The sequence below is a fragment of the Felis catus genome, chromosome B1 (assembly GCF_018350175.1).
Source record: "Felis catus isolate Fca126 chromosome B1, F.catus_Fca126_mat1.0, whole genome shotgun sequence".
Lineage (NCBI taxonomy): Eukaryota > Metazoa > Chordata > Mammalia > Carnivora > Felidae > Felis > Felis catus.
Window position 1 is genome coordinate 54,366,197 of NC_058371.1, and position 72,089 is coordinate 54,438,285.

Genomic DNA, 72,089 nt, shown 5'->3' on the forward strand with positions numbered 1-72,089 from the left:
AAACCATAAGATAAGCAAATCATATATTATGTTAAAGATAAAAAAATTCAATACAAAGAAAGAAAAACTATAGCAGGGGAAGGGGGATTAAGATGGTCATTCGGAAGTAAGGCAAGTTGCAGTTTTAATATATTTATCATGGTAGGCTTTGTTTCATTGAATAGGTGGGGTTTGAGAAATGACCTGGAAAAGTGAAAGTTAACCAATACAATATATAAGATAAGAGCTCTACAGGAAGAAGAGACAGCTAGAGTGGGAATGTTGAGATATGAGAATGCCTTCTGTGTTTTGGAAACAGTAAAGAGGCTAGTGTGATGGAGTACAGTGAAAATAGTAGACGATGTCAGATCGGCAAGGAAAGGACAATCAGGTGGGACCTTGCAAAGTATTGTAAGGTCTTTGATTATTGAAATGGAAAGTATGAGCTGAGAAGTGACATGCTCTAAGTATAAGAAAGATCATTATAGCTGCACTGTTAAGAACAGATTGGTGGGGGGAAGGAGTAGACTCAGCGACCTATTAGGTGATTTTTGTAATAATCCAGGTGAGATATAATAGTAATTCACATCAGAGTTGTAACAGTACAGATGGAAATACATAGTTGATTTCTGGGTAAGTCTTGAAGACAGAGCCAACATAATTTCTGAAAGATTGACTAGGAGTTCTGAGGGAAAAAAGAGGAATGAAAAATGATTTCAAAGGCTTGAAGTTGGCCAACTAAAAGGATGCCGTACATGAAGTGAGGGTTTGTTGGGATGTGGGGAGGAGTGTCAGGGGGAGCCCAAGGTTTGAGCTGTTAGATAGCTACATAGAGATGTCAAGTGGGGATTTGACTATATGCATCCGGGAGGGAATCTGGGAGAGAGGTCTGAGATGGAAACATCCAGTGAGACTTTTTGCTTCCAGCAAAAACAGACTATCTTCTTTCAGACCAAGGCACTTACCAAGAATAATTAGAAAATCTGGGCAAAATTTAAAAATAATTCTTTGTAGGTTATTGGTAAGCTAGTAAAGCAGCAAAGATCTGAGAGGGTATCTTCAGACAGAAGTGAAATGATACTGATGGAAGCATGGAGACACATTAAGGGAGCAAAACACGGTAAAAGGTGAGTATGTTAATATCTCTAAACGAAGATTGCATGACTTTTCCTTTGGATTTGAGGTATTCGTAACATTAAAATATATCTTAAGAATTACATAAGAAAGATGGGTAATTAGAGTTCTACTATTCTTGAGTCTTTGCAATTTCTGGAAGGAGGTGAAGTTACAAATTTATATCAGATTTTAATAAGTGAGAAAATCATGCTATAATCTCCAAACTAATCACTAAAAGGAGTAATCTATCATTGAGAGCAAACAAAATAAGATAAAATATTTGATTAATCGTATAGAAAGAAAGAGAAGAGGAAAATGGAATGTAAGACAGGTAAGGAGAGAAAAAAAAGCAAATGGTAAGATAGCTGATTTAAATCTCAAGATATCGGGTCTTATATTAAATATTACATAACAAAGACTCTCATTTAAAATATATCAAATTCCTTAAAAAAGCCAACTTTGTGCTACTGATAAGAGATATTCCTCAAATACAAAAACAACAAAGAATTGAATGCAAAAAGGATAAAGAATCATCCACAAAGCAAATTAACGAATACCAACCTTGATTTTAGATGTTGTGTAATGATAACAGTTCAATCCAGCAAGATGATTTAAGAATTTAAAATTTGCATGCACTTCACACACAGCTTGAAAAAACACACAGCAAAAGTTGACATAACTAAAAGGACAAACAGAATACCCACCGTCATTTGAGGACATTTTAACGTACATCTCTCAGCAACTGATAAGATAGGCAGAAAAAAAATCAGTAAGAATATAAATACAGTTCACTTATTGGATGGAATTAAATATGTAGAGCACTGCACACAAGTACTGCAGAATATATATTTTCAAATGTAGCTGTCACATTTATCAAAATTGGCCATAAAAATAAATAAATACAGATTAAGTGGGAAATTTCTAACGTAATCACCAATATAATTCTTAAAAGTACATGAGTTAAAAAAAAACTGATGGAAATTGGAAAATACTTTGAATAGTAATGAAGATATGATATACAGATACTTTATGGGGAAATTAGACAGAAATTTATAGCTCTTAATTTATATATTAGAGAAAAAGATGAATAATAAATTATTTCAAGTATCCATCTCAAGAAGTTGTGGAAAGAGTAACACATTAAACATAAAGAAAGTTGAAGATAGCAAATAAAAATAGCAGCAATCACTGAAATAATTTCTTTTTGAAAATAAAATAAAATTGATAAACATCTGGAAAGATTGGTAGAGGAAAAACAAAAGTTACTAACGTTGGCATGAAAGCAGAATGATCACCACATATTCTGTAAATGGCAAAAATTCTAAAATTTGGATGAAATGAGCTACTTCCTAGAAGAACGTAACCTATCAAAAACTAAAGCAACAAATTTAACAAATGTGAAGAGTCTTGGGGCGCCTGGGTGGCTCAGGCGGTTAAGCGGCGACTTCGGCTCAGGTCATGATCTCGCGGTCCGTGAGTTCGAGCCCCGCGTCGGGCTCTGGCTGTCAGCCCGGAGCCGGGGGCCTGCTTCAGATTCTGTGACTCCCTCTCTCCCTGCCCCTTCCACACTCCTGCTCACACTCCATCTCTCTTTCTCTCAAAAATAAATAAACGATAAAAAATTTCTTTTTTTTTTTTTAACGTTTATTTATTTTTGAGACAGAGAGAGACAGAGCATGAACGGGGGAGGGTCAGAGAGAGGGAGACACAGAATCGGAAGCAGGCTCCAGGCTCTGAGCCATCAGCCCAGAGCCCGACGCGGGGCTCGAACTCCCGGACCGCGAGATCGTGACCTGAGCCGAAGTCGGCCGCTTAACCGACTGAGCCACCCAGGCGCCCCCCAAAAATTTCTTTTTTAATGTGAAGAGTCTTATATCAGTTATGGTAATTGAATCCGTAATTAAAAGATTCTTTGCAATAAAGTTTCCAGGACTAGTTGTCTTTACTAAAGTGAGTTCTACCACACATTTAAGAAAGACATAACACCATTATTAACATATTCTTCTAAAAATAGAAAGAGAGGGAATATTTTCCAATTTGCTTCATAAAGCCAGCTTAATTCTGACACCAGAATTACAAGGCCTCACAAAAACTAGGAAATTTCAAGCCAATCTCTTATGAACATAGGTGCGACATTTTCTTAACAAAATATTAACACTTTATACCCAACAACATATAAAAGCGATAATATATCACAATGAAATTAGGTTTATTCTAGGAATGTGTGTCTTAACATTCTAAAAATAAACCAGTATTAATTAGCACATTGACAGAATAAAGAAAAAAAATGACATCCTTATAATGGCAGATGCAGAAAAGCATTTGACACAATTCAACGTCCGTTTATAAAAAAGAGATATTAGAAAATTAGAAATGAGATGGAAACTTCATTAATCGAATAAAGGACAGTTACAAAAGAATATACAGTAAGTATTATACTAAATGGTGAAACAGTGAATACTTTCTGAAATCAGAAACAAAAGGTTTGTGACATACAAATGGTATTCAAAGGCATGGTGCTTGATGATATCAGCCAGAGAATGTACATGGAGGAGAAGGGGACTAAGATATGAGTCCTAGAGAACTCCAACTTTAAAACATGGTAGAAAAGAGAAAAGTACCAAGGAGATTGAGAAGGAATTCTATATGAGGAAGAAAGAAAACCAGAGAACAAGTAAGGAAAAAACATTACAGAAGAGGGAGGCATGAATTGAGTCAAATACTACTGCCCAGTCTAGATAAGGACAGAGAAATGACAACTTGAGAGTGACCTGGAAATCAGAAGAATGGTTGACAGTAGTTGTTTTGGTAAAGTAGAAAAGTATTGGAAACAGTGAGTTTTGACATGTCTTCTGAAAATTGTTCAGCAAAGGGGAGAAAAGAAATGAAATGGTAGCTGGCAAGGTATGTGAGGTAAGAGAAGATTCTTTTAAAAGATGGATGAGGGGCGCCTGGGTGGCACAGTCGGTTAAGCATCGGACTTCAGCCAGGTCACGATCTGGCGGTCCGTGAGTTCGAGCCCCGCGTCAGGCTCTGGGCTGATGGCTCGGATCTCGCGGTCCGTGAGTTCGAGCCCCGCGTCAGGCTCTGGGCTGATGGCTCGGAGCCTGAAGCCTGTTTCCGATTCTGTGTCTCCCTCTCTCTCTGCCCCTCCCCCGTTCATGCTCTGTCTCTCTCCCAAAAATAAATAAACGTTGGAAAAAAAAAAAAAAAAAAAAAAAAGATGGATGAAATGCCATCATGTTTTTGTGCTGACACAAAATGGTCTAGGAGAAAGGAAAAGTATTAGTGATCTAGGAGAGATGGGGAGAATTATTGGAATGAAACCCTGCAGAAGGCAAGAGGAATGGGATCCAGTGCATATGAGGGGCAATTGGCAAGAACAAGAGATAGTGAGGAGGGGTCTGAGAGATGCCTACAGATTCCCTTCACACACCATTGACCAGAACTATAGTATGTGACCACACCTAGGTACCGTGAGGAAGATTGAGATTTAATCCTCATTCTCACTGGCTATATGCCCAATTTTCTATTATTATTATTTTTTAATTACTGAGGACGAAACAGATGGAAATTTAAGTGGGGAGCACTAGAATCATCCGATACACTAACATTTTCTCAGCTACTACAGTTTTAAGCATTGGAGGGACTATGGGCATTTTTTAGATTTCTGATATCAATCGATAATTCATTTACACTGAGATGGTTTTAACAGCTTAAGATAAAAGAGAGGTGAAGGGAATTAGCATTTATTGAGTGACTTTTAGATGTCAATCCTTTGATAAATTGTCTCATTAAACCTTTAATGATCCCATCAGGCAGGCATTATCATGCTTATTATTGATGGATAAACTGAAACTCAGATTGGTTAATAATTACCTGAAATTATGCAGCTAATAAAGTCAGACATACCCTTAGGCCTATCCAGGAATAAGACTAAACACATTATATCCACAGCCTTTAGATGTATTGGAAATATATATACTTTTAATTCTGAAATAAACCCTGTCCTCCACTAGTGTGAATTAACCTCCCTGTTTTGCTTTCCTGGCATTTCATAGATATCTATGCTATAACATTTATCTCATTAGTTTTTTAATGCATATTTATTTGTCTGTGCTAATTGTCTTTTCCACGCCTCTCACCCTTCCATAATTGTGTGATGAATTCTTTAGGAACTGAGATTTATCTTGTTCATTTTTGTATCCTATTTTTGATACAGAGGGGCACGGAAATAATGTTGTTGAATAAATGAGTGAATAAGTAGATATACTTTAAAACACATTAAAAGTTTTAATAGGACACAGAATGTGTCCCGTTTAGAAAAAGATTGACATATCATGGGGCACCTGGTGGCTTAGACGGTTAAGTGTCTGACTCTTGATTTCGACTTGGAACATGATCTTCTGTTTCAAGACATAAGCCTCATGTTGGGCTCTGTGCTGATGGCTTAGAGCCTGCTTGGGATTCTCTCTCTCTCCCTCTCTCTCTCTCTCTGACCCACCCCCACTCGTGCTCTCTCTCTCTCAAAATAAATACATAAAAATCGTTTAAGAAAAAAAGGGGAAAAAAAGAAAAAGATTAGCATGTCAGACTACATTAAAATTAGGGGATTTCATTCCTCTGAAGACACAAGAAAGTATTACAAAAATTCCCAGGTATTTTCCAAACATCCCTAAAATGTTTTAACTGTTTCACTGTCATAACAGAAATTCATGTTACTTTAAGAATATTTGTGCAGTAATTAAGCTTTAACCCAGACGAAATGTTAAATTAATTGCAAAATGATGGATTCCATTACAAGGATAGCATTTCTTTTGCTGTAAATTCTGCATGAAATTGTTTCCTCAGTCTAAAAAGAATTAATTTATTCCTACTGGGACATCATTACCATTTTAATTTAAGTTAATATGCCTTTAATTTTATTAATACTCCCATTTTCGCAATCTCTTCTTTCATTGTTTTTATTTCAGAGGAAGTTAATTCTTTGTGTAAGAAACATGTTTTAGTTATTTTCTTTGTGATTGAAATTTAAAGCATTTATTAAAATTATTAGCTATTATGTGACTGTTTAGTAATTTGTGACTATTCCCATTATAAAGTTTAAACTTTGTTGCCTTGAATTTGTGAGTGGAAGAGTCACTTCAGAAATGTAGGCATCTATTTTTTTTTTTTATTTCAACCCATGGATCTTTGACAAAACCAGTTAATTAACAATATTTTCAATTTTTTTTGACTTGGAAAAGTGGAACAAAAAGAAAGACTATTTTTTGAATCATGAGATATTTCCCATATGTTATTTTGTTAAGTCATCAGACCAGTTTGAATATAGGCACTATACAACTGGATTGCCAAGATTAAAATTTTGAGGCCCAGAATATTTAAGTTTTTTGCCCATAGTCATAAGCTATTAACTGGTGGAGCCTGATTTTAAATCCCTAGATGTATTACCTCAAAGCTCACGAATCTGCTTTTGTCAAGGTCATCATTAACCTCCATTTGCCATTGTCTTTCTTTACCAATCAGTAGTATTTGGCAAAATTGATCACCCCTTCCTTCTCTTTCTTCCCTGAAGTCAGTTCCCTCTATTGAATGTTGATTTTCACAGACCAGAAATACAAAATAAAAGTAGAAATAGGCCCCAGTTAGAAGCGACAGGCCCGACCTCACATGACGCCTGCTATAGCAACTTGACCTGAACAAGAAGCATATATCCTAAAGGTTGGAAATTAGGAGGATTTTGATCCTGCATTACCCTGCCTCTGACCCAAGCTCTCCCAAGTTATAGAGTCATCCCTGAGAAGTAGCAGATAAGACACCTCTCCTGCTTCCCCAAGGAAGGGTATATCATCAGGAGAACTTGTTTGGATGGCACATAACCTGAGGATGACATTTCACACAAGGAGAAACTGGTACTGAAACATGGATGGGGAGACTAAGGGGTGACAGGACAAGTACAAGGAAAGAACATTCCCTCCTCTCTGCTTATCAGATCCTGTCACGCAATCCTCTGAGCTGGGGAAGTACTGGCTAGTTCCTCTTCTTCAGAGTCCTTTCCTGCTTGTCTTCTTTTCTTTGCTTTGGTTCTTTCCTGAAAAGTTATCTTCACAGGACACAGACTATTTTCTTGAAGGCCTCACTTAGCTGCCTTGAGGATGACTTGGATAATGAGCTCCTAGAAGGCATTGATTTCTTTCCCACATTTAGTTTTCTTTTCTTTTTCTTTGACTTGTCTCTCTTAGAAGACTCACCATGGACCCCTTTATGTTCTCTCATGGCTTTGTCATATTCCCTCTGGTACCCTCAGCCTTGAAATCCCACTTGTCTTTCTTCTCTTTGGACATTCCCCTCCAGGTCTCGTTTGCCTTCTTGGAAAGTTTCATAATACTAATGTTAAGATGGTCTGACTTGATCTTTTCTCACTCAAGATCGAGCCACAGCATCTATGCATAAACATGCCTTTTGGGGGGCACTGAGGTCTTTTCTCTTCTCCAAAGGCTTCTTGCAACCTTTATGATTCTTGGTCTTTTTGAGGTGTTTCCTCTTCTCACTGCAGGCACTGTCGTCCTCATTATTGGAGGAACTGGCAGAGGGCTTGCTGTCAAATCTCTCTGCCATTTCTTCTTCCTCTCCTGAGCTGAATGACTTACTCGTTCCTGCTCTTGAGTCATCTCTACCGTTGATGGCATTCTCTAAGTAGGTATCCTTTTATCAAGTTCAAGTGTGCGTGGCTCTCCTCTTCATCACAGTTAGAGCCCTATTCACTGTAGTTTTGGTTTACCCTCTCTTCCAATATTTCATTTTTGATGTCGAACTTTTTGCGTTAACAAAATCAGGTTCCCATGCACCTGCCTCTCGATGCTTCTGAAGGTGCCCTGCTTGGTCTCAATATCAAAGTCAAAGGAGCAAGTGGGGGTGGAGCCACAGGCAAAGTTGACGAAGGAGATCTTGTCAAAGCAGATGTACACGGGTGGCTTATGAACGTAGATAAACCTTGCTCCGGCAGATGCGATAGTCTTGAGCCTGCCTTACAGGAGCAGATGATGCACATGCACTGAGCCCCCGAGCGCCCTTGGAAGTTGCCTGGAAACTTGTGGTTGACCAATGTTTTCATGACCCGATTAACATCTCTTGGAGGCATCTTGACATGTTCTTGGTGATCTGCCTGTCAAAGGGCTTTTCATCTCTTCCTTATTCATAATAGGAGTCAAGAAAATGTCCTTGTTCTTGGGGAAAAGAAGGGTCAGGAAGTGGCATTAGGTTTGATCCTGCCTGATGGGCAGATTCAGGCTAATCACAAAAAGTCTCTGGTGCTGGTCGTTGCAGAGTAGCGAAAAGAGATTAAGTATCATGATGTAGGGGATCTTATAGTCAAAGAACTTGCTGTGCAAGTGCAGAAGGTTGGGGTAGATCCAGATGTTCTCACGATCAAGAGAAGTCACACATTGCAGCTTCTGGAAGATGTATCTTCAATGCCTCCAGGATTATTTACATCTTAGCATGTATTGGGCAAAGGCCTCAAACAGGTCCACGTCATCCTCTAGGGTGGGAGACCCACAGAAGTGCACCTCCGTGAGAGAGATTTTGACATCAACGTTCTGGTGGAATTCTGGTGTCACCTCATTCTTGCCGGTGGTGCACTGAGACATGTTGCTGAGGAGTATTTCAAAAAGCAGACGGCCATCAATGTCAAAGGAAGGCAGCAGTCCACCAAAATTCACCGTCCCTCAGCTTCTGCCCTTCATAAATAGGACCTCCTCCATTAGTTCGAGGCAACAGTGAGTTTCGAAGAAATCAGAGTTCCCTAAATCCAGATTCTCATATGCCATCATACTTGTAGACTTGGCTGTTCTTTTTGAGTAATTTAAGTCCATGATCCAGAACTACATTGTACTAGATGAGCTTCCATTAACGCTCCAGCCTGGATGTTGTCCACTTTGTCTGTCTTGCTATCCTTAAATATCACACCCAGGAGCCTCAACTTTAGCCAATTACCATTCATAGAGCCTTTCACTTCTGATAGGTACCTTGAACTCTTGACTTTCTGCCACGAGAACAAAGATTTGTCTTACTTGTTCCCCACTGTTTTTTCAAAACAGTACAGAGCCTATTTTGCACTCAGTAAATATTTGTGGAGTAAATGAAAGAATTAAGGAATGTATGCCTTTCATAGAACAGCTTCATATGGATTGTGTATAGGTTTATGTCCCAGCTATGCCTATATATACGTCAACAATACCTCAGTAATAACAAATATTGTTTCTATAAATGACATCAATGTTTACCCTATCATTCACATAAAAAAAAAAATCTAAGGGCTTCCTGTTTCTGGTTCCACATGTAAAGAGCTTGGAAGTTGCCACTCTATCCTAATAACAAGTAAAATGCTGAACAGACAGAAAAATCAACAACTCTTCTAGGATCCAAAGGAGAAGTGAGAACACAGGGCCCTCAAGATAAGAGAGACAGACAGGCGAATATAGAAAGTCATAGCTCACAGGAACAGAGGCTCATGTGTGGAAATTGCCATGTGAGCCAGGTATTATTGGAACCTAACTGTCTTAGAGGGAGGGAAAAACCAAATTCCGGTCGCTCTAGCTTTCCATGTGGAAGAAGGGAATATCCAACTCCAACCCACTCTAGCCATCCTTTACCACTGAAGGATGGAGGAAAAAAACTAAGAAATATTTCTGAACTTCATAGTCCAGGGCTATAGGCTTATTAAAAGTCTGAGACCTAATCTCATGACTATAGAACACTTTCTCTTTCCCCACATCTCACCACCACATTACTAAAGACCTATTTACAGCAACTCCTTTTACCCAAGTACCTCACATGTGGCTCTTGAGAAAAAATTACACGGTATACCAAAAGGCCCCTCCACCCCCCCCCCCCACAATTTGAAAAGATAGAACAAGTGTCAGAACCAGACATGGCAGGACTGTTGAGTTTATCATACCAGGAATTTTAAAAACTATGATTCATATGCTAAGAGCTCTAATGGATAGAGTAGACAGCATACAAGAACAAATAGCGATTGTAAGCAGAGAGATGGAAATCCTAAAAAGAACCAAAGAAAAATGCTAGAGATAACAACAACAATGACAACAACAACCAAAAAACACACTATAACAGAAATGAAGAATGCCTTTAATGGGCTAATTAGTAGACTGGAAGGGACTGAAGAAAAAATCCCTGAGCTTGAGGATATGTCCATAGGAACCTCCCAAGCTGAAAAGCAAAGAGACTGAAGGAAAAGAACAGAATATCAAAGACAGAGGAACAACTACAAAAGGTGTGACATACGTGTAATGGGAATTCCACAAGGGGAAGAAAACGAGAAAGGAGCAAATAAATATTTGAATCAACAGGGGCGCCTGGGTGGCGCAGTCGGTTAAGCGTCCGACTTCAGCCAGGTCACGATCTCGCGGTCCGTGAGTTCGAGCCCCGCATCAGGCTCTGGGCTGATGGCTCAGAGCCTGGAGCCTGTTTCTGATTCTGTGTCTCCCTCTCTCTCTGCCCCTCCCCCGTTCATGCTCTGTCTCTCTCTGTCCCAAAAATAAATAAACGTTGAAAAAAAAATTTAAAAAAATATTTGAATCAACAATGATGGAGAATTTCCCTAAGTTAATGTGAGACACCAAGCCGTAGATCCAGAAAGTTCAGATAACACCAAACAGGATAAATAAAAAAAACAAAACAAAACAAAAAAAACACCTATACCAGGCAGATATTTTTAAACTACAGAAAATCAAAGCTAAAAATAAAATCCTGAAAGAAGGCAAAGGGAAGAAACACCCTGACTAAAGAGGAACAAAGATGTGAATTACATCCGACTGCTCAAAAACCATCCAAGTGAGAAGGGAGTGGAGTGAAATATTTAGTGTTGAGAGAAAACAAGACAAGACAAAACAAAACAAAAAAAAACACCAATTAGAATTCTGTACCCTGAAAAATTATTCTTCAAAAGGGAGGGCCAACTAAAGCCTTTCTCACATAAACAAAAATTAAGAGAATTTGTTGCCCGTAGCATTGCCTTGCAAAAAATGGTAAAAGGAGTGCTTTACAGAAGAGGGAAACAATATAGGTCAGAAACTCAGATCTACATAAAGAAGGGAAGAGCACTGAAGAAGAATTAATAAAGATAAAGTTAAAAACTTTATATTTTCTTTTTTTTTTAACATTTCTTCATTTTTGAGAGACAGAGAGAGACAAAGCATGAGCAGGGGAGGGGCAGAGAGAGAAGGAGACACAGAATCTGAAGCAGGCTCCAGGCTCTGAGCTGTCAGCACAGAGCCCGACACAGGGCTTGAGCCCACCAACCGTGAGATCATGACCTGCGCCGAAGTCAGACGCTTAACTGACTGAGCCACCCAGATGTCCCAGAACTTAAAATTTTCTTATCCTTAATTGATATCACAGATAACAGTTTGTTCAAAACAATACTAGTAACAATGCATTTAATTGAGAATTTGATAAACATCACCGTGTAAGTTTAAGGTGTGTAGCATGATGATTTGATTTACACATGCTGTGAAATGATTAACACAATAGGTTTTGTCAACATCCATCATTTCACATAGATACAATAAAAAGAAAATAAATCCTCCTTGTGATGAGGACCCTTAGGATCAACTGCATTAACAATTTTCCTAGATATCATACAGCAATATTAACTCTAGTCATCATGTTGTACATTACAACCCTAGAACTTATCTCTTATCACTGGAAGTTTGTATATTTTGACTACATTCCTCCACCTACCCCCTCCACCCTCTACCTCTGGTAACCACAAATATGATGTCTTTTTCTAGGAGTTTGGTGTCTTTTGCTTTGTTTTCTTTTATTTTGATTTGTGTTTAGATTCCACATATAAGTGAGATCATATAGTAGTTGTCTTTTCCTGACTTATTTTATAATGCCCTTCAGATCCATCCATGTTGTTGCAGATGGTTGGATTTTTCTCATTTTTTTTTTAATTTTTTTTCAACGTTTTTTATTTATTTTGGGACAGAGAGAGACAGATCATGAACGGGGGAGGGGCAGAGAGAGTAGAGGGAGACACAGAATCGGAAACAGGCTCCAGGTTCGGAGCCATCAGCCCAGAGCCCGACGCGGGGCTCGAACTCACGGACCGCGAGATCCTGACCTGGCTGAAGTCGGACGCTCAACCGACTGCGCCACCCAGGCGCCCCGGATTTTTCTCATTTTTTATGCCATTGTATATATATGCCACATTTATCCATTCACCTATTGATAGACACTTAGGTTATTACCATGTCTTGGCTATTGTCAATAATGCTGCTATGAACATTGTGGCGGGGGGGGGGGTGCAGGTATCTTTTGAAGTTAGTGTTTTAGTTTCCTTTAGATACATTCCCAGAAGTGGAGTTGCTGGATCATATGTTAGTTCTATTCTTAGTTTTTTGAGTATCCCCATACTGTTTTTCCATCATGGCCGTGACAATTTACAATCCCACCAACAATGCAAAGGAGTTTCTTCTTCTCCACAATTACACCAGCATTTGTTTTCTCTTGTCTTTTTTATGATGACCATTCTAAGGGGCAGGTGGTGATATCTCACTGTGGTTTTAATTTGCATTTTCTCAATGACAAGTGATTGTTGAACATCTTTTCACGTACCTGTTGGCCATTCATATATTTTCTTTGAAAAATATCTATTCAGGTCCTTTGCCCTTTTTGAATTGGATTATTATTATTGTTATTGTTATTATTTTTGCTACTGAGTTGTAGGAGTTCTTTGTATATTTTGGATATTAACCCCTTATCAGATACATGATTTGCAGATATATTTTTCTTATTCCAAGGGTTGTCTTCTTTTTTTTTTTTTTTTTAACATTTATTTATTTTTGAGACAGAGAGAGAGCATGAACAGGGGAGGGTCAGAGAAAGAGGGAGACACCGAATCTGAAACAGGCTCCAGGCTCTGAGCTGTCACCACAGAGCCGATGCGGGGCTTGAACCCACGGACCGAGAGATCATGATCTGAGCCGAAGTCAGACACTTAACCGACTGAGCCACCCAGGCACCCCCCAAGGGTTGTCTTCTTACTCTGTTGATGGTTTATTTTGCTGTGCAGAAGATTTTTAGTGTGGTATAACCCCACTTGTTTATTTTGATTTTGTTGCCTTTGCTTTATGTGTGATTTCCAAAAAAAATATTACCAAGACCCATGTCAAGGAGATTTTTTTCTTGTTTTTTTCTATGAGTTTAATGGTTTCAGGTATACATTTAAGCCTTTAATCATCAGTTTTGAGTTAATTTTTTACTTTCATTCTTCTACACGTGAATATACAATTCTCCCAACACCATTTATTAAAGACACTGTTTTTTTCTCCATTGAGTATTCTTGGCTCTTTTATTAAATATTGGTTAACTGTATGTGCTTGGATTTGTTTCTGGGATTTGGATTCTGTCCTATTGGTCTATTTGTCTGCTTTTGTGCCAGTAATGTACTGTTTTAATTACTATAGGTTTATAATATAGCTTGAAATCAGGAAGTGTGATGCCTCCTGCATTGTTCTTCCTCGGGACTTCTTTTGCTCTCCAGGGTCTTCTGTGGTTCCATATAAATTTTAGTAGTATTTTTTTTTAATTTCTGTAAGAAATGCCACTGGAATCTTGATAAGGATTGCATTAAACCTATAGATGGTATTTTAGCAACATTCAATATTATTTCTTCCAATGCATGAACATGGGATACCTTTCCATTTATTTGTGTCTCTTTCAATTTCTTTCATCAGTGGCTTGTAGTTTTCAGAGTAGAGATCTTTCGTCTTCTCAGTTAAATTTATTCCTAATTATTTTATTGTTTTTGATGTTATTCTGGATGGAATCAATTGTTTGTGTTTCTTTTTCAGAAAATTAGTTGTTGGCGTGTAGAAACACTACTAATTTTTGTGTGTTAATTTTGTATCTTGCAATTTCACTGAATTCATTGATTAGCTCCAACAGTTTTTTAGTTGAGTCTTTAGGATTTTTTATACATAAAATTATGTCATCTCCAAATAGAACAGCTTCATTTCTTCCTTTCTAATTCTGATGTCTATTATTATTATTAATTTATTATTATTATTATTTTGTCTGATTTTTCTAGCAAGGATCTCCAGCACTATGTTGAGTAGAAGTGGTGAGAGTGGGAATCCTTCTCTTGTTCCCTATCAGAGGAAAAGCTTTTAACCTTTTACCATTAAGTATGATGTTCACTATAGGCTTGTCATATATGGCCTTTATTATGTTGCAATGTTCCTTCCGTGTCTAACTTATTAAATGTTTTTATCATAAATGGATGTAGAATTTTGTTAATTACTTTTTTTGTGTCTATTGAGATGATCATGTGTTTCTTTTCTTTCAGAAACAACCTATTTGATTATGTGTGCTAATGTATGCATCTTACATATGTATATATATTTATACATATGCTTATGTATGCTATAATAAGTTAAATGAATGACAACAATGATTCAAGGCATGGGAGAGAGGAATTAAGATTATTTTATTATTATAAGCTACTCACACTACCATGAAGTGGTATAATGTTATTAGAAAGTGTTCTTAGATTTATAATAAATATGTAGTATAAATTCCAGAACAACCACTACAAAAAGTTTTAAAAAATAGTATAATTTGTGCATTAACAAAGGAGAGAAAATGGAGTTATATAAAATGTTCAATTCAAAGGCAGAAAAAGAGTAGAAGACAGAAAAGCAAAAAAGAACAGGGACAACAAATAGAAAATAGTAATAAATATGATAGATATTAATCCAACTATGTCAATAATCATCTCAAACGCCAATGGTTTAAATTTGACAATTAAAAGATGGAGATTGTTAGAGTAGATCAAAAAACAAGATTCAAATATGTGTTGTGTCTAAGAAGCCCACTGTATATATATAAAGACACATATAGACTAAAAATAAATGGATGAAGAAATATATACCATGATAACTCTAAAAAAAAAGCAGTAGCTATATTAATTACACACAGAGAAAATTTCAAAGCAGGGAAAATGATCAACAATAAAAAAGGACATTAAAGAATGATAAAGGGATCAATTCTCCAGGAAGATAATGATTTTTAACATGTAGGTGCCTAACGTTGGAGCAACAAACTACATGAGGCAGAAGTGCAAGGAGAAATAGATGAGACCACATCAGAGTTGGAGACTTCAGTATCCCTCTATCAGAAATGATCAGATAAAAGAGGCAGAAAATCTATAAGGATATAGTTGAACTCAGCAACACCATTGTTCAACTGGCTATGATGGACATCCACAGACTACTTCATCAAACACAATAGACATGCTTCTTAAGCTCACATGAAACATGCAACCAAGGCAAACCACATTCTGGGCCATAAACACACCATAGCAGATTTGAAAAAATAGAAATCATACAATGTCTGCTCTCAGATCACAATGGAATTAAACTAGCGGTCAATAACAGAAAGATGAGTAGGAAATCTCAAAATACATGAGTTTAAAGAGCACACTTCTAAATAAAGCATGGATCAAAGAAATCCCAAGAGAAATTTAAAAATATTTTCAACTAAATAAAAATGAAAACACAACCAAGTTTGTAGGATGTAGCAATAACAGTCCATAGAGAGAAATTTATAACATTAAATGAATATATTAGAAAAGAAGAAATATCTAAAATAGGTAAACTAAGTCTCTTCCTTAAAAACTTAAAAAAAATAAGAGCAAATTAAATTCAGAGTAAGCATAAGAAAAGAAACAATAAGCAGATATCAATGAAATTGGAAATAGGAAATCAATCAACAAAATCGTATACTTGTTCTTTGAAAGATACATAAAATCAATAGTCTTGTAGCCAGGCTAAGTAAGAAAAAAAAAGAGAGAGAGACAATATAAATTACTAATATGTGAAATAAAAGAAAGGATATCACTACAGATCCCTTGGACATTAAATGGCTAATCAAGATGTGCTATGAATTAACTCTATGCCCGTAAACTGATAATCTAGATGAAATTCCTTGAAAAACATAAAATGCCAAAAGTCACACAAGAAAGAATAGAAAAACTGAATAAGCCTATATTTATTAAATAATTTGAGTCAAAAATTAATAACCTCCTCAAATAGAAAGGTGGGGTCTAGACAGATTCACTTTCGAATTCCACTTCACATTTTAGGAAGAAAATGTATCAGTTATTGACAATGTCTTTCAGAGGACAGAAGCAGAAAGAATACTTTCTAACTCATTCTATGATGCTAGCATTACTCTAATACCAAAATCAGACAAAGGCATTAGGAGAAATAATTTCTCTTTGAGCATAGATGTAAAAAATTCTCAACGAAATAATACCAAGTAGAATTCAACAATGTATAAAAAGAATTATACACCATAACCAAATGACATTTATCCCAGGTATACAAACCTGACTCAACATTCAAAAATCAGTTTATGTAGGGGTGCCTGAGTGGCTCAGTCGGTTAAGCGTCCAACTTCAGCTGAGGTCATGATCTCATGGTCCATGAGTTCGAGCCCCGTGTCGGGCTCTGTGCTGACAGCTCAGAGCCTGGAGCCTGTTTCCGATTCTGTGTCTCCCTCTCTCTCTGACCCTCCCCCATTCATCCTCTGTCTCTCTCTGTCTCAAAAATAAACGTTAAAAAAATAAATAAATAAATCAGTTTATGTAATCCATTGCATCAACTTTCTATAAAAAAAACCCAAATGATCATATTAGTAGGTGCAGAAAAAGCATTTGACAAAATCCAACACCAATTCATGATAAATTATTTTAGTAAGCTAGGAATAGATGAGAATTTCCTCAACTTGATAAGAAATATCTATAAAAAAACAAACAACCCCCCCACCCCGCCCCAAACAAACAACAAAAAATCCCTACAGCTAACATAATGAGAAACTTGAAGCATATTCACTAGTTATCAAGAACAAGGCAAGGAGATCTCCTCTCATTACTTCTTTTTAACTATCCTATTGGAAGTTCTAGCTATTGCAATAAGACAAGAAAGGAAAATAAAAGGTATACAGATTGGGAAGTAAAAAATAAAACTACCTTTGCTTGCAGCTGACATAATCGTATACACTGAATATCTGGGTTTCCCAGATTCAAATCCAATCACGCTCATTGTTCATTTTATTTTTTCTTCTTTCTCTTTCTTTTTAACAATTGAAATATAACTAACATATAATGTTATCTTAGTTTCAGGTGTACAATATGATGATTCAACAATTCTATACATTACTCAGTGCTCATCAAAATAAGTGTACTCTATCTCCTTTATCTATTTCACCCATCCTCCCACCCATCTCCCCTTTGGCAACTGCCAGTTAGTTTTCTGTATTTAAGAGTATGTTTTGGGGGACACCTGGGTGGATCAGTTGATTGAGCAGCCAACTCTTGATGTTGGCTCAGGTCATGATCATGGTGTCTTGGAATCAAGCCTCGAGTTGGCATCCGTGCTGAGTGTGGAGTCTGCTTAGGATTCTCTCTCTCTCTCTCTCTCTGACCCTCTTCCCCCTCCCCTGCTTGCACTCTCTCTCTCAAATAAAATTCAAAAACAATTGTATTTTTTTGTGTGTCTCCCCTTCTCTTTATTCATTTGTTTTATATCTGAAATTCCACATGAGTGGAATGATATGGTATTTTTGTTTCTCTGGTGAGGATGTGGAGAAAAAGGAACACTTGAGTACTGTTAGTGGGAATGTAAATTGGTGCATCCACTGTGGAAAACAATATGGAGGCTCCTCAAAAACTTAAAAATAGAATTACTATATGACCCAGTAATTCCACTACTGGACATTTACCCAAAGAAATTAAAAACACTGATTTGAAAAGATACATGCGCCCCTATGTTTATTACAGAATTATTTACAATAGCCAAGATATGGAAGCAACCCAACTGTCCATTCATTGTTGCCTATTATCTTCAGATGAAGATACAACAGACTCTTTAAGATTTTGTCCCAGTTTTCTTTTCTAGTGGTAGGTCTCCCATTCTATATTCTAGCACCTCATACTTCACCTTTCCAAACTTCTTTCAGAATCCCAAACATGCAATGGTATATCTCACTTTAGAGCATGCTTATCTTATGCCTTGGAATACCCTTACTTTGGTATTTCATTTGGATACTACCTATTTATCCCTCAAAACTTAGCCTACAGGGCACCTGGGTGGCTCAGTCGGTTGAGCACCTGACTCTTGATTTGGGCTCTGGTCATGATCTCACGGTTCATGAGATGGAGCCCCACCTATGGCTCCATACTTACAGTGGGGAACCTGCTTGGGATTTTCTTTCCTCTTTCTCCCTCACCTTCCCCCACCACTTGTGCTCACTTTCCGTGTCCCCAAATAAATAAGTAAATATTTTTAAAAAATTAAAAAGAACATTTTAAGAAAGGTTAATCACATGAACAAATAATTGAGTGAACAAATAAAAATCTTTTCAAATTTAAAAACATTTCTCGCATGTGTCTTCCCTCTCTTTTCCTACTGGCACTTTTCATTTCGGGTTTTATCCATTGTAAGTAGAACATTGTAATAATGCCTAAGTAACTTCTTTCAATATGAGGTCCCTTCTCTCCCTACTTTTCCTCTCTACACACACACAGTGTCACAGGGTCCTGGGACACACACACACACACACAGACACACACACACACACACACACACCCCTATTCTTCTATCCTGAGCACTATTACATTAGTCTTTCTTAAAGATTCTTGTCTCTATTCAATCCCTTAGCTAACATCTTTCTGCCAGTTTTTTTTCCAGTAAATCTCTTTCTCCCCACTTGCGTTAATGTGGATTATATTCATCTACCTCATCCATGAATATGCACTGACTGTTCTTGCTCTGAGACTTGAAATCCTTTCTTCAGATGACTTCCTTCAGCTTGTATGTGCACCTCGATTTTTATCATAAATGGATATATAACATGGATTATAACCCCAACTGAATTATTAACCTCTTGGGAGAAAAGCATGCATTTTAGATGTCTATAGCATTCTATAGAATAAAATTCTGAATTAAGAACACAGTGTGTAATCAGCAATGATTTAGTGATTGATTCCATGCTAATTTTGGAAATCTTTATTGACATTTTCACTTAACTATTCTTAGATACAAGTACAATTGGATACTCATGTGTGAAGGTAATCCATCTTATTTCAGTAGAACCTTGTGGATTTTTGCATTTTTGTTTAAAGTATACTACAGTGTTGATTTCCATGGATCTGTATGTATGTTTGATTACAGTATTAATATGTTAAGAGCTTAAGATGTAAGACTGTAGAACAAAAAGGTTAAGCACTTGGGTTATGAGCACAAATTTACTTGTATTAATTATAGGTTTGAAACGATCCCTGGGTCTCATTCCAGCTGAATAACCTCAGACAAGCCACTGAATTTCAAAGTCTCAGTTTCCTCATCTGTAAAGCGGAGATAATGAGTTCCTAGTTCCTAGTTCATAGACTACTGGGAGAATTAAAGGACATGGAATGTCTTTCAACTTGTAAGAAAAGAACAGTCAACAGTAAAATGTATATCCAGGAAAACTATCCTTTAGGAGTGAAGAGGAAATCCAGACATTCTCATATGAATGGACACTAAAAAAAAAATGGTCACAAGCAGACCTACCCTTCAAGAATGGCTAAAGGAAGTTCTTTAAATGAAAAGGAAACGACAAATAAGGAATCAGGGAGCATCAGGAAAGACAGAACAATGGAAAAGAGCAGGAAAAAAAAGGCAAGTATAATAGACAATTTTTCTCCTCATGTGTTTTGCAAGTACATAATGCCCCTCTTTTGTCCATTATAATGTTTTAGATTTTAATTTAATTGGAATTTGAAATGTTTCTAATTTAGTTGTATTAATAGCAAAAAAAAAAAAGACATAGGGCTTCTAAAATATTTAGTATAGTGCCTGACACAGAGCATAAATGCTTGATATACACTAATTTTTGTTATAAAGAAGATTTAAAGATCAAATCTAAACTTCTAATTTAATCTATGAGGAAAATGAGATCTAGAGAGGGCAAATGACTTGCTCAAGACCAATAGTTAATGAGAGAAATGGCCTGGATAAAAACCCAGGTCTCCTGATACTCAATGTAGTCTTGTAATGTCCATATTGCTTTGCAGGCTGTGGAGGACTCCCTGAAGGCCTTCTAAAGATGTTCCGCTTCCTCTTACTGTAGGTATATAGTGCTCTGAGAGCATTTGATATGTAAATTTTTGAAACTGAAAGAATAAAAACATATGGAATCGTTGAATCACCATACAGTACCCCTGAAACTACGATAGCACTCCATGTTAGCGAACTGAAATTAAAATAAAAAGTTTTTCAATTTTTTTTAAAAGAATAAAAGCAAAAGTATTTATCTCATCATATCCAGTTCCTTTGTTTTTCAAAAGGAAGGGCCTATAAAATCGTCCTTTGCCGGCTAGTGATAAAAATTTCATTTGAATTTATACTACGTTGGCTTATATTTTCAGGTTGTAAACATTCTTTTGAGTCAAGCATAGTGCTATTTCTATCTTACAGGAGTTGATTGTTCTATTTCAGAGGTTTCTTTTTAAAAATTCTTCTTGGAGGGGCGCCTGGGTGGCGCAGTCGGTTAAGCGTCCGACTTCAGCCAGGTCACGATCTCGCGGTCCGGGAGTTCGAGCCCCGCGTCGGGCTCTGGGCTGATGGCTCGGAGCCTGGAGCCTGTTTCCGATTCTGTGTCTCCCTCTCTCTCTGCCCCTCCCCCGTTCATGCTCTGTCTCTCTCTGTCCCAAAAATAAATACAAAAACGTTGAAAAAAAAATAAAAAAAAAAATTCTTCTTGGAGTTTAAACATGCTCATGGTTTTCCTCTTCGAAATAGATCCTACATGCAGTTTTAAAGAATGCTTTCTTAAACTATGAGAAGGATGACTAATTCCATTTTAAGTTTGTGGCCAAATGATGGAAAGCAAAGACATCCTCCAGAGAGTTTACCAGGGGGCTGGGGTCTGCAAAAACCTTGTAACAGAGATTTGAAAATGCAACTGTATTAATTATCAGGAAGGATGCTTTTCCCCTAAAAGAATATTCAGCCAAAACAATAATGATTTGTTTGCCTCATTTAGAAGCATAGATTTTTTTCGAAAGTAAGGAAAATTCTTTTACAAGGAGAGCTAAGCCAACTCTCGTGCATATGTAAGAAATAAATCCCAATTCTTTCTTGTTTCTGTTTCTTTTTTTCCCCCCAAAAAAATTGCATAAATGAGGAAGTAGTGCCAAGGACCTATTAGTAATAGTTATTTCCTAATTGCAGTGGGAAGCATCCTGCATGTTTAAATAAATATTGTTAACTCTGACCCCTCGCTTTGCCAGGACTGATAAGGCAATTGTTTGACCTATATGAAGCGCATACAGTATACACAGAGTGGAGTGCAGCAGGAAAACAGGAAACAATAAATCAGAAATTAGAGCACTGATTGTTGTAGCTAATTACATCAGGCTTCTGCTTAATTTCTCACTCTGTCATTCTAACCTGATTTTCTTGCCAACAGACTTTGCAAATTGCTGGTGTCACGTACATTCAGCAAATAATAATCCTTAGTTACTGTGACTGACAAATGAATGAGCAGGAGAAGATAGTTTATTATGCAAGGATGAACCGAGACATTCACCAGATACCTGCCTGGATGCTTTTTTAATTCACTTACCTACATGTGCTGCATGATGCATTTCTCCAGGAGCAGAGATTTTGGCCATCAAGACAGCTTAATTAGATTTGTGGTTTGGTTTGATAATATTGAGCAAGAAGAAAAGACGGTACTGTAAAGCGGAGGGAGGGAAGAGATTGGCTTGGACAAAGAGAGAGATAAAGTGGTAACTTAGCTATTTAAGTCAAATCCAAAAATAATATGTTTAGGGTGAGTGAGATTAGTCAGCATGTTATTGAAGGTTAACCTTGTCTAACATAGATTTGGGGAGCCAACTTGGTATTTTCAGCCTGTTATGGTTTGAGTATTGAAATTCTAAACCACATGTGTTAAAAAAAAAAAAGAATAATACAAATGAGATGCTCTTATTCCGAATTAATTGATTACTCCCAGGTGCTACTTCTGTACGGAGATAATGCATGTCAGTTCAGTTTTCCTTGAACCCAGTCCTGGTGTTATTTAAATAGTCTAAAATCAACTTTCCTTTCTTTTTTTTTTGATTTTATAAAAAAATCCTTAAAAAGTTCTGCTATAGACCCTGAAGATGGAATATGGAAGATCTAAGTGAAGAGAGTTTTCACTCTTGGTTATTTAATAAATTTTCATATTCTGGGTATACTCTCTAACCTTGTTATAGTATTTACTAATCAGATTATCCAACTGCTGAGCAAATCCCCCGCTAGATACAACTTCACCTAGGCTCACTGCTTCTTTGGTGCTTAATAAAAAATCATATTACTTTTTTTAACTGAAGGTTCCATGTATGCAAGTTATTGAAAATGAAAACTGCTTCTCAGTTTAAAATCAAATTTACTTCATTCTTCTTTTCCCCTGGACTCTGATTTTACGCCCGTCTTGCTTTAGCATCATTTTCAGGGGAAGAGAAAGAGAATTTAACACTGAGATGTGAGGGGATCACACAGTGACAAAGGATGTGGCAGAGATGGAGGGTCCCATGTTTGAAACCACTGTTCCACTTGGTAAAGCAAGAGGTCAGAGTTAACTATTTACTTAAACGTGTAGGTGATGTCTTACATTCCAGCGATGAACTTGGAATGCAGGCCAATTAAGCAGCCCGGGAACTGTGGTAGAAGGGCCAAAAAATGGAGTATAACGTGCCAGCATTGCTGCTGGTCCAAAGGTCAGAGGGTGCAGAATGCTTCATTCCTTGTGTCTTCAAATTAATTCTCGTGTATAAAATGTTTAAACCTCTCCAAATCCCAAGCTGACCTTCCAAGAGTCCTTCTTAATGTCATTTTTTTTCATGTTTTCAGACAAATTTTATAGATATATATTAAATAACCATCGTGTGTGCATTGTGCCATTGCATTCTTCCCACTGTAGGGGAAGATGTCTTCCCACTATAGGGAAGACCGCTTAAGATAGCATCCCAAAGTCATCGCCCTCAAGAGCAGTTGAAGGAAGCAAACTTGAACTTACAAAACAAGAATTAAACGACACAAACCGGAACATAATCTTCTAGATTCCTAAATGTGTAGTATTGACAAGGCTATGGAATTTAAAGAGACCAAATTTTTCAGAGAATGGAAATAATTTGACATGGACTTAGATGGATAAATAGCATTTGGATAGCTGGAGAAGAAGGAGAAGACATTTTAAGCAGAGAAAATTGGTTAGAAGAAGTGGGGGAAACACTGCAAAATTGGAAACAGGGAGAAGAGTGGTGAGAAGGGGGTAGGAGGTTGTTGGATGGAGAAGGTGGCACAGATCCTAAGTGTTACAGGAGGGGTTAGATTTATTATTACAGGTAAAGAGATTGCACCAACGGATCCAACAGTGAGGGCTTGGGGTGTGGAAAATAGGGAAGAGAAAAGGCTGGAACTAGCACATCAAATGAAGACATTATTAAAATAATCCAGGTTTGATGTGATCAGGGTCTGCTCTAGCTGGTGATAGTGAGAGAAAAGGAAAATATAAATTCAAAAGCTACTCAAAAGCAGAGATTGGCAGACATGATGACATTCCATGTAGATGAATAGAAGGGTTGTGTCAAAAAAGAGAGATGGGGCACCTGGAAGAATTATCTTTGCTTTGGCAAATATAGAAAATTTGGAAGAACAAGTGTTTCGATGGAGAGACGAAAGGGCATCAGTCTCCAGGGAGAGAAGGAGAAGGGACAAAGCTCTTTTCTGGTCTTAGCTGCAATAAATCTTCCAGATGCCTCATTCCTTATCAGTTACAGACGTTTGTATTAGCACAGCGTGGTTTGTGTGAAGTGCACAGACTTGTCCCAAGACAGTAAGTACGACATCTGTGTGAAATGTGTCAAAACTAGAAAGGTGTGTGCGGGGGAGATGACAACCTGATGAAATATTATCAAACGCTACCCCTCAAATACCAGAGGTAGCATGGTATTCGGGGGCAGGGAAGGGCACATACTTTTACAAGAAGCCCCCACAAAGAACTGTGCATCCCAAAAGGAGATGCGTTTCTCAGTTGCCTTTTGTCCTCGTCCGCTCTGGTCAGCTCTAATCTTAACTGTGCTCCAGGACCTTGGTTCTTGCACCTGCTCGGATTGGATCTGGTGTCAGATGCCAGTTGATTGGTATGTGACTGGCCTGTCTCCTGCTCAACTTTTGCTCTAAGTACTAGGCTTTGGGTGGGGACCAGTGTCTGACCTCATGCCACCCTCTAGTGATTGACTTCACAACTCCTGAGGCATCAGTCTCCACGGAAAGGGACTACACAGTCCAGAATGTATAAATATAATCTTCTATTCTCTCCCACTTCTTTCACACCCATGCGCTATAACATTAGCCATAAAAGGCTGATACTTTTGCTTATCACTCTGCTTTCACGGTCTTCATCCTCACTGCCTGACGGTTTGGGCTAAAACTCAAAGTGGAAGCACACTTCAACTTTTTGCACATGTTAGCATCTAGGACCATTTTCAACTGTTGTGCAACCGAAAAGGGTATGATTGTGAATGGCGTGCCTTCATTATCTCGTGTGAATACAATAAGGAGTTCAAGCATATGTCCTTATCCAAGATGGTTCTTATTAATCCAGACATTGTTTGTAGCTACAGGGAGACTTCTGAAGATTCATCACCACTTTTGATTGTGATAGGAGCGATCCCTCCAAGTGCATCCAAGATCACATTTGAAGTTGACTTTTGTAGACAAGCCAGTTAAAGTTTTAAGGAGTCCATGGCTTGGTTTACAATGTCCAGGGAAGCTAAGACTCGAGGTAAGTCATTAAGTTGTTTTCAGTTTTTACCTTGTGTAAAAGCCATTGTTAACAGAACTTATATAAAAATCAAGACATTGGGCCAAACTTTGCTTCTAGAAGGGAGGCTGGTCAAGGTTGGCCCAAACTGACATTACAGGAAAACCTGTTTTATTTCTCCCCTTTTCTTATAGACTTTAAAGCATTCTTTCTCCATGTAATTTTCACCGGTGAATGGTTTGCTGTAAATGGGGTGCACTGTAATAATTCAAAGTTTTGATTTCATTTATGATTCCCAGAATACCTGGCTTCAAAGAGCCTCAAAGCTTTCCTTCTTTTTTTGTTTTTTAACTTGAGTTTGTAATATTCCTGCTTTCTTGGACCCTGATGACACCACAAATGAGAATATAACTAAAAGTATACGCTGCTCATTAGTGGAGCTCTAGCACACCTGTGTTTTATATATATATATATATATATATATATATATATACACACACACACACACACACTGTCTATAAAAGGTTGGCCTAACATAACAGCCTCAGGAAGCACTGCCGAAAAGAGGTTGCTTCAGGCAAGCTCTCTCTCGGGAAGAATATTGTTTTCTCTCAAAGAATATTAGTTCTATTAGTTTCTTCCCGCGAGCACGTGTGAAGAGAAGGAAAGAAGCTAAAAGGAGAAAAGCACAGCTCTGCCCAAATCCACTTAACCCCCCTCATGAAAACTCATTATTAACAAGAGTGTTGATCTTTGTACTTTGCTAATTTACTCCACACGCAAAGAAAACTCGATTTCAAGCGTGTGTGCCCGGGGATGTTAAAAGCAAAATTATTAGAAGCCGTGGTTCGCCTGAAGACTCCAGGGGACTTCAGAATTTCCACACCTACCAGCTCCATCAACGACCTCCCTACTCCTGCAGCCACACCCCAAATATACATGTCATTTCAATAAGAGCAGAGCGGTTGCTATGCAGAGAGGCTTAAATAAAATTAAATCAGTTACTTTCCAATCAGATCGTCACCCCCAAATCTTCTCTCGTCAGGGAAGCCGGACTCAACATGGAGGTCCTCTTGGAATGCAGAAAACAGTGATCTCTGCCACGGTCCTGCTGGCTCCCACATGGATTCTGTTTATTGTCCTCATCTTCTTACCGACAGAACTCTGCTTTTGCTCAAGGGAGCGTGCCCAACTACAAGATCACCTTCCCAGGTCTCTCTTGCTGTTACAGACGCCATTTAACACAGTTCTAGCCAATGAGAACCAAATAGAAGCTTTGAGCAGAGCTTCTCGGAAAGTCATTTCAAAAGAGTCGACTGACTTTGTTCTTTTTCTTCTTCATTTATGGGCAGAAAATATAATGCTAGAGGTAGAGTACTCATCTTATGACTGGAAATGAAGGGGATGGGAGACAAAACCACATGCCACGGAGAGTCGGATAGAAAGAAGTGATGCAGGTTCCCGAAGGCACTGCAGAGTCAACATGCCATTCCACAAACACATAAAACTGTGCAGCCGTACCTATTCCCAAATGGTATCGTCTCAGAAGTGAACTTTTCAGTAATATTACCAGACATGATTAAAAAAAACACAATTATGCATGTATTTATCTTGAAGTAATAGATCTGTCCCTGGGTCGAGATAATTAACATATTTATTGTGCACTGATTAGATATTCGGCACCTGTTCTTATGCCAATTCATCCAACCTTCATAGCTACACCAGTAGGTGAATGTTACTATCCACCCTTTTTGCAAAAGAAGAATGCAATGTTCAGAGAGGTAAAAAGGGCATACAGCTCATGCATTGGATTTATTACATTCTCTTTCCACTGTACAATATTGCACTTTAAAAAAATGTTTATTTATTTTGAGAGAGAGCTAGAGGGAGAGGGGCAGAGAGAGAAGTAGAGAGAGAATCCCAAGCAGGCTCCACACTCAGTGTGGAGCCAGACATGGGGTTCAATCTCAAGACCGTGATATCATGACCTCAGCTGAAATTAAGAGTCGGATGCTTGACTGACTGAGCCACGCAGGCACCCTTGTCCTGGACATTTTTCAAATGTGTTAGATACTAATTCTTTCTTTATTCTGCATTAGGCCCTACTATTTTACTTTTTTTATAGGATCTTTTGTTTAAAAGTGTTTTCACTTTCAATGGAGACAAATGTATCCATCTTTACACATTTTTGTGTGTTTAGCAAGGTGTCTGCCTTGTTTAAAACTTTTCCCTAAAAGGTAAACACTTTTTCCTGACTCACATGCCAACTTTGGACACACAATGTAATTGTGTGGCAGGGACTCCCACCCCAACCAATTTTCCAACTCTCCCGACACCCACCCTGGTGTCTTATAAGTCAATTCTGACACCAGCTTCCTGGAGTTAGCACAGACCCCACAGGTGTAGGGTTCACTTCCACAACACTGCTCCCCACTGTAGATGCCAGTCACCAAGTCCCAGCCTCCCGTAATGCTGACCAAGAGGCTACAAAATCAAGGGTTCCCATGACCCCTTCCTTGGGTTTGATAATTTGCTATAATGGTTCACAGAATTCAGGAAAGCATTTTATTTACTATCATTGATTTATTACAAAGGATACAACTCAGAACAGTCCAATGGAAGAGATGCATTGGACAAGGTATGTGGGAAGGGGCATGGAGCTTCTGTGCCTTCTCCACGTTCACCAGACTCCAGGCAACTCAATGTGTTCACCAACCGAGAAGCCCTCTGAGCTCCTCGTGTTAGGATGATGGAGACTTCATTCTTCATTACATAGATATGATGAGTGATATCATTGGCCATTGGTAATTCCTGGCCTTCATTACACAGAACCCTACACCTGTGGGGTCTGTGCTAACTCCAGGAATTACCAATGGCCAATGATATCATTCATCATATCTATGTAATGAAGTCTGGGAATCCATTTCCAGCCTCTCTTCCCCAGAGACTAAGGGTGGGGCTGAAAGTTCTAATCTGCTAATCACAAGGTTGGTTCCCCTAGGAACCTGCTCCCCATCATTAGATGCTTTTCAAAAGTCACCTCATTAACATACACTCAGGTATGATTGGCCAGACTTGATATGATAACAGAAGACACTCCTTCACCTTTGTCACCTTTGAGCTATTTCTAGAACTGGCAACAAAAACAAATATTACAAAAGATGCCCCTTTAGTCCTTTTCAGGAAATTACAAGGGTTTTAGAAACTCTGACCTGGAGCTGGGAACAAAGACCAAAATATATATTTCTTATATCACAATATCATACTCCTAATTCAAAATCATAAAGATAGAATCCTATAGTTTTATTTCTAGTGTGTGTATAAAAAGAATTTTATAGTTTCATTGAGTCAAATTTATCACCCTTTTTTTTTCATGACTTTTTTTTTGGTACATTTTAAAGAAATTCTTTGCTACCTCATACTGAAGATGTTATCTAATACTTTTCCTCTCAAGATATTATTGCTTTGTTTTTTACATTTAGGCTTTTAGTCCATCTGGAACTCATTTTCATATACAGTATGAGGTAAGGATCTAATTTTGTTTTATTTTACCATACAGATAAGAAATTATCAAACATTTTTCCTTTCAGTATTTTCCAGACTGTTTTGTACTATTACCATTTTTCTGTAACACGTTTCTGTCTCTGAGCTCTCTATTCTGCAACATGTATCCATTCTTGCACGATTTCCATGTTGTCTTAATTACAGATAAAGCTTAATTACAGCTTTATCATAAAGCTTGATATCCGGTTGATCAATACTGCCAATCTTTATATTCCTTCAAAATTATCTTACGTATTCTACTTTTTTCATATTTAAAGACTAATTTTTTAAAGGGGTTTTAGGGTTCACAGCAAAGTTGAAAGTAAAGTAGAGTCTCGTATATTCCTTGCCCCTCCATATGCATATCCTTCCCCATTACTAACATCTCCCACCAGTGTGGTACCTTGGTTCTAACTGATGAACTTACACTGATACACCAGAATCGTCGAAAGGTCACAGTTTACCTTAGGGTTCACTCGGTGTTGCACATCGTATGGGTTTGGAAAAATGTTTAATAATATGTAGCTATCATCAGAGTATCATACAGAGTATTTTCACTGCCTTAAAAATCTTCCATGTTCCACACATTCATTCCCTCAAACTCAGATCCTGGCAACCATTGATCTTTTTACTGTCTCCATAGCTTCGACTTCTCCAGGATGTGGGAGAGTTGGAATTATACAGCATGTAGCATTTGCAGATCGGCTTTTATTTAGTCCGATGCATTTAAAGTTCCTCCATGTCTTTTCATGGCTTAATAGCTCATTTCCTTTTAGCCTTGCATAACACCCCACTGTCTAGATGTACAGTTATTTTAGCCCTAAATCTCCTGAAGGACACCTTGATTGCTTTCAAGTTTTGTTAATTATGAATAAAACCGCCATAAATATCCCGGTGCAGGTGTTTGTGTGCATTGAAGTTTTCATCTCCTTTGGGTAAACGTCAGTGAGTGTGATTGCTGGATCAGATGATAAGAGTAGGTTTAGTCATGTAAGAAACTGCCAAAGGTCTTCCAAAATGGCTTGTATTTCCACCAGCAGTGAATGAGGATTTTGTTTTTCCACAACCTCTTCAGTGCGAGGTATTATCAGTGTTCTGGATTTTGGCCATTCTAAAATGTGTAGTGGTATCTTAGCGTTGTCTCAGTTCACAGTTCCCTGATGACATATGATGTGGGGCATCTTTTCATATGATTATTTGCCATCTGTATGTCTCTATGTCTTCTTTGGGGAGGAGATGAGGGTTGTTTGTTTTCTTATTGTTGAGTTTTAAGAGTTCTTTGTATATTTTGGATAGCAGTGCTTAGTCAGATGTGTCTTTCCAAATGTTTTCTCTCAGTCTTCTCATTTGTTGAGAAGAGAATGTCACCTCTGTATGAGAGTAACGTGTTTCTTAAGTACATTTGCAAATTCTCAAATTTGATTAATGAGTATGCTAAGAAAGACTATTGGTTCCAATGGGAATGGTCCAAATTATATAACATTAAAGACATTTTGGAAAACAGTTTCATTGTACCTGGTGTTGTCAAAGGAAATGATGGTTCAGAAATAAAAGACTTTATTCTTCATACTTGCTTAGCAATTGGAATGTTTGTTGGATGCCTTCATTTTCCATTTCATTTATTACATGTGTATGGTCCTATATGTTAACTTTCATTGTAGCAAAGCTAATGGGAATAAATGCTCTAGTTGAGAGGAAAGGTAACTCCACAGATTCTAGTATGTCTTGATATTTTTAGCAGACTTTAAAACATTAGTCTTTGTATACTGTACTTACTGCCTTTGTAAGGAACATATTTGAGATATTTTATCCTAATCATGCTCTAAATTTTGTTACATGCTTGTTATTCAAAGTTCAATAAAGTGTTGTACAGGCCTGAAAAAAAAAATGTTGACATTGTCTTCTCATTCTCTTGACATTGTCTTTCACGGAGAAGAAATTTTTTTAATTTTATTGAAGTCCGCTTCTCAATTATTTTTCATGGATCGTGTATCTGATATTGTATTTAAAAAGTCGGCACCATGCCCGAGGTTGTCAAGATTTTCTCCTGTGTTATCTTCTAGTTCTATAAGTTTAAGTCTGTGATCCTTATTTATTTATTTATTTATTTATTTATTTTATTTTATTTTTCAACGTTTATTTATTTTTGGGACAGAGAGAGACAGAGCATGAACGGGGGAGGGGCAGAGAGAGAGGGAGACACAGAATCGGAAGCAGGCTCCAGGCTCTGAGCCATCAGCCCAGAGCCCGAGGCGGGGCTCGAACTCACGGACCACGAGATCGTGACCTGGCTGAAGTCGGGCGCTTACCGACTGCGCCACCCACGCGCCCCTTATTTTTAACGTTTATTTATTTTTTGAGAGACAGAAACAGAATGTGAGCAGGGGAGGGGCAGAGAGAGAGGGAGACACAGAATCCAAAGCAGGCTCCAGGCTCCGAACTGTCAGCACAAAGCCCGACGTGGGGCTTAAACTCGTGAACCTGTGAGATCATGACCTGAGCTGAAGTTGGACACAACCTACTGAGCCACCCAGGCTCCTCAAGTCTGTGAATCATTTTACGTTAATTTTTGTTTAAAGTCTGTGTCTGGATTCATTTTCCACAGGTAGAGATGTTCAGTGTTGTAGTACTATTTCTTGAAAAGGATATCTTTTTATATCTTCTCATGCCATTTGAAAGAAGAAAGGAGAACATTTATTTATCAAATTTATTATATTTGCAATTTCTAGTTGTTGTTGTTTTTTTCCACCTGTGAATTCAACGGAACATGTGTTGTCATTTCCTTACTCTGAATCAACTTCGTTCCCATCCATCTCTTTTTGCTGGCATTGCCAATTGCCAAATATATTATATTTCTATATACTATAGGCCTCTCTTGCTCTCTCTCTCTATATATGACTATATATATTTATATTTCTCTCTCTATATATATATAATATATTGCCTTTACTGACAGTCTTTTTGTGTGTGTGCAGATTTGATTTGAATTACTATCTGGTATCACTTACTTTTTATCTTAAGAACTTCCTGGGGCGCTTGGGTGGCTCAGTCTGTTAAGCATCTGACTTCAGCTCAGGTCATGTCATGATCTCGCGGTTTGTGAGTTCGAGCCCCGCATTGGGCTCCAGGCTGACAACTCAGCTTCATATTCTGTCTCCCTCTCTCTGCCCCTCCTCCACTCACACTCTGTCTATCTCAAAAATAAATAAAAACATTAAAAAAATTTTTGTTTTAAAAAAGAACTTCCTTTAAGTGTTTATTATAAAACATGTTTGATAGCAACGATTTCACTCAATGTTTGTTATCTTAGGACTTTTTATTTCATTTTTTGAGAGATTTTTTGCTGGCTATAAGATCCTTATTTGATAGTTCTTTTCTTTCAGCACTTTGATTATGCCATCGCAAAGCCTTCTGGTCCGCACCGTTTCCAATAAGACACCAGCCATTACTATTATCGGGGTACCTTGAACATAAGTAATTTTTCTCTTGCCGCATTCTTATTTTCCTGTTTGTCTTTATCTTTCAATATTTTTACTATGATGTTTCCAAGTATAGATCTCTTAGGGTTTTTTCTACTTGGGGTTTTGAGCTTCTTGGATTTCCAGATCAATATTTTTGATCAGATTCGGGTAGTTTTCAGCCATTATGGCTTGGAGTATTTTTTTGTGCATCTTTCTCTCTTCCTTCTTCTCCTGGTGCTCCCATTACGTTTATGTTGCTATGCCTAATGGTGTCCCATGTTTCTCTTAAGTCTCTGTTCGTTTTTTTTTTTCTCTCTGTTTTTTAGATTGTATAATTTCTATTAATCTATCTTCAACATCACTGCTCTTTTCTTGTGCGAACTGAAATCTACTGTTGAGCCCCTCTAGTGAAGTTTTCTTGTCATTCCAGAATTTCCAGAAGTTGATTATTTTTTTTTATTTTGCCTATCTCTTTAATAATACCTCTATGTGATGAGATATTTTCACAATGCCTCCTTTGACATTTTACTTATATTTTCCTTTAGATTTTTAACATATTTCTAATCATTTCTTTGAATTCTTCTCTGATATCTGGGATCCCTCAAAGACAGTTTCTGTTGCCAGTTTTTTTTTTCCCCTGTCTGTTGATAAACACCTATTTCTTTGCACGTCTCATAATATTTGGTTAAAATCTGGACATTTTAGATGATATAGTAAAGCAACTATTGATACCAATTCCCCTCCCCCACCCAAAGGCTTGTCGTTTCCATGTTGGTTGTTTTGTGACTTGAATGTGAACTATTTTAGTGAAGTTTATTTCCCCTCCAGAAAAACCTCTGATGTCACTCCCCAGTAGGTACAGCCTTGACATGGATATAATCACCTTTAGTTGAGAATGGATTTTGCAGTGCTGTGTGTCCCTGATTTCTCTATTAGGGATTGCCTCTGCTGATATCACACATTGCTGCTGGCCTCCAGTCCCTGATGGTGGATTACTCTATTGTTTTTGACTAGGCCTTGGGGCATAAATTGTTCCATAGTCTGATCCAATAAATTTGATCCCCTTTGCAGGCGTGATCTTTGAGGAGAATCTTTGTGATTTGTTTCAACCCCAGGAGTTCTCTTTTTATCTGTCTCTCTCTCTCTCTTTCTCTCTGGTTCTCCCTTTTAAACTTCTTGTTCATCTACTGTTTAGCTTATTTCCCTCATGGGGTTGCTAGCCTCCTCTTAAGTGCTCACCACCAAGATCTCAATTGTTTTCCACAACACCCCTAATCATGAACTTCCCCCATACTCTGTTCCAAACAGAATCAATTCACCTTAAGCTGAGCTGTACTGCTCTCTGTTCTTTTTCAATGTTTATTTATTTTTGAGAGAGAAAGTGAAAGAGAACGGGAGAGGGGCAAAGAGAGGGGGACAGAGGATCTGAGGCAGGAACTGTGCTGACAGAAGAGAGCCTGATGCGGGGTTCGAACCCATGAACCACGAGATTATGACCTGAGCCGAAGTCAGATGCTCAACCGACTAGTCACCCAGGCACCCCTGCCCTTTGTTCTTTTAATCTCTCTCTCCCCCTAAATGAAACTACTGTGCCACTGCATTGCAGCTGTAGCCCGGACAGGAGCCCACTTCTGCCAGGGTGATACCTCTGGTCTGTGATTAGAGCTCTGAGTGGAGACACTCGACCCTGGTATTCTCATTTAGCTCCGCCTGGCATGGAATACTTGCCCTATAAGTGAGCTTGGGCAGAAGCATGAAAAGTCTCAGTGTTCTCAGCCTACTGTCCCTGGAGTAGAGCTTTTCTATGACTGGGGTTGTGTCAGGAAAGAAGGCAGGTTCCCTCGGCCACGTCTGCCTGGAATAGTGCTGGGGGCTGCGGACAGGGCCTACAACGTGCATCGCCAGTTCCACGTCTTCTAGCCGGTCTCGGCCCCTAAGTGGCTTATTTGGGCCTCTACTCAGGAATAGGAAAACTCCACCAAAATCTAATTTTCAAGCACATTTTAGGCCTTGCCCCCTCCCAACAACTATTTACTGCCTGCTGCTAGGTCAGACATTAGCATGACTCATAGCTTTGTGCTTTGGCTCTGTTTTTAAGCCATTAAAATGATTATCTTGCTTTTGCGTTCTACTTTGTCCTTTAAAATTTTTTTTAATGTTTTATTTATTTTTGAGAGTGAGAGAGAGACAGTGGAAGTGGGGAGGGGTAGAGAGAGAGACACACAGAATCCGAAGCAGGCTCCAGGCTCTGAGCCGTCAGCACAGAGCCCGATGCAGGGCTCAAAACCACGAACTGTGAGATCATGACCCGAGCCGAAGTCGGACGCTTAACCAATGAGCCACGCAGGTGCCCCTCTATTTTATCCTTTTAAGTTTTAGTTTCTGTAATCATATTGTTGCTATGCGTCCAGTGACAGGGGATGCTTCAAAGCGTCAACTCACTCTGCAATTTTGGCTGTTAATCTTTCCTGACTTTACATTCCCTCTCCCAAGCCAGCATGTTGAAAGTCATATTGTAAATTAAATCTAATTTTACAGATGATGCTATGTATTATTGAGCATTTACTTTGTGCCACACTCTATTAAGTTTTTTAAGTACAGTTTCTTGTTAAAGCCTCATACCCATCTCACGAGGTAAGTACTATGATTATTTCTGTATAATCCATGAGGGAACTGAGGCACAGAGAAGTTAACCTGGCTGGGTGCAAGGAGCACAGAGTTAATAATTAAGTTTTGGACGAGAATATCATCCAAGACAGTCTGGCTGTGGCATCTACACTTTGAAATATTATACTCTACTCACCTCCAGATAGATATATCCCTATCTCTGTCTATCTATCTATCTATACAAGGTATGGTAACACTGTGTATCATATAATAACCAGAGGAGAATGAGCCATCACCTTGTAATGCAACACATCATCATCTCTACTACAAAACACAAGTGACACAAATAAATATAAATCAAAAAAAATTCACAGTGTTTGTCTGGTAGAAAAGATACATTGATCTTTCTTTAAAAAAAATTTGTTTTAAATGTTTATTTATTTTTGAGAGAGAGAGAGCACAAGCAAGGGAGGCACGGGACCCAAAGCAGCCTCCAGGCTCTGAACTGTCAGCAAAGAGCCCAACGTGGGGCTCAAACTCACGAGCCATGAGATCATGACTTGAGCCAAAGTCGGACGCTCAACCAACTGAGCCTCCCAGGCACCTGATGCATTGATCTTTCAATCTTTCTCTCTCTCTCTCTCTTTAAAATTATCATTAGTTTTTAATGTTTGTTTATTTATGAGAGAGAGACAGAGCACGAGCAGGGGAGGGCAGAGAGGGGGGAGACACAGAATCCAAAGCAGGCTCCAGGCTCTAAGTTGTCAGCACAGCATCCAATGTGGGGCTTGAACCCATGAACTGTGAGATCATGACCTGAGCCGAAGTCGGACGCTCAGTGGACTGAGCCACCCAGGCACTCCACCTTTCTTTTTTCTTTTCTTTCTTTCTTTCTTTTAAGTAAATAGACAACAGATAATTAAGGGCACGGCATAGAATCGGCTTGGTGCTTTTTTGATTCACTAGCTATAAAGACTATGTCCTCTGAGACAAAGGCAGGACAGATGTAAGACTAACAAGTAGAATTTACCAAATAGGAATTAAAAAAAAAAAAAAACACCAAAATATGAAAACAGAAGTAATAAACAATTGCTAAGTGGGGAGATTTGGGTCATATAATATTAATAAGGAAAGACTTCTTGGTGAAAGGGAAGCGTTCAAGATTAAAGGAAGAAAATTACAATGTGTGGAATGGAACAAAAGAGGCTATTACATGTGTAAGTGGAAATCTAGGGAATGTTCAGAAAGAATTCTGCCAAGCCCTTAGAGACCAACAAATTGGGCCATGATTGGAGAAAAAGGAACACCCTAAATTGTTTCAGGGAACATAGAAGTGTGGTATTTGAAGAATAAACAGAATGGTTTATATAGCCCATTTTGAGAGCTATAATCCTGAGAACCACTGAAAGGTTTTTCAGGATGGCTGTGATGTGATCCGAATGACGAACACTGGGCAATTATGTTCGTGGAGTCGTGAGGAATCCCGCTAAGAGACGGAGCCATTGGGTTTCTAAGGGGGCAGGAAATGTGAGCAAAGTACCATTTTATTGGCAGAAATGGGTTACTTAAAAAAAAAAAAAAAAAACATATACACAAAAGGAGATGGTCCAAGACCCCAGGGCATTATCCCTGACATTGATGGAAAGTGAAGCAGTGTCAAATTAAGATACGGAAGCGGTTGTCAAATTGGCCTTCTGGACCTGAAATACATACAGATGGAAATTGAGATTTACAATAGCAGATCCTACAATCACCTAAGGGGCTAAGGCACAGGCTCAGGAAAAGCTGGCTACAACTTGCATGTAACCGGAAAAGGTCAGTTACAGTGATCCGGAAGGGAGCCGAGGAAGAAAAAATCTACTTAAGGGGTGTCCGCCAGACGATGCAGGGGAGAGAAAGAATTGCAGAAAGCTGGAGCAGGGTAATTCCTCCGAAAGTGCCCTTCTTTCCTTATTGAGTCATGTGTCAGATTTTTCATAGTCAAAAAAGTATGGATTGGATTAAAAGAAATATTTTAATTCTGACAGATCTCCACCAGAAACTGGGATAAAACATACACGATCTCCTGGTTGTCCACTACCGGCAAAAATTAACTTTAACTTCTCAGGGGAGCGCCTAAAGTAAAATAAGCAAATGAACACACTCGACAAAAGTTCAACTCTAATAGTGTTACTTTGATGCTCTTTTTCTTAAAGTATAATTGCGTTAGGTTTTAAATCGTCGCGTTAAAATGTGTTAAGACAATGGAATGATTTCACACAGACCGAATAAGAGGTAGTGCATTCATTACATCCAATACATCAATATATTACGGGAAATTGGGAAATTTATTTCTTTACAGTTCTTCCCTCTTCTCCTGCCCCCAGAAGTGTTTGTTTCTTAGGCAGAAGCATCATAGCTAGGGATAATTAGTTTGGTCTTTGGGAACATTTCCCAGATAATAACATCGTGCCCCAGAGACCTGAGAAAAGAACATTGCGCATATGAAACTCTGAGCTCTAATTGAAGCCTAATCACTGACTCACATTCAGATTCCTTGAGAAAATTGCTTAACTCATCTCTGGGTCTCTCCACAGCACAAGGAGAATAAAGCCTACTTTACAACAATGTGGGATGTATTAGCAATTAAATGGTGGTAAAAATCCCTTGAAAATACAAAGCTACACTATATAAATAAATGTTAAATGAGAATGGAGAAAACAAAAGAAGAAAGGAGTTTGGGAATATGTTAGGAATAATTCCTGGAAAAGCCCCTCAAGAGGCCAGGGCTCCCTGCATGGGCTTGTTGGGCACAGCAGCTAAGTCAATAGACCACCCTTCATAGGTAAGAAAGGCGGAGGGACCCTGTGAACTTCACACTGGAGAAGCACAAATTAATTTGGTACAGGTGTTTTTTATACGCTGAGGGAGAATGTTCACAGGGTCCTGTAGCCTTCCTACTCCCGAGGTGGTCTGAGCTGAGGAAATACTAGGCTGTCATCTAAAACCCGTCAGAACAGCAGCTGGACGTAAGCGGTTAGAGCCCTGCATGCTGCCTTATGTTTGGTATCTCAAACACATAGAAAAGGCGTGTAAGATATTCAAGAAACATTTTAGAGGACTTATGCAGGCCCATGTTTCCTTACCCCCAAATCTCCAGGCCTCATGTGTTTCAGAATTTTGATAATTTTTTTTGGGGGGGGGGTGGTTGGAGGGGATGTACCTACGTATCTATCTACCCACCTACCTACCTATCTATATCACCTATCTATCATCTATCAACACAACCAGGGAGGACTAAGGCATCATTGTATAATCCAACACATTATTATCTCTGCCATAGAGAGGACATACAAGTTGCACAAATAAAGACAAATCGAAAACAACCTCAGGTTGACTCAGGTCAAACTTTTCTGGCAACTGATTTATGAAATGATGGCTTTCAGCTTTTAGAATTTGGCTTTTGCATGTAAGAATTGCAGAAAGGAGACTGTGGATCTGTTAAAGAAATATATGTACTTCTGAGGCTGAAACTGGAAACTCAGCCTTGTGCAGTATAGTGTGACTTATATAGTCTGCACTGGATTATATAATTTGGGGAGGAAAACTCCTTAAGCGAGGATTGTACTTGTTACTTAGCGGCCACAATTCATTTAGCTCACCGTTACATAGGTTTTGTGATTTTTCTTAATCTGAAGTCCATGGGCCCATATATAAGCTCCTGGGTGAACATAAAGCTAGATACCTCCTGAAATAGTGTGCACGTTTCCGTGCACGTGCCTGTTTTTCCAGAGAGATAATCCATAGCTTTTTGGTCCCTAAAATCTCCAAGCATTCCGAGAGTGAGACAAGTTCACAAGCTCTGCTTTACCTCTATGAATGTTAATGACAAGAGTATAAAGGCAGGGTTTACATTAGTATTTTAGTAATGCTTTTCATGCTCCTTCTGATGGCCAGGAAGGGCCACATGTGGTCCAGTCCCTTCCAGTCTCACTCCTCTTCCCTCTCCTCCCCCTGCTGAGCGTGCTCCGGCCTCGTGGCTTTCTTTACGTTTCTTGTCCGCAGAAAACCTGTTCCTGCCTCAAAGTTTTTGCTCCTGTCGTTCTGCGTGGTGCCCCGCCCCAGATCTTCCCGAGGCTGGCTGCTTTTTGTCATTGGAATCTCAGCTCAAATGCTGCCTCCTCCGAGAAGCCTTCTCTGACTGCTTACTTTAAAATCCCTCCCAGTCATTCCCCATGCACCATTCTGCTGAATTTTCTTCACAATTCTTAGAGTCACAACTTGCGTGGCTAGACACAGTGGCCCTCGGCGCTTATTCCCTATCTGAAATAATCTTTATTTATATATTTACTTATTTACTTTCCGACCCCCCCCCCACCCTAAGATGTAAATTTACTGCTGTCCTATATGCCTAGAATAGTGGTTGTCGTTTAACAGGCCGCCGATGAGTATTTGTAGAATGAATGAATGATTACACTCCTTGCGGTAGTGATAATGTACTTATTAAGGTGCTTATTGTAGAAAATAAGAACAGGTAAGCAATAGTCAGTTAAAAGTTACTGTGCCAGGGGCGCCTGGGTGACTCAGTCATTTGGGCATCTGACTTAGGTTCAGGTCATGATCTCACGGTTTGTGAGTTTGAGCCCCTCGTCAGAGGAGCCCGCTTCGGATCCTCTCACTCTCTCTCTCTCTGTCCATCCTCCATTTGTTCTCTCTCAAAATAAATAAATAAACTTAAAAAAAAAAAAGTTATTGTGCTAACCGGGTCAAGTTACTCAACCTTTTTATTTTTTAATTTATTTAAAAAAATTATTTCAATGTTTTTTATTTATTTTTGAGAGACACAGAGAGGGAGAGAGGGTGTGAGTGAGGGAGGGGCAGAGAGAGGGCGGGGGAGACACAGAATCGGGAGCAGGCTCCAGGCTCTGAGCCGTCAGCACAGAGCCCGTCGCGGGGCTCGAACTCATGAACTGCAAGACCAGGACCTGAGCTGAAGTCCGGGGCTCAAGTGACTGAGCCACCCAGGCGCGCCATCAAGTTACTTAACCTTTTTAAAAATTGTTTTTTTTTTAATAAGTAAAATAGATATAATAGTATCCACCTTGCAAGTTTATTGTGAAGTTGAATGAGTCACTGCATTAAAAACACTTGACAGACTAGAATACATTTGTTAAATATTATTGTCCTTATTATTGCCATTTTACAAAAATTAGAAAATTACTTAAATGAGACCAAAGGCAAATTCAGCAGAATAAGATTAGGTGCCCTCTAAAATGTATTAGTTAAGATTCCAGATAAAACTGTCTAAAGGTATAGATAACACAATGTCATATTAATATACATTTTAATTACTTATGTATTAAAATGGAAATCCTTAAGAATTTTGGATTGGAATGTAGACTGCTTTGGATTCCAACTTCTGAGTCAATAACATTTGAAACTAAATATATGCTTTACTCTTTTATCGTATACTGAGAAAATGCATGAACAGAATACCAAGGAGTTGATTTTCATAATACCTAAAACTCTCCAGAATTCAACACTCTGCATTTAACAACTCTCTTGAGTATTTGTATACCTTGGGTGTTCATTTGTCTTTATAAAAGAAACACTCAGAATACACTGGCTAACGAGATAAATGAAGAATATGATTTGAGAGATGTGCTCTCAGGAACTAATTTTATTTTGGAAAATTTTGCTATTGCCCTGTGCAAGCAGAGTTAATGAGTGATTTTTCCATCTACTTAGTACTAGCTAAAAAATCATTTCCATTTCGAATAGCATTTCTCATTAAAGTTTTTGCCAATTAGTTCTCTATCTCATTATGCTGGAAAATGTGGTTACAAACCACATTTCTGAAACCTCTGCGTGTGTCCTAATCCAGTTCACTAAATATCACAGCCTAAATGTTTCTTTCTAATGTTTTCATTCAAGCAGTGCAGGCACCAAGTTTGTTTATATCAGCTTTGAAGGAACTGTTTTACAGCTTTATAATATCTTATTTTGCAAGAAAATTATCTTTTTAAATGTTTATTTATTTTTGACAGAGAGAGAGAGAGAGAGAGAGAGAGACAGAGAGAGAGAGAGACAGAGCATGAGCGAGGGAGGGGCAGAGAGAGAGGGAGACACAGAACCCGAAGCAGGCTCTAGGCTCCGAGCTGTCAGCACAGAGCCTGACGCGGGGCTCGAACTCACAGACCTTGAGATCACATCTGAGCCGAAGTCGGAGGCTCAACCGACTGAGCCACCCAGGCGCCCTGCTTTATAATATTTTAGAACTGAAATAGTCCTTAGAACATCATCTATTTCAATTCTCATCATTTAAAAATGAGTGAGCGGAAGTCCAGAAAGGAAGATATGTCAAAGCTCACTAAGTGAATGAATGGAAGAGGAGACGATAGGACTCCTGACTTTCTTTCTTCAGGTCTCTAACCATGAATTCCCAAGGGGCAGTCCCCTCCTAATGAGCTCAGCACAGACTGTAGGCTGGGAGTAGCGTCTTAGTGAAAAAAAAATCATCACCACAGTTGCTCTTAGGTTGTCAGTTTTTTGAACAACCAGAGAGATATTGGCCTAAAAAAGGGAGAGCCCAAGACTGAAAAATGCTTTCAGTTGCAGAGAAGTTCTCCAGGCTCACTCTCTGCCCTCCTTGTTCTCCGGAAAATTCTTTGCTGCATGAGTTCCGGGTTAGGCCCACGCTGGTGAGTCCATTTCCTTTCCTTAATTTTTTTTCTTCTCCCTCCTCCTTCTACGAAATATTTTGTTATCTTTGGGTAGAGTCTAGCAAGGAAGTGAAAAGACTTAACAAATACATCCAGTTAAGCAGAGCTTTTACGTAAAGTTTAATGTTAAAAGTTGAGTCAATTATTTGGCTAATACATGTAAAGAGAATGCCAAAAGTTTTTCTCCTAAAATAGCCAGGAAGTTAAAATAAGAATCCATTCTTACATGGATTATGTAATCGGTCCATTCTTTAATTCATTTTCCCCTGACATGCACCCTATTGTTTATCTCTTTTTCTTTTCTTTTTTTTTTTTAAACAGAGCCTTTTGATACATATCCGTAGGATTTGTAATAAAATGTTTCAAGAGAAGAGTACTGAAATACACCATTGCCATTGTGTAAATCTTCCGTGTTTGTTCTCAGAATTTATGCCATCTTTTTCATCCAGGGATTGTAATCTTAGTTTGTTCACTCTGAAGGCAAGATAAGATTCCAAGCATTTCTAAAATAGTTGGTATAATTTATTGTCACTGCAATGCAGCCAGATTTAAACCCTTTTGGACCCCGATGCCACAAAACAGCTATTCAGAGTTCAAAGGGGTAGGTCTACACATGCGATTAAGTTATCACTAATGGAACTACTCTAACCCTTGCTGTGCCCTGGCTGCTCCTGGTGTTCCAAAGATTAGGTGAGACCCCAAAGCCTTCAGATATTATGCATATTTTATTGCATAAATCACAGGTGTCAAAGTAAAACACATTCAATGAATTGCTTCCTGCCACTAACACAAAAATTATTTTCAAAATAAAAAATCATGTTTCCTCATGAATACGAACTTCTCCTGACAAACCTCCAGTGCCAAATGTGGTTTCCATTTGCTGTTTTTGGATTTATTTGACTGTGCCAAAGTTCAGGTGTGCCAGCTCTTTGTAATAAGCCATTTGGATGAAAGCTTGGCTAGCTCAAAGGATCCTGATGTATTTTATTGCTGCCTTTTAAGATTATTGTTCAGAAATACCAAGTCTAATTTTGAAATCAATTAGCCATTCGGTCTGATGAGGTGTTGGCCCAGCTCAGGTTCACACCCGCTGTCCACAGATTATTGTTCACTTGAGTCAGATCCTTAGGACTGCACTGTTCCCCAGCATCTGGTAGACACATGTTTGATGTTCTTGCAGAATGAGCTGATGGTTTAAATAGCAAACCCTAACGAAGAAAGCTTTGTACATTTGCTGCTGTTAGCCAGGAAAACAAACTTTTTATAATACTCTGTAAAAAAAAAAAAAAGAAAAAAAAAGGAAAAAAAGAGAGAAAGAAAAGGAGAAACCTTATTTCTTTCATATTTTATTATTTTGCTCTATGATCTGCGTCTAGGGAACTTAAGTTTTCAAAATATGCATGGTAGAATGAACACACGTAATGAGAAAAGAATCAAATTATCTGCCGCCTACCAGTACCAGACAAATATTCCTCTTTCCTTGGGTCCTCCCTGGACTGAAAGTATAATATCTTTCCCAGAAAGCTGCTTCCCAAAGAGGACCATACCTTTCTATCACAGTCAATCAGCACTTGTGAAGGTGCAAATTCTGCTTGGCAGGGACAGTGCTTCTGGGAACACCGCCAGAGGCCCCAGCGCCACCCATGTTGTTCAAAAGAAGTGGCAGATAGTAAAATATAAAGCTAAACTACCCCTGCCCCGGTTTCCCATTCACCGGCCCCCTCACATTTCGATAGAGCAGGGAGATCTGACCTGCACATTCACGAGACGTCGCGGATACTGTGAGTGGGCTCATTATAGAGGTCTCCTGTGCAGCCGGACAATAATGGGGTAGATACTGGGCATGTCCCATGACTTCCATAGGCAAGAACATTTTCTTATTCATTTCCCAGCTCTGCAATAAAGTACAAGGTCACTATGAATGCAAAATAAAATTCATTTGATATATTATTCGGTATCAGTGGTAATAACGATGTAGTAGACTAAGCAGAGATCAAATGGTATGGAGGACTGTCTTCTATCTGCAGCTCCGTTGCCTTCCACTGAGCTCTTAGTGACTCAGGAAGACCCGTGAGGCTGGCTGTATGTTTGTCACGTTCAACCCTCACTCTCTTAAGGAGGTTCATTAGTTTTCATTCATTCAATCAACACACACTTGTTGAATTGTTACTGTGTGTTGGGCAAAGGGAAAGCAATGAAGAAAAAAACAGACCTGGTCCCTAGCCTCCTAAAACCTACGGTCTAGAGGCAAAGAGACGTGTTCAAGGAATAAAAACCAACTAGTTGAACGTCAGCCTGCAAATAAGAATAGTGAGGAAAAGAGGTAGCAGTTATATATCTTATTATATTACTTAAAATTTGAACATTTGAACAACTTTTCTTAAAAACCACTGCACACTCTGAGTGTTTTGGATAAGAAAGGTACAGATTTTCAATGAATAGGAGGAATAGCCAGTTATCTATTTTCTGGTGTATTTTAACCAAGTATTTAAAACCCCACTCCCACTTATTAAGTGTGTATTATGTATGTATCACTCTGTCATACTTTATCACATTTAATCCCTGCCCCCAAACTGTAGCTATTTACCGACGAAGACACCTGAGGATCAGAATGGTTAAGTAACCTGTACCCTGTCCTAGAGCCTATAAATTACAGCTGAGATTAAATTAAGGTACTACTTGGCTCTAAGGTCTATGCTCTTTCTAACATAACTGATTATTTCTCAACAAACTCAATAATGGCCAATGGCAAAAAATCTTTTTACTATTAATTGAATGTACTGATTGAATTGCTTAGCAAATGAGCTCTGAACTTGCCTCTACATGATACCAAGACTCTTCAGGTGTGTCCAAATACAAATGGTGGGCACTCATACAAGCCTCTGCCGCCTTTACCTACATGTGAGAAAAGGCACCGATGTCTGCAAAATAAATACGATTACCGCCGAGTACATAGTAACATAAAATTTTATACATATTGTGTGTAATTCTGTGCAAATAGCTACCGTTCTTAAGTCTTCAAGCTGGGGATGTGAGAAGGCAGGCTTTGAGTAACCCCCAGAGGAGAATTTGTATTTCTTCACTAAAATGGAGGAAGCAGGCTATGGAGAGAACTTCTGAAAAGGAGTTCAAGAACTTTCTGTTGCTTTTATTGAATATATTGGTACTCATCACCCTGGTTGTTCCCTAGGGAAGATTTGCCTCATCTTCCAGAAGAAACATGACAAAATATGGTGATTTAAGGGAGAGAAGGGTATTATATGGAACCATAGAATGTGACACTTCTTTTTGCTATCTCCAATTTCTCCATTAAAGAATATGTCTGGAGGTTGACGTCATAATAATAAAGCACGGCTTGCTTAATCTTTCTAAAAACAAAGATGAACAACTTGGACCAGAGCACCAAAGTAGGATTAAGGTTGTAACTACTACCATAAGTTACTACTATTAGAAATTCCTGCCGTTGTTAGTTAGGGACTGAATAACAGGCTATGGCAAAGGTTAATGAAGAAATAAATGCTTGTTCTTCCCTCTACCGTGCAAAACATCTCACCGATTTTTATTAAAGATAGAATATGCCTAGATATTCAACAAAAGTGAACGTGTAACATTTCTAAAGCCCCTGTGAAATCTAAGCTTGGTGACTCTTCAAAACCTCAAAAACTTAATTTCTATAATTCAATACTGAAAAAAAATGTAAATATCAGATATTGCTATGCCTTTGATTTTTTTTTCTACCCAATAGTAGACCCTCTGATCTCAAATAGGAGAGGATTGCCGGTCGATTAAGAACATGACCACTGAGATTAATATTTTTTCAACGTTAAGAAAGAAACCACACTGGAACAGCATAATGAAGGGGTACATTTATAATTTTCAGCGTATGACTCCTTGTCAAGGTGACTGAAATTCAGCAGTGTAAAATAAAGTTGCACGCTGTTATTGCTGGCGATGTTATTATTTTTCCAGTTAAATGCAAGTGTGGATCTTCTGAAGTACAGAAGTCCTACCTGCTCTATTTCCATATACTTCATATATTTCATGCATCCCCTCCATTACCCTTTCCTTAGCGTTAACATGATAATTTTACCCTTCATGTTGGCTAGAAATTGGCAAAGAGAAATGAGGGACTACCCTATATCAAAACCCACCTCAACGTCTTCTGCTAGACATTAATATACCCCGATTTCTGACTGAAAAACACAACCAATCGTGGTCCAACATTTCAGAAACAACGTATCAATGTAAGTAATGTAAAAATGGATTGGAACTTCTCCTTACTAAAGTTCTCAGATGTCACATTAACAAAAATATCTAGAACACCGTAGAAAGGTTTCTTTTTCATGTCAACACTGTGATAGTCTTTCAGCTTGGTTTTCGTTTATTCAAACTAAATGGACGATGTAAGCATTTTGCCATCAGCAACCAGAGCGTGCAACTACAATTAGATACACCTTCCAGAATAACTCTATTGACTATAAAATGCAAACCATTTTGTGAGCCTGTGTTCCTAATTTTCAGGAAGGTGTCAGAGATGAGTCATAAATGTCTTTTGATTTTATAAAACAACAAACTACGTGAAATATGCGTAATCCTTTTATTATTTTTTAAAAACTGTTTTTAAACTGTTAAACACCTATCTACCTCTGAGAAGTATTGCTGGGATGGTGGGCACTTGCAAATGAAGACCAAACAAGAAGGTAGAGAGACCTGGCTGAGTCCACATAGCAGATGAAGCTGTGGTTGAACCTGTTTTTGTCTGTCAATTAGAAAGCCAGTCAGATGGGGCGCCTGGGTGGCTCAGTTGGTTAAACGTCCAACATCAGCTCAGGTCGTGATCTCACGGTTCATGAGTTCGAGCCCCATGTTGGACTCTGTGCTGACAGCTCAGAGCCTGGAGCCTGCTTCTGATTCTGTGTCTCCCCCTCTCTCTCCCCCTCGCGTGCTTGCACTCTGTCTCTATCTCTCAAGAATAAATAAACTTAAAAAAATTTTTTTAAAAAGGCAATACGCATTTATTTGCAGGTATTTGGAAAATGCAGAAATGTGTGGAGAAGAAAATTTAAATCAACCAAAATCCAAAGTTGATACTCCACTCATGTTAACGTGTTCTTAGAGTGCAGTGTAGTATTTTTCTGTGTTTGTTGCTGCTTGAGTCTGGGTACAACATGATGCAAATCAAAGTGTATATAACATTTTGTATCCTGATTTTCTTGTGAGAATTTTGCATGTCACAAAATATTCTGTGAAGAGATATGATTTACAATGGTTGTAGACTATTGCATTTAATGCATGTATTGTAATTTATTCAGCTCATCTTTTTTATTGAGTTTTAAAGTTATCTTTCCTACTATAAATAAAGCAGTTATGACTATCCTTATACATAAATCTTAGTGTGCATCTCTAAATTAATTCCATACGATTAATCCCCAGATACGGAATTGCTGAACCAAGATGCATTGACATTTTTCAGGGCCTGGAATCATATTGGCAACTTATTTTTTTCCAAATGCCTTAATTTAATTCATACTCCCGCCTGCAGTATATGAGAGTGTCTGATTTACCCAAACCACACTAGGCATTATCATTTACTTTTTGATTTTTCCAAAGAGAAAACGAGAAATTGATATTTCAGTTACAGGCAGAATTGAACTTTGTTTTGTATGTCAAATGACGGTTCACGTTTCTTTTTTTGAAGTTGTCCGTTCCTGACTTTTGTGTATAATATCATTAGGGTGTGTGTCTTTGTGTTTATTTGTAGTTCTTTATTAGGACTGTGTCCACTAATCTAGCGTGTGTGTTGTAATGCTTTGCCGATTTGTCATTTTCTTTTAATAGTCGTTTTGTTTGTGTTTTTCTGATTCAGATGTTTCAACTTTTAATGTTGTTAGAACCTTCTGCTTTTGCCTTTATGATATTTTTCTTAGCTTCAGTGCTTAAACTCCTCTACACGTCAAGATCAGAGAAATACTCATCTATTTTCTTCTTGATCTTTTACATGGTTTTCTTTTCCCCCATCTTAGATATTAAGATCGCTAAACTGCTGACATGGTTTAGGCGGTTAAACCATATTGATGATTGGTGGGAGTAATGGTATCACTTCATTTCCGCCCCCCCCACCCCGAAAACCTACATTCATTACTTTAATGGCTAAATCATTCTTTTCCAATTGTTTTTAAGTGCCGTCTTCATTATGCGCAACATTTTATTTTCCGCAGTGTTTTCTGTTTCTTAGGACTCTCATCTGGTCTTATGTTTGTGCCCACATCACCACACTTGATTAAGCATGGTAGCTTTATAACACATTTTTGTACCTTACTGCAAGTCTGTCTCTCATTAGTCTTGTTTTCTATGTAGCTCGAATTTTCATGCCTCCACTTAGGGAAAATTTATGTTGTTCAAAAAAAAATACTTTGGGGATGTTGATTAAAATCCTGGACTTGACTTCTTTAACCAGTGTTCTTCTATCTTAGATTGTTGTTGCAAGAGGGTTTATTTTTGTCTTTACATGGTATTTACAAAAATTTGGTCACACTTCCCCTACTCTATCAGTTCCGTAAATCAGAATAAAAGGAAAACTTAAATCACAGAATCAGTGTGAGATACAGATCTGAGAGAGTATGTGTAATCCTTGGCTCCCCGCCCCTCCCAGAGCGTTTATGTCATTCAGCCCAGAGTCCCCCAGATTTTTCTTTCCCCTGAATTAGGGCAAAATTCACTTGGTCCAAATTAAGATGCATGTAAATGGATAAAGAAGAACTTCAAAGATGCGTGTAAACGGATAAAGAAGAACTTCAAGTGGACAAGGGGATTTGTTTTCAGTTTATTTAGATCTGTAGATCTCTGTGCAGGTTTCAGAGGCTGAATAAAGCTATAATACAGCCACCTCTCTGACCAAACTTGTGTGTAAATACAGTTTATTTCACTTGAAGCCTTCCCCCATGACTGATGGAAATTGTAGTAAAACTTCCACCTGGGTTGTCAACTACGGGAAACTTTCTTATTTATTTTTATTTGTCACAGCAGGTTAAGCTCACAAAGTCCAGGTGTTACATGGCTTTAAATCTGGACACAGGCGCAGGAATAGTCTGTTGAAGGTAGTTTATTTAGGATCCCTAAACATGAAGGGACTTAACCAAATGGATTTTATCCAGCTCTGTGGGTCAGGGTGTAAATTCAACATACAATGACCAGAAACAGAAGAACACAAAAGTTGTACCAATAGAACAAAGTCCTGGCGCACATGCTGTGACAGTGGTACTTTTTTTTTTTTCCCCCTGAAGATAGCGGGAGGCAAGGGAGCAAGGAGGCAAAGAAGCAGTAGATTTTTCTGCTAATGTACCTGATTGTTTACAATTTAGTTCAAGGGGGCCACCCCCTTCAGCAATCTTTCTGGTTTTATGTGAATTAACATGACTGCTGCTAACCAGCAGATAGAAGGGTCCCCCCCACCCCCATTTAAACATAAAATTTTATAGACCCGAATCCTCCATTATTTTATATTTGTCCCACTGTATGTTTTTTTTTTAATTTTAATTTCCAAAGCTGTGATTTGTATACTTATTTAGAAAATACATCGTCTTCATACTTATTTAAATTTTTGTTTTGTTTTCTAATGACTTTGCCCAAAATGACACGGTATTTCTTTGTACAGTAATTGCCACTATCTAATTTATTTAACTAGCCGATCATATTTGCCGTAGTTTCTCTGTTTCCTTCCTAAAGCAGCTGAAAATAAAATTATCTTTCTGCCTTTGCCCACACTCGAGCAGATGTCTGCATCCTCCATCCAAATGCTTCCACTTGTGAGTATACAACTAATTTGGATCCCATTAATGCACAACTAATTAAAGTTGATTTTTGTATGTTATTCTAATTTTCATCACACTGTGCTTGTATTTCAATACTTTGGTATTTCATAAGCTGTCAGCTTGTGAGACATTCCAGTTATAAGAGACTTTAGTTGACTCTTGTAGGATGTATATACGTGCATGTATCAAATTGACCCATCTGGATAGCACAAAATTCCCAGACAAGCCCGTTTGAACCGAGCCACTTTCGTGATCTGCTGTAATAGTTTATTCTGTCCTGTTTTACATTTATATTTGACATTTGCTTTCTACTTCCTGTACATCATACAAGAATTTAGGAATCTTTTTTTCCAAGTTACCTCTTAGGCTAAGTCTACATTTGCCAATCTATACGCTTTCTATCCACCCAAAATTTCATAGGTAAAAAAGAAAACAAGAGTTAAAATTTCAACTTGATTCCACTATTATCAATTCACCTAATGCACTTAATTTTTTAAAAAGGAATTTGGCCCAAGAATGCATTAGCATATTTCTAATAAACCAGTTGAGTTGAGGTAAGAATTGCTAGAAAATTCCCTCAAGATGAAGCTCTGAACTTCAAGATGGAATTTTGCTTTGGAGTTCTCATTCCAGATATCTTCAGAAACACTTTTAAAAGGTGATAAGCAAGGAAGAACTCAGCAACTCTATAAAGGACATAGAGGCAGTCATGGGAAAATGTCACTTTCATCTAACTAGTGGCCACTCTAAAAATTTTACATTTCACCACCTGATTCTTTCAAAACTGTATTTTATTTTTTATCTTATTCACTAGTTCATAAGAAAGTGTAGGGCAGATTAATATATAAAATTATTTTAAAATGAGTAAATGAATGAATATTATCTTGAAATCTATGTTGTATTTTGTATGTATACTTTTCCTCATTTCCATTTTAATGATTAGTGTATTATAGTGGAAAGTTGGATTAATTACAGGTATCTGTTTTCTTCTATTTACCAGCTGTGTGGTCTTGAATAGATCATGACATCTTTCCACTCTTCAATTTTCCTTTAGTGATAAATGGAATAATATCTACCTCTCATATCTCACATGACTAGATCATAATGCAGATATGATGAATGTAACTTATACCTGGAAACCGCAATATGCCTATAAGATAATGTCACTTACATCTTGAATTCATTTTTTGTTATCTTGTGGATAACCGATGGGTTTTGTTTCCAGTAATGCAACAAACTATAAGGGAGTATTTTCTGATTGGCACATATCTAATTTTATATTTCATAGCCCTTGGGGATTTGCAACTTCCTTAAAGTGCTTTGTAGTATGTATAATTAAAAGAGAATTGAATTGAAAGCTTTTAACTTTGCAAATGTTGGGGTTGTTTTATGATACTTCCTTAGGGGGTGAAATGTAACTAACCTGAGTGTTTCATAAAAACCATGATTTAGAATTAATGCTCCAGACTTTTTCTATCCTCCCCTGACCCCCACCTCGTTCCCACCCCCAACACGTCGGTGGATGGAACAGAATGTCACATTGGCCACTCACTTTGTTAAATCATCTATCATTTCCTTGGCAAGTTAAATTGGCCAATGTATACGATGAATTGGAGCTGAGGCAGTTACCTCTCTTTGAAGCCCCAGGGCATTTGTTTTCAAATAAACTGACTGAATTAGTGAGTCCCCGTGTAATTTATGATTTTTCATTTACTTGACTTATTTCCATGATGATTGGAGATTAGTCCATTTTAAAGAAGACAAGAGAAATTGGGTTGGAGAAACATTAAAACGAGACCAAAAAAGCATACCAAGATCAAGTAGTTCAAAGTTATGGTGACAGATTGTCCTTAACTCATGACCTACTCAAGAAAGAGAAAAATACTTAAAAATTTTTCATTTTTGCTAAAATAGGCTTGAAGAATCTTTATTTTATTTTGTAGGGATGAAAATCTGAGTTTTATATACACTTGAGTCCCAACAAACTCCTGGGTATGCGGGGTTTACGGTTTGAAATGTGAAAAACTCCCAGTGTTTATAGTTGGAGTAGCGCCTGCTTAGAGATTAAGGTTTGAAGGCCATAGTGATGTCACTGGATCAGAGTTAGGAAGATACATTTTGGCAAGACTGAAACCAATGCCAAATCCATGACTCCCAAATTTATGCTTGAACTCTTAGACTGCCTGCAAATTCATGACTCCCAAATTTATGTAACTTTCCAGCTTACAGACTTAAGTGCATGCACTAATAAATAAAGATTCTTGAACCTCAAAGGAAGTTCAGTGGACATCAACGTGCAGTTACCACTTAAAATCCTGACTTAGGAACAGCCACTGCAATGGCAATGCATTGTCATTGGGTGTGGGTGAGGGTACTATAGCACTTTATAGGCCATTAAAATATTAATGTTCATAAAATTATACAAATCAGAATTGGAGTGGACTCCTTTTATATTAAAAGCCATCTGATTTTGTGATGTTGTTTAATAATTTATTTTCTTAACTGTGGCCCTTTTTTAAGCCTCAAGGAATAGTGGTAAGACTTCTCCCCTTGGGAAAAAAAAATTCCAACGTCAAATTCAGATATTCCTTGACCTTTGCCCAAGGGTTATGTTTCTTATTTTTTTTCCTTAAAATTCCAGCCAAATGCTGGGATAATGCCAAGTATCTGGATAGAAAGATCAGTCAAACAGATGTTGTATCTAAGGTAATAACAAATAGCTCTGGACTGGCCTTCAAGGCCCTTCATCACCTTGATCCAGCTTACATTTTTCTTTTTGCTTCCATTTTCTCCAAATAATAATCTGTAGTTCAGTAAAACTGGAAAATTTACTCTTCTGCCTCATCCATTCCTTAGTTTTATTTCATTTGCCTCAGATTGTCTTCATTTATTTTTGTCTACCAGCCCAAATGACTTTCTCCCTTGTTCTTCTCTCACTTGATTTATAGCATTTCTTCAGTAGTTGCCATATACCTCCTCCTATGATGACTGTGTGCTTATTGTGGACCTTTCCTGGGGAGCATGGGTCACCATGCCTTCTATAATCTTGTATTCCACGCTATATCTAGCCTATACAAGACGTTTGATCACAATTTATTAAATTGTCCATTTAGCCAACGGTCAACAAAATATGGGTTGATCAATCTGGTGTTTTCCCTATTTATTTTCTTCTGGTGGTGAACAATTATGGGTTTTATAATTTCTCCTTATACATATCTCCTCTTTATTTAAAATATTTCATCTTATTCAAAATATTTCATCTTTAAAATATTAATAGGCGGGACGCCTGGGTGGCTCAGTCGGTTAAGCGTCTGAGTTCGGCTCAGGTCATGATCTCGCAGTTCTCGTGGGTTCGAACCCTGTATCGGGCTCTGTGCTGATAGCTCAGAGCCTGGAGCCTGCTTCTGATTCTGTGTCTCCCTCTCTGTCTCTTGTGCTCTGTCTCTCTCTGTCTCTCAAAAATAAATAAATGTAAAAATTTAAAAAAAAATTAAAAATGTTAATAGGAAAACCAATATCCATATGTAAGGCATATTATATGAACAAATGCTACATTTTTGGTAACTTTGAAAACCGAGGAGTCAACAGGAAAATAATTCAAAGGTTGTAATTTAGTAAAGTTGCAGATGGAATCGGTTTTGTTTTAGATCAATGCTATTTCAAAAGATGAATTTAGGGGCGCCTGGGTGGCGCAGTCGGTTAAGCGTCCGACCTTAGCCAGGTCACGATCTCGCCGTCCTGGAGTTCGAGCCGCGCGTCAGGCTCTGGGCTGATGGCTTGGAGCCTGGAGCCTGTTTCCGATTCCGTGTCTCCCTCTCTCTCTGCCCCTCCCCCGTTCAAGCTCTGTCTCTCTCTGTCCCAAAAATAAATAAACGTTAAAAAAAAATTAAAAAAAATAAAGATGAATTAAGGAACAATTTACAGAATTGTAAAATGAAAAAGAAATGATTGCTACACTCCTTAGTAACTTCCAAAGTTGTCAGAAATTAAAAAAAAGAAACTTGAAGGCCATCAAAGGGCTTGCATGTGCCACAACTGTATAAAAGCATAGCACAGAGGTGTTGTTTTAGGATGGGCTTCTTCTCAAAAATTTTATTTCAAATACATGTTAGGATATTTTGTAACTTTTACTTTTTTTTAGCAGACCTAGATCTATTTGTCTTAATGAATCTATATAATATTGTGCCCCCAAATAGCCATCTTCTATCTTCCCAAAATGTACTTGCCATTTTCAATGTTATTTCTCTCTCCGTTGTACCTCCTGGCCAGAAGCAAGGGAGTGTCAGACCTGAAATATGGGACGAAGAGTGACGTTACCACAACCTCCCACACAACGTGGGGCCTTCCGTGAATTCTTTACATTGCATCTTCTTCACCAAGCCAATGCTCTTCATCTCTGAGGGTTTTCATTCCCTAATGATTTTCCCAAGACAGTCCTGTAAGCTCATTCTTATTTATTAAAGAGACATTTATTAACCGTATGTCCATTTGACTAGTCACACAAGCACATCACCAGTTAGTTGTTTTCCTTGGGAATCAAGAGTCTCATGGGCTTAAAAGTTGGCTCTCCCTCCTACCTCTAGTTGCATATCGTTGGACAAATTATTTTCATCTCTTGGTAGCTCAGTTTTCTCCAGTTTCATATGTCAAATATGGCTAATAATAGTATCAGTCTCATAAGAGTCATTGGGGAGTTAAATACATTAATACATGTGGGGTGCTTAGAATTCTGCTGAATGTGTGTAAATGTTTATTTTTCATTAGCAGTTCTTTTTTCTCCCACTGTTAACATTTAAAAACAAGAAACTTTTCTATTGACGTAGTATGTAGGTTGCTTAAAACATTAAAAATAGAATTGCCATATGATCCAGTAATTTCACTGCTCAGTATTTACTCAAAGAAAATGAAAATACCAATTCGAAGAGATATATGCACCCTTATGTTTATTGCAACCTTATTTATAATCACCAAGCATTATCTATAGTAGTGAAAATACGGTAGGTAGCATTAACGATTCTTAAGAATGATTAACCTTGGGGCATCCCAAGGAAATTGATCAGGTTCAGTGGATTAACCTGTTCAAAGATATCTCAGTGAGATCTAGCACTGTTGTAATCATCCTCCTGGGCCAAACAAGAAGAATCCAGGGGACACACATAAGAAGTCAACAGGGAACAAGCAAAAAACAACAACTTATATTTATACCCCTTTATTTTCTGGTTCATCTAGTTTGCTAAGTCTTACACTCTCACTTTTGGAATGGAAGTGAAGGCCCATTTCATTATTTAAGTTTTTAATTTAAAATCATACTTTCATACTTATTTTTCCAGAGTTGTTTTTTGTTTTTTGTTTTTTTTTTGGAATGAGACAAGAGTAAGCTAAGGATAGTGAAGGCTGTTTCTTTATGCTCTTCTACTGAGTAATAAACCATGGGAATTTTTAAAGGCATATTTTATTAAGATTTACGTATTTCTATATTATTCGTGTCATAGCTGTTTAAACGTTGCATTCGGGGTAATTAATTCACCTTTCTACTTGATAAAATGAGTCTCTCTACCTTCAACCACAGTGCGTTTTTACAAAGTTCCAATGTATAGGGCTACTCCCCTTGGACCATTTGTTTTACAGTCCCTGTTGTATGTATGTATTTACTCTAGGAACCATCATAATCCTGCTATTTTGAGGGAATGTTGGAGGATAATGTGTACTTTGCAATGTCTGCTTTTGAAGACTGTTTACCTTTGAGTGATTCGGCCCAAGAACTCTTTGCGGGGAATACGTGTGTCTGTGGTTTTACTCCCTTCAGGCGGTCTCCATTTTGATTTTTGATATAGCCGATGCTCATCTTCCTCTTCATTTTCAGATCCTCACTGCTTGATAACTGATGGCAGGTCAACTCTCAAGTCCTTGGGACACAGGTAACTAATTCTTTGATGTATAGCTACTGGTTCCACCTCCCCCTCCTCCCTTCTTGGGATCTAATTCCCTCCTTCTCAACCTTTTTCTCTTTCTTTTCCTTCTCCTTCATCCATTTTCCCACCTCTATGGCCTCCTTCTTTAGTTGCGTGTGTGTGTTGGCTTGTTGAAACATCTACATTCTTTTTTTTCCTTCAATTTTTATTCATTTACTTTTGAGACACAGAAAGACAGAGCATAAGCAGGGGAGGGGCAGAGAGAGGAGGAGACAGAATCTGAAGCAGGTTCCAGGTTCTGAGCTGTCAGCACAGAGGCCGACGCGGGGCTTGAACTCACAGAGCGTGAGATCATGACCTCAGCTGAAGTAGGACGCTCAACCGACTGAGCCACCCAGGCACCCCCAAACATCTACATTCTTGACACGGTGGGAGGAGGGGTAATTTATTTTTATTTTCTTCTTTAATTATTATCTTTTAATCCCATTTTTGGCCATGCTATCTTTGTAGGTCCCCCTTGCCAGAAATCTCATCATATTCTTAATGTCATACAGAACTGTATTTTAGACACTATCTCCTATGTATAGGTTCAAGTTCTTTTTTTTTTTTTAATGTTCACTTATTTATTTTGAGAGAGAGAGACTGAGGGGAAGAGCAGAGAGAGAGGGAGAGAAAGAATCCCAAGTAGGCTCCACCCTGCCAGCACAGAGCCTGATGAATGGCTCAATCCCACAAACCATGTGATCATGACCTGAGCCAAAATCAAGGGTTGGTCTCTTAACCAACTGAGCCACCCAGGCAACCCTATTGGTTCAGAATTCTTTGGTAATCCTTGCAGCAAATATGATCTTTCATAAAGTAGTACCTGCTAGAGTATACAGTTTTTTTTTTTTTTTTAACTATCTTGGATTTCATTCTCAACATATTATTGCAGATAACATTTTGGGATCATAAACTTTTGTAACATATTACATTTGGATAGGACTTGAGGAAGAGCCATAAAGTTTCCCACATGAAATTTATTCTAGATTCTACTGCATAAATTTGCTAACATGGAATTTTTTCTAGATTTGCAATTGGATTGTAGGTTCTGTTTCAAGGGCTGAGAGGCATACCAAGGAAATCGATCAGGTTCAATGGATTCTTCTTTTTTGTTACTGAAATATAGATTATTAAATGTTTAAGATCTTAACTGGAAAGAGAATCTAGAGTTTTCCATGCAAGGTTCACCTTTGGCTACGTGTTACTGGAGATTTATCATGTCTTTTAAAGATACTCAAGTTGTCAACATTAGCTTATTTACCCTGTGTAAGAATCTCTCAATTTGTGGAGGTACCACTCTTAGGAAACTTTTGTCAAAATTTCTGTGAGCTTGATTGATATTTAATGGGAAAGTATGTAGAATGCTTAATGTTCTGTAAAACATGAGCCAATCCTGTAAATGGGTTATTCTGAACAAAATACCAATAGGGTTTCATTAAACACTGAGGAGTCATTCCAGTTTTGCTAAAATGTAGATATAGAAAAGAACTGAAAGAAGGATATTCGTTACTGGTTTATTGAACAAATTGGATTTTAGAAAAATAACCATAACCCACTTTATTTTCTCCCACTGTTCTTTCAAATCGGTGTCATGACTTATTTTTCCCTATCCTGGGATGACTCTCAGACTTGATTTCTTAACTTCTGGACACTCTGAAAATAAAAAGACTTGCCCAGTACAAGGTAATATCAAAACTCTAAACTGTTAACCAAATTAAATGTCTCTTTTCCAGCAGCTCAGGTCTGACTGAAATGGGAAATATTTTAGCAGGGGAAAGAGGACATGGTTGTCCTCTTCCTCACCCATTTCCATCACCACCCCCTAATTGCTCTTTACACAGATGTGATCAGGCATAGGTGTCCCCTGCCACTAGGGAATATCTAGAAATGACTCTCTTAGGGTGTGCCCACTGGAGACCTCTTACTGAAGCTCTCCTTATGCCTGATGTCTCCTCTCTGGCTAGCCATTTAGGAGACTCCATTCTGCCACTTGGTTTCCTGTGGCCCATTCATTTATTAGATCAAATAAGTGATCTTGAGTGGAATGATTGTTAAACATGTACCCAAGCTAATTTATTGTTTCAGAATCTACATATAGTCCATAAATGTCTCTGTCCCACTGCTGTTGGAAGGCAGTTATTTCCCAATGTAATCCTTTATCTGAAGCATTGCCTCAGCCAGACTCTCATTTTCACATTCCTCCTGGTGAGAGTCCTACACCAATCAAGGCCCATCAAGACCCTCTCCATCCCTTGAATTCCCTCTTTGGAAGATCAGAATACTGACATATTTCTCCAAGACACTTCACAATATCAGAATTTTCAGCCTCAAAATTCTATACTCTGAAGTTGAATAAGGGGCAAAGGCTGGAAGAACTGGCATAATTCTTCTAAGTGTTGATTATATGGCCTAGACTTTGCTTTATAAATTTTTTTTAAAGTTTATTTATTTTTGAGACAGAGAGAGACAAAGCGTGAACGGGGGAGGGGCAGAGAGAGAGTGAGACACAGAATCGGAAGCAGGCTCCAGGCTCTGAGCCATCAGCCCACAGCCCGACGCGGGGCTCGAACTCACGGACCGCGAGATCGTGACCTGAGCCGAAGTCGGATGCTCAACCGACTGAGCCACCCAGGCGCCCCTAGACTTTGCTTTAGAATGTGGGCCCCATTATTCTCAGATTTGGGAGGTTTAAAAAACTGAGAGAGAAAGAATCCCATTTGAGAGTCAGTCATGTTAGATAGGCAAAACTTACTCATTGAACCACCAAGGTTATGCAAGGAAGTTTGTGATCAATACCTACATGAGGAATAGCATGTTGGTAATAGGTAGTAGTATTTACTCCTTATGTGTGTGTGATCTGGCTTCAGGGATGCTAGTCAGAATAAAGGGCAAGAGATATACAAAACAGAAACAAATGCTTCCTTTCATAAATTCTTCTTTGTAAAGATCAGACAGACTGGTAAGTGTTGGAGGCTCTGGGTATGAGTCAATAGAGCTCCTTCTCAAGGTCTATGCTAGTTTTTGTCATGTTAGGCCGACAGAACTGGACTCACGACCCCCAACTGAGTTAAACCCTAAGACCTAGTTTCAAACACCAGATGCACATGCCACCACATGCTATATATAATATGCAAGATAACCTCCTTCAATAATGGAAATGAAGAAGCTCCGTTGAACAGAGAAGAACACCAGGAACATGGACAAAAACTCAGGTAAATAGGCAATAGGTAATATGGGCATCCAATATTCATAAAGTGATGGCTGCTGTTTTAGTTCAGTTTCCCTAGAAAATAGAGCTTGGTTTAAGCATTATGTTAGTTAGCCCAGACTTCCTTAATAAAATACCATATATTGGGTGGTTGGAACAAGAGAAATTTATTTTCTCATAGTTTTGGGGTCTGGAAGCCCAAGATTAGGGTGCCAGGTTCTGGTGAGGAATCTCCTCCAATCTTGTTGATGGCAGCCTCCTCACTGTGTCCCCCCTGGTGTCTCTTCCTATAAGGACACTAATCCTTTCACAAGGGCCCCATCCTCATGACCTGATCTAACTTTGAGTAGTGCCCAAAGGCTGCATCTCCAAATACCATCACACTGGGGGTTAGGGTTTCATTATATGAAAAAACATTCAGTCCATAGCAAGAATCAAGTGCTAATGCTTTCATCAGAAGGCAAAAAACCCAGGGAAGTGACAGGAATAAGGGAGGTGAAGCAGATGCATGGGAATAATGGAAAGAGGTGTATTAGTGCTCTGGCCACGCTTTCTCGTGACCTGCAAAGATACCCAGCAAGTATCTCAGCAGGAATTTCCTTGCGGGACTTCTCCAAATACAGGCTATAGGGAAATCTGTGCTCTGGAGCAGTCCTTTGGAGAGAAGAGAAAATTTATCTTCTAAGATTCCAAGGAAGGTAACTGGACTGGGGATCAAATGAGGGATCCAGACAAAGAAAACAGTAAAGGCAAGTTGCAACAACCCCATTGTAAACTCAGAGCAGAATAAGAAACAACAAGTCTGACCAAGGAGCAACCATCCCATCTTCTGGGATTCTTAAATTCCCCAAACTAGGAATGAAATAAACTCTGAGCCTGAAATTTATTCATTTTTTAATGTCTTCTTTTACTTAAGAGTACTGATTAATACCATGTTTAGACATCAAAGATTCAGTGGGGATAGATCAAAATAACATGGAATTTAAAAAGAAGGAACTGTATACTGAAGCTTTGTGATTCAATAGAGAATTATCTACAGTAAAGTCTAACAAGTCCTCTATTTCTAACTATCTTTTGCCTTGTCTTGTTTATCATTCTCAGTTGACACTGTATCTTGCAACTTATGCCAACCTTTGTCTTGTTTATCATTCTCAGTTGACACTGTATCTTGCAACTTATGCCAACCTTTCTTTAAATATATCAACAAGTTAGTTTTTTAAATTAATAGATTACTTTTTTTTACAGAAGTTTTAGGTGTATACAAAATCAAGCAGATAGTCACAAAAGGCCCATATAGCCTCTGGTTCAATATTATCAAACTATTCATATAGGTTATATGATCACCTACCTGAGTTCAGAGAAAGTATTTGACAAAAATCAACATTCACTTTTGTTAAAAACACTCAACAATACAGTAATCATTTTGTACTTGTTTTCTTAATTTGATTATATGGAGATATATGGATATATATTTAAAAACCAGAGTCACACTGAATGATGAGATACTATAAGCATTCTCGCCAAAGTAAGGACAAAATTGGAAAGGAGGAGGTTGAGCTCTTACTATTTGCAGTTGCTATAATGTTATTCGTGAAAAACCCAAGACACTAAGAAAATAAGACACTACGAGTATAAGATGATGCAGTTCTACACTAGAATATAAAATACATATACATTAAATGAATAGAATTTACCTAAACATAAAGAAACCAGTTCAAAGATACAATAGAAGACCCTTTTTTTAAAGTTTTTTTTTTAAAGTTTATTTATTTTTAGAGAGAGAGAGAGCCAGGGAGGGGCTGAGAAAGGGAGAGAGAATCCCAAGGACAGTGCAGAGCCTGATGAGGGACTCAAACCCACAAACCGTGAGATCATTACCTTAAGTCAAATCAAAGGTTGGTTGCTTAACTGACTGAGCCACCCAGATGCCCTGGAAGACTGATTTTTAATAGCAACATAAAAACATAAAACCATAGGCCCAAAACTAGCAAGAAATGTACAAACCCTGTATAGAAAAAATAAAAAAAAATAAAACAGTAAACCATTCCTGAAGTACATAAAGTTACACTTAAATTAATAGTAAAGGCATACCATAATCTCAGATAGGAAGATTCAGTGTCAATGTGTGTATTTTCCTTAAGTTCTTTGTTTGTTTGTTTTAATTGAATGTGATCTTAAATTTGATATGAATTGGGATTAGATAAAATTATTCTATTCTAAAGTTCAAGTAAAAAAAGATAAGCAAATATAGCCACATGAACTCTGAAAAAGAACAATGAGGGAAAACTAGCCCAGTAGATATGAAGTATACTATAAGCCTCAAAAGGTAAATAACTCTCCTACTTTCACACGAGGTGACACATGAAACAGAAGAGTAAGATCGTAAATAAACAAAATACACACAGGGATTTAACATATGATAAAGATGTCATCAGAAAACAACGAAAAAAGATAAAGCTTTCTACTTTGATGTGTTCTAAAGTATCAGTCTCAACTTTTCATAGCTACTGGATTTTGTAGTATGGTTAGAAAAGTCTTCCCCAATCTGCAGTTACAAGCAAAAATTAACCCACGGTTTGTGTTCATTAAAAAATAAGAACTTTTGTTCAGTGGTGCTGGAACAATTTAGCGAAGCCATCTGGAGTAAGTTAATGTTGCTCATCCTACACCAAGATAAATTCCAAATGGATCAAAGTTTGCAATTTTGAAAATGAAACCATGCAAATGCTCCAAAAAAAGCACTGAATTTTATGATAGCCTTGCAATGTGGAAGGCCTTGCTTAATATAATGCAAAATCCAAAAGTCATTAAAATAATGATGATTTTGGCTAGATGGAAATCAAGAACTTCTGCATGAAATGAAAACTATACTATATGCAAATGCAAAAGATAAATGAAAAATTGGTGATGGCGGTGGAGGGGGGATTGTAACTCATATCATCAGCAAACGCTAATTCCCTGATATATAAATAGCTCTTAGAAATTGAGGTGAAACAAACTAACAACCCCAAGAAAAGTGGTTAAGATTGTGCACAGATAGGGGTGCCTGAGTGGCTCAGTCGGTAGAGCGTCTGACTTCGGCTCAGGTCATGATCTCATGGTCCATGTGTTTGAGCCCCGCATCGGGCTGTGGTGACAGCTCAGAGCCTGGAGCCTGCTTCGGATTCTTTGTCTCCCTCTCTCTCTCTGCCCCTCCCCTGCGCACACACTCTCTCTCTCTCTCTCTCTCTCTCTCTCTCTCTCAAAAATCAATAAACATTACATTTAAAAAAAAACGGATTGTTCACAAATAAATATATAAATGCCCCCTCAAACATAGACAGGGAAACAACACCTCAATGGTAGTATGAGATGTACAAGTTTAATTTACGTTGAGATATCATTTTTTTATATTTTATATTGGCAAAAACCCCAAAGGTTGACATATTCTTCTAGCAAAACTGTGGGAAAACCAGTAGTCTCGTACATTGGTTTTAGGATTCCAAAATGAAAACCCTATAGGAAGGAAATTGGATCTCATGTACCCAAATACATTTAAACTTTCCTAGTAATCCAACTACTGGGAGGTAATCCTACAGATACATATGAACATGCAAAGAAATAACATATAGACAATAGCAGTAATTGTAGGATTGCTTAAAATGCTACAAGATTGGAAACTGATCAACCAGCCAACATGAGGGGCTGGTCATATGAACTCTAGTGTATCTATACAACGCAGTCCTTGGCAGTTAGAAGAGTGAAATGACAAAGAAATGTGGGGTTTGTCAACATTTTTTATTAAGTGATATAAAAAAAGTAATCGAATAATACTTATAGTAAGCCATCTTTTGTGCAAGAAAGGGGAAGATATACATATTCCTATTTGTTTATGGATTTATAAAGAAATAGTAGGAAGATGCACAAAAAAAGAATACAATCACCGTTTGTAAGGCAGAGGAGGGGGACAGAGGTGGACTCTTCTCTTTGTATATTGTATGTTTTATATTGTTTTGGTTTTGAGCCTTTTGAACATAGTTCTTCAAAAGTGAAATTACATATACGTGTGTATGTATATGTATGTACTGTATAGAATTTAAAAAGTCTAGATTCAACATTCTCCCCTGGAAATCTGAGTATCTGAATAAATTGCTCCATTGTATTCTGGCATCTGACTCAGTCAAATCTAATGAAGTCAGATTCTTGTTTCTTTGTAGGCATATATTCTCTCTTTCAAAAGGCTGGTAGAATGGTTTTCGTTTTGAAATTACAAAACGTCACCAGGATGGCTGTGCTCATCATTTTGTGTGCTGTCTCGAGGTGAATATGAGTGGTTGTTTGTGAAGCTTGGGGTGATTTTTAAGTCCTATTTATTTGATGATGTTTCCTCCTTGGATTCTGGAAGATTCTCAGGTCTTTATCACCTATTTCACCAAACCTTAATTTTACTGTGTGAATATTGCTTAGACATGTGAATAATTCTTAAATGGGCTATACACTGTCCAGAGAAAAATTAAGAGATCTAAACAAAGGGGATTCTATCCATACTATGGAATTTATAGCCAAGATATATGTTCTTTTAAATTTCACACTCCCTACTATTTATCATCTCCTCCTCAAAACCCAAGGATCTCTTTTATTAAAAGGCAATAAAAGTGCAGGAAAACCTCCTAAAAATAACTCTGTTGTCTTTATTTTGACTCCCCCCCCAAAGATGTATAAACGAAGACAAACACTTTTTCCTGAAATTTCACATGCAGAAATTCAGCACATTCATCAAAAGTAGGGGAAGATCTAAATCAGAATGTATAGAAGCAAAGACAGTTACAAATTATTATGATACCATTACTCTTTTTCTAGCATTTTAGCAGTGATGTGGGAAATATTTCATCCGACACCTTATATAGTTACAACAAAATTCTTCTATTGGTTTAGAAAATTAACATGGTTGGGGTGCCTGGGTGGCACAGTCGGTTGGGTGTCCGACTTCAGCTCAGGTCATGATCTCATGGTTTGTGAGTGCTGACAGCTCAGAGACTGGAGCCTGCTTCTGATTCTGTGTCTCCCTCTCTCAGTCCCCCTCCCCCACTCTCACTCTGTCTCTCTCTCTCAAAAATAAAAATTTAAAACAGTTTTTTTAAAAAAAAGAAAAGAAAAATTAACATGGTTGATTTCAGAGTTAAGACTAGAATAAAAGTGGGCAAATGACACTCTTAACACTGAACTTCCTTTGTATTGGCTTTTGTACTCTTTTTTAACAGATTTGTTAAAAAGTTTTGAATTTTTACTTAGTACCATTCTTTCAGTTTTATGACTTTATGAGGTTTTTTTTTTAGGCCGACTTAATACTTTGTAAATGAAAAAAAAACATTTCAAAGCTTATCAACTGGGTATATGATATGAATTAATGCACTATATAATGCAATACAATGTAGTATACTAATTACTAAATGTACTCTCTCCCTTCCTGTGACAGTCATGCATTTTCATTTGAAGGGATCTTACCCCAGTTTCCTTTTCTCTATTTGGTTGAATGGAAGCATTCAGCATACAGTAGCGTTCATCTGCATTAATAAATTCTTTTCTTTATCAGTGTATATGAGGGGACATGTATTTATATTATTTAGTGCTTTTACTTTATCTCTGAGGCTATGTTCTCATACTCAAAATCTCATAATCTCATTTATTTTGTACGTTAGCAAATGAAGAAGGTTGTTGAATCAAAACCATACTTTTTTTTTCCACCCCGGATTGATTAATCACTCTGTAACATAATTTGACCTTTCTCTCTAGATTCACTATATTTTCCACCCATTTCAGCCCCTAACCTGTCCTATCCAGATCAGTCCACTGTTACCCCTCCAGCTCTGTGCATTTGTTTTTCACCATGTCCTCTGCTTAGAATACATTTTTCTTCTCTCCATTCATCTATCCCACCCTCCTTGAAAAACCTAATTCAATCTCCCCTGGAACTCAAGCCTTTTCTCAATCTTTTCTCTGTCTTTTTTTTTTTGAATATTAATAACTTTGCCACTTATTAAGAGCTTAAACCATGAGAGCTTGTAAAATCACCAAAGTATCCCTTTTTCAGAGGAGAATAAATACTGTTGCAAAGGTGGGTGGAAGTAGGGAGCCATCTTATATATTACTTTAGAAATACATGTTTGTCAAACAATCAACAAAACTAAAAGACAACTATGGAATTGGAGAAGACATTTGCAGATGACATATCTGATAAAGGGTTAGTATCCAAAATCTGTAAAGAGATTATAAAACTAAACATCCAGAAACATAAACCCATCTCTGAACACAGCTGATCATACTATCTTCACTCCTCAATCACTTACAATCTGTAGCATATATTTTATTACTGGGTCATATGATTGTTTTGTTATCTAGTTGGCTTTTTAAAAACATATATTATTCTGTCCTCCCCAACAAGAGCAAATCCCTAGGGACAGAAACTTCTCAGGAGTCTTTATCAAGATGCTAAGTACGTAAGAGTCACCTTAGAGAAATCTGCTGACTTTTGTCTAACTAGAGCATTTACTGGATTATTTCATGGCTCGATATTTGGAACATTCCAAAGTCATGAGATCTACTTGACAAAAGTGTCTTGTTACTTCAGACCCTGGTGTAATTGATTTGTTATTATCATACACTAGTCATGGTCTGGCCATAGTAGACAAAAGTGAATATTTCTACACACTATGTGTGAAGTAAAGCAAGGGTGACCCAGATAAAGAGTGTCACTTTGTGACCTAAGTCTCTTCGGAAAGAGAAGGTAATTCTCCATCATTCCAGTTGGTTCGTGGTGTAGATGGTTGGATGGTTCTTGCCGGTTTTATGACTTGACCATTTATCAAGATTTTTCTGGACCAGTGTTGTGCATACTATAAATATATATATCTCAGTATCATGAGTGGTAACTCAATACCTCTCAGTCAAACACAGAATCCTATTTTTGGAATATAGCTGAAACATATCTTTCAGCCAACCACTCATAAGTGTAAATGTTTATTAAATACCCACTTTGGACTTAGCAGGAGCCTAAGCTCTGTGGTAAAATTATGCAAGAAACAGAAGGCCTAATCCCTACCCTCAAAGAGCATGCAGTTGAGTTTATTTGTATTTTATATGTTAAAACATGATTGCAAGTTAAAACACTTTTTGGAGAAGTTAATGTGAAACATCTTTGTTTCCTAAAACAACAATGCATTTTTTTGGCAAGATCTAAAAACTGGACATTATACAAAGCCTGTACCTAATTTTGTCTTTTAAATGTGTGTGTGTGTGTGTGTGTGTGTGTGTGTGTGTGTGTATGCCTATGTGTGCGTGCAAGTATGCATGCATTTTCATACAGCAGTTATACATATTTATGCCTTTTGAAATATTGCCTAGCACATGTATCTGAAAACCAGAGAAGATTTGAGACAGTCATCTTAAATTCTCTGGTAAACATTTTATGATTTACAGTTTTCCATTTATGGAAGGATTTGGGATGGGAAACTATAGATGATCAAATGATTGCTTGGAAATGTCAGGGAAGAATCAGATAAGATATTTCTAAATGGATAATTCAGTGTAATAGTGCTGAAGAACCAGCTTGCTTCTTAGGTCTACCTAAATCTATACGTAATAAATCTTACATTTTAAGTGTATTGTAAAGCATAAAGTACTTTCCCATAGATGATCTCATTTTGATTCAGGTCCAAACACATATAAATATATTCTATTGTGTATCTATCAACTGGAGGTACACATTCATGTCAATTCAAGATAAAACAGAATGTAGTCATATATCAAGTCTTATTTGATGAGATATAGCCAATGGAAATATTATTTTTTGTTCATATGTTTACATGTTTTGTCTCTCCCTTGGCATTAGAGGTCTGAGGTAGCATCGTTGAGAGATTGTCTTCCTGGGGCGCCTGGGTGGCTCAGTAGGTTCAGCGTCCAACTTCGGCTCAAGTCGTGATCTTGCGGTTCGTGGGTTCCAGCCCCGCATCCGGCTCTGTGCTGACAGCTCAGAGCCTGGAGCCTGCTTCAGATTCTGCGTCTCCCTCTCTCTCTGCCCCTCCCCCACCTGCACTCTGTGTGCCTCTCTCTCAAAAATAAATAAACATTAAAAAAAATGAGAGATTGTCTTCCTAATGTTAAACCCCCAAGGTTTTGTAGATCTTTTTTATGTTTCAGCTGAAAAGAACTGCTATTCTGGGAAATGTCTTGTTTTCTCTATGATCTAAAACAGGCGGCCCTTCGTCTCTTACCTAGAATAACACTATCAGAACTCAAAGCAATATCAATATTTGGGCTCACTGATCATGGGAGGGAGCAGCAAGGTGGACCCAGAGTTAGTCATAACCACACCTGGAACACACCTTCCAGTGTTATGTTCTAGCGATCATGTTCACATCTACCATTATAGTTATTAATAATCATGACCAGAAGACTTTTCAGAAACCAAATGATAAAATGTGAAGAAGACATCTAAGCTAAGTTCACAAATCACACCTCTACTGTTGAACATTAAAGGCATAAGCAGTCTGTGACAAAAGCTAATATTAAGGAAAACTTTCCTGGCCAGAATAGAGGTTCTTAAAGCCAATCATAATATCTACCGACTGTTTAAAAAGAAACAGGAGGTGTAAACAGCTCACAATTGTGATCTTGTTATACTGGTGAAAAAGACAGACTCTCAAGCATTATTGAAATGTTTTTAGTTTAATTGTAAATACAGGTCTCTAAGGCCAGACTTTTACTAGCATTCTGTTTCTTTATAGCTTCCTGATATGCCATAGCCATGTCCTAGGACAGTATAAATGGAAACAGACAAGCTCACTACAGTTACAAGTGCACTTTGGCAAATCACAGGTTTGACTAGGCTGCATTCTCTGCATGCATAGATACAACACACAATCTTCACAGCATATGCTTCAGGAGTATATGCTTATGAACCACAGCGAGCATTCACACTGAAGGGTAGAAAATATTAGGGAGTTGAAAGTTGAAGTTTGTTTCTTCTTGTCTGTTGGGCCCTTTTTGGTCATTATTTAAGGGAGTCAAAGACCATTAGAGAAAGCTAATAGGCTTTAGAACCCTCAGATTATACTGATATTACTGATGGGAGAGTTAAGGCAAATTGCATTCTCAAAATGGCCCTGGGAACGTACCACTTCCAGTAATGGCCCTATCAACCAGACCTAAAAGCAGAGAAGGCAGGGATGCACTTAAAGGCAATTATCCATCAACATTGGAAAATATGGTTACTAGATTAAGAGAGTTGAGTATACGCAATATATCTTGATTGCAGCAAAGCAGTTGATATAGCATTATTCAATTTACTGGTTAGATTAATTTAAATTGGTTTAGGCAGAAGTATAGTCAAATGATCTACCCACTATCCAGAGGGCCATAAATAATAGATAACAATAAACACATTTGTTCTACATGCTCCTAATTTAGTTATTTCTCCCCAGAACTCTCCTTCATTTCAGAATATGACAGTTATATAATATATGCCACCCTCCAGCTATCTTTTCTTAAGATCTTTTAGGAATCCCATCTGTTCTATAAAGTTGCAAGGACCAATTATAGTGCCATCAACAACTTCCATTATTCAGGGCTTACTTTATCCATTTTCAGTTTCAGCTTCCTTTTATATTTCTGTTTGATGTCTGGACTTTCTCTTAATGTAAAATGTCAGGGGCAGAAGTATAAGGGAGAGGAAGTAGTCTTTGTTTCCATACACAAAAAAGATTTTCCGAGGTGCTTTGGTACAGGTGACAATGACAAGAAATTCCCATATGGACAGTGCTTTCCTTTTGTCCTTGCAACGTCTATCTTAACCGTGGAGTAGTTCTCCTGAACCTGGGCTTACCTATCCAAATGTATGTTGACCAAACTCATTTGTTGATTTAATCCTTGAAAGTTCAGAACACGTAGGGGTGCCTGGGTGGCTCAGTCAGTGAAGCATCCGACTCTTGATTTGGCTCAGGTCGTGATGTCATGGTTCATAAGTTTGAGCCCCACATCAGGCTTTGTGCTGACAGTGCAGAGCCTGCTTGGAATTCTCTCTCCTTCTCTCTCTCTGCCCACCCCCCTCCGCTGGCTTGCTCTCTCTCTCAAAATAAATAATTAAAACTTTCTTGGAAAAGTTTAAAAAAAAAAGAAATTTCAGAACACGTAACAAAGATGCACACTTGGAGATAACATGACCTTATTATACAATGGGGAAAATATAAGGGCCAAGAAGAAATGTCTTCCATATTTTTTAAAGACACGAACTACTCTGAGATTCACACAAGCACTTTTAGCTACTCTCTAGGATGATAATTCTCAGCTTGGCAATGGTAGCTGTGATCATGCAGGCAAAGCTAGGAAGAGAGGACACATCAAAGAGAATTTTCTGTACTCTTGGTGCAGTGGGACTTGCAGTTTCTAAATACATTGAATCAATGTTTATCATATTGGAAGGAAGAAAAAAAATCTCTTGATTTTATAATACAAACTGTAGAAAGTGAGGCCTGAAAAAAATGTTTGGGGTTGAAAAAAAAATGCAGCGATTCTCAACAGACACATCTCCCGTGGTGGACAATGGGGGTGGGGACAGAGATGCCTGAGTGGCTCAGTCGGTTAAGAATCCGACTTCGGCTCAGGGCTCAGGTCATGATCTCTCAGTCCATGGGTTCGAGCCCCTGCTCCATCGGGTTCTGTGCTCACAGCTCAGAACCTGGAGCCTGCTTGGGATTCTGTGTCTCCCTCTCTCCTCTCCCTCGCCCCTCCCTGCTCACGCTTTGTCACTCTCTCTTTTAAAAAGAAATGAAAACATTTATTTAAAAAAGGGAAAAAAAGAATCCCAGTTGTTCTCCATAGATTCAAACTGAGGGTTAATGGAGGCAGGTGGAAGGTAGGGGAATCCCTAATGGGGAAATGGGTGATGGGCATTAAGGAGGGCACTTGTTGGGATGAGTACTGGGTGTTATGTGTAAGTGATGAATCAGTGGGTCCTACTCCTGAAACCAACATTACACTCTATGTTAACAAACTAGAATTTAAATAAAAACTTGAAAAAAAATGTAGCTAAGAGGGAGAGGGCACAACAAAATAGAAGAAATTTATTTCCTCCCTAACTTTTGACATGGTTTTAGGCAAATTAATTATGAACGGTTTCCCCATCTGTAATCTGTTCTTTTGATTGATGTAGCCTTCTGAATATCAACCAGTTGGCGAACTAGGCTGGGTTTTTAAGTGTTTCTTATTTTTTAAATACGTTTTCCCCTTTCAATTATGAAAATAAGGCATACTTATTATTTCAAAACTCTGAAATTGTGCAAAGCTTAAAACAAAAATAATAAATTCTAGAGTAATTCTAAAGTAATTCTAATATTCTTCACCGTTTGGTTACTTTTTCACATGTATTATTGCCTTTCATTTTGCTGATTTCATTTTTATTGTTGCATTCTGATTTTATCACCTAACATTTGAACTTCTGGAATTCCCCGCTTTCATTTCATAGAATACATGATTTTGCTTGGTATCTTCCTTGAGTAATGTTTCATATTTTTTTTAATTTTTTTAACATTTTATTTATTTTTGAGACAGGGAGAGACAGAGCATGAACAGGGGAGGGGCAGAGAGAGAGGGAGACACAGAATCTGAAACAGGCTCCAGGCTCTGAGCTGTCAGCACAGAGCCCGACGCGGGGCTTGAACTCACGGACGGTGAGATCATGACCTGAGCCGAAGTCGGACGCTTAACCGACTGAGCCACCCAGGCGCCCCTAATGTTTCATATTTTTTACTCAGATTTCTAGTTCCTAGTCCTGTGCTTAATCTATGATCTCAACAAGACTACACTCTTTGTTTTCCCTTAATGAGCTTTAATATATATATATATATATTTTTTTTTTTTTTTTAATTTATCAGTCTGTTCCCCTGAAAGTTTTTACCTTTGTTATCTTTTCTAGCCTTACCTTCCTTTTCCTTCGGGTTGGTTTGGTGCTGTTTGCCTTTCTCCAGGTTCATTCTCTGCTCTTCTGGGTCCCATTTCATGCCCTGAGAGGCTGGGATGAAGATTGGAGGGGGAGGAGAGAGGCCAGGAGGAGAGGCCCCTCATTACCTGACCACACAGTTCCTTTACCTTAGGTGGACCTTGCTCTTAGCAGTGACCCTCCCCAGCTTTGGCAAAACCATTTGGAAACACCCTTTCCCTTTCAAGTCTAGAAATGTTCATTATTTCCCACTCCTCACCAGTCTTTCTGGCTCTCTAACTCTCACTCTACTCTGTATATTGTATATTGACACCCTTTGAGAATGCCATTTATTTTGTGCTGAGGTAGCAATGGAGACCATGGTTATGCTTTTCATCTTTTAAAAAATGTTAAACATTTATGGGGCGCCTGGGTGGCTCAGTCGGTTAAGCGTCCGACTTCAGCCAGGTCTCGATCTCACGGTCCGTGAGTTCGAGCCCCGCGTCAGGCTCTGGGCTGATGGCTCAGAGCCTGGAGCCTGTTTCCGATTCTGTGTCTCCCTCTCTCTCTGCCCCTCCCCTGTTCATGCTCTGTCTCTCTCTGTCCCAAAAATAAATAAAAACGTGGAAAAAAAATAGTTTAAAAAAAATGTTAAACATTTTTGATGTTCTGCATTGTCGTTAAATTCTCTTATATTTACTACGACCCCTTTGAATAATGTTAAAGCATGTAACATTATCTTTTGTTGTTCTTATTTCACTTTTAATTAACTACCCATTTGTATATTTAAATGTTTGCTTCTCTAATTTTGTGATTTATGTTTGGGTTTTATGATGACCTATCAAAAAAATAAAGAGAATGACAACAATAGAGAGCACCTGCACCACAGACCTTTTCCTTCATTCTCCCTGCAGTCTTCTATCCAGTTTCCTCAACTGATTTCTAATCCCTCTTAAAATTATGTGCCTTAAAAATACTAACCCTGGGGCACCTGGGTGGCTCAGTCAGTGACGTGTCTGACTCTTGGTTTCAACTCAAGTCATGATCTCATGGGTTTTTGAGTTGGAGCTCCGTGTAGGGCTCTGCACTGACCGTGTGGAGTCTGCTCAAGACTCTCTGTCTCCCTCTCTCTTTGCCTCGCCCTCTCTCTCTCTCTCTCTCTCTCTCTCTCTCTCTCTCTCTCAAAGTAAATAAATAAGCAAACAAAGAAAATACTAACCTTGAGACACTCAGGGACCTACAGATTAATCTCCACAGGGCCATTTATTCTCTTTATGCAAGTTCTATACTTTTCTAACACTCTATGTTTTTTATACTATGCAATCTTTATATTTGGAACTTTTTAAAATAACCTGTGGTCTCTGACACATAGAACCAGTGGTTTTGGCAAAGTGTATTGTCGTGTTGCAAACAAGCACAGCCTGACATGAACCTTTATCCTCCAGGGCTAGAAGGAGGATAAAGAATTGCCAGCAATGCATTGGAGCAGGAGGCAGGCTGGATAGGGAGTGGCACTTGACATTCCAAGATATGAAATCAGTTGCAGGAACAAGCTGAGCTTGGAAGAGCTGAAAGTGGCTCATGTAGGGATTATGGGTCTTTATTTGCTGATTCTGGCAAGAGAGATGTGAGGCTGCTTCACAATAACCAGACATGAACTCTACTATTTACGGTAAGGTGTCCAGGAGCAGGGGCACATGAAGAAAGGGCTATAACCCTTCAGATAGTTGACTTAAGGGATACATACATCAAACAGCACCAAAGGAAAAAGAGTCATAGAGAATCTACCCACAACTGGATGGACTTGAGTTTCTTCAAGAATGAGTTACTACAAAAGAAAAAAAACAAAAAGCACCTCCACGGGGATTAT

The 72,089-nt window shown here is 38.1% G+C and overlaps 1 pseudogene; it reads right to left on the minus strand.

The window, feature by feature from the left end:
* Positions 1 to 6,989: 6,989 nt before the first annotated feature.
* LOC101090858 lies at positions 6,990 to 38,729 on the minus strand (annotated as a pseudogene).
* Between the last annotated feature and the right edge of the window lie 33,360 nt (positions 38,730 to 72,089).